Below are 72,089 nucleotides of genomic sequence, written 5' to 3'. Positions count from 1 at the left end.
AAGGTTACTGACGTGCAACATTGTGAATCATTCTGTCTGAAATTACTGGCAATTACGCATGTTTGTCTGCTGTAATCTCTTTCAGCTAGCGCACCGGCCATAAAATCTGAAATGTTGGGTGGAAAAAACGCCGGTGGCTTCTCCAGCACACAACTCAACACTGAAAGTGTCATACTCAGGATGTCTGTCAAAATGTTGACTATTAATCATTTAGTTGTTTTGAAGAGTACTGTACTTCAACATCACTGCTGTTTTTGATGTTTTTATTTTACTCCATGGTAACCAGATTTTTCCGGCATGGCAGAAAACAGTGCTCAGTGATAAAAGTGTTATCTCATAAGCTTAGTTTTGTTTTTGTTTTATTAGGATCCCCATTAGCTGTTGCTACTGCATCAGCTACTCTTCCTGGGCTCCACACAAAACATAAAACATGATATAATACAGAACATTAATAGACAAGAACAGCTCAAGGACAGAACTACATACATTTAAAATAAGAAGTGGCAAGGGCATGCTTAGATTTCACTCAGGGGTTGAAGAATTGAAGAATTCTTCCAGTTGAAGAATAGGCCTCCTGCCTATACAGTAGATGTTGGGGATGATGCACACTGCCCTGTCTGTCTTAGTCTTGTAGGCATTGGAGAGGATTGCTAAAACCCCTTCTAGTGATCTGATTTACGCCTAGGATTAGACTAGAGAAATGCAAATCTGTGAATGTCATGTCCAACAGTTACCCCAACCTGCATATAGTGTAGCAATGTAAGCAGCTCCACCTCTCTGTGTTTGACTGCCTAAATGCCGATTTCAAGCCAAAACAAACAATGAGAAATCATGCCATCATTATAAGAATGATAAGGTATTCACTAGTATCCTCCAAACAGAAGCATGTGTTGTGAATTGCTGCTTGAATACTAAAACGAAAAAAAGTATATGCTGTGCACCCACACCACAGGACAATTAGCACTTTGAGTTGTTCCCTTAAACCATGTACAGTATCATGTCATGTTTATGATACGTTATATAATGGCAGAAAACAGTGCTCAGTGATAGTGTTATCTCATAAGCTTAGTTTTTTTGTTGTTTTATTAAGATCCCCATTAGCAATTGATATTTCGCTACACTCGCAATAACATCTGCTAAAAATGTGTTTATGTGACTAATAAAATTTGATTTGATTATAATAATAATAATAATTAGGGGGTGCTTACGGTATATAGTCCTGTTTCACTATATGTACAAGTAGGTAACCTGTACATGTGTTAGGTGTGTTAGGAGAGTGGGGTCACAGCCAGGGGATCAGCTTCACGACGCATAGGCAGCTTCAATGTTCTATTTGTCTGTGCAGCTTGGGGCCGATTCAGACTTATGCCTCGTTCATATTAACCATAGGCACACCGTTACATTGCGCAGGAAGTCATTTCTTTAAGTGGGGACGTCCACAATGGAGTGGAATCGCAATGCCCCCTTGCAGTTGAAGACTCCATTGTGAGACGGACGCTGCATACTTTTCCAAACCTTGCATGGTCTTCAGGCCAGCCAGAGTCCATCGAAGAACAAGAAGTGACCAAATCACAGAAGAAGATGAAAATATGTGGTTTTCGGTGACAAATATTTACCCATTCCTATAAGTGATTACTATTTTAATACTAATGTTAAATAATACACATTGGCTGTTAAGCCTTCAGAAAGTATTCACACCCCTTTACTCTTTCCACATTTTGTTGTTACAGCCTGAATTTAAAATTGATTAAATGTCATAATAATGTCATAATAGTGAGAATTTTATTTTGCAAATAATAATACAGAAAATAAAGCTGAAGTGTCTTGAATCAAAAAGTATTCAACCCCTTTGTTATGGCAAGCCTAAATACGTTCAGTAGTAAAAATGTGCTTATCAAATCGCATAATAAGTTGCATGGACTCATACCGTGTCAATAATAGTGAGTAACATGATTTTCGAATGACTACCCCATCTCTGTACCCCACACATACAATTATCTGTAAGGTCCCTCAATTGAGTAGTGAATTTCAAGCACAGGTTCAACCACAAAGACTAAGGAGGTTTTTCAATGCCTCGCAAATAAGTGCACCGATTGGTAGATGTGTAAAAAAATATATAAAAACAGATGCTGAATATCCCTTTGAGTATGGTGAAGTTATTAATTAGGCGTTGGATGGTGTATCAGTTCACCCAGTCACTACAAAGTTACAGGCGTCCTTCCTAACCCAGTTGCCAGAGAGGACGGAAACTGCTCAGGGATTTCACCATGAGGTCAATGGTTATTTAAAACAGTTAAAGAGCTTAATAGGTTGTGATATGAGATAACTGCGGATGGATCAACAACATTGCAGTTACTCCACAATACTAAAAGAAGAAAATGAAGGAAGCCTCTACAGAATAGAAGTATTCCAAAACATGCATCCTGTTTGCAACAAGGCACTAAAGTAATACTGCAAAAAAAATAACAAATCCAACACATCACTGAGTACCACTCTTCATATTTTCAAGCATGGGGGTAGCTACAGTGGCATCTTCAACCTAGCCTAGCTTTTAGCTAGATAGCTAGCTGCTCTGCAAGCTAGTTTGACTTGCTATAAAGTTAGAAACAAGTTGAGGAAAAAGTTACTTAACGAAACATGTTTTATTATCACCTGAAACAGTGGTCAGTTTATTAGGTACACCACCTCGTTCACAAAAATGGTTCGCTCCTATAGACAGGGAATCACGTGTTCATGGCTTGCTATATAAAGCAGGCAGACAGGCATTGAGTCATTCAGTTACTGTTCGATTAAAGATTCAAATGGGCAAAGGGAGTGACCTAAGCAACTTTGAGCATGGTATGATCGTCGGTGCCAGGAGCACCTGTTCCATTATCTCAGAAACCGCCGGCCTCCTGGGCTTTTTCACGCACGACAGTGGCTAGGGTTTACCGAGAATGGTGCGACAAACAAAAAACATCCATTCAGCGACAGCCCTGTGGGCGAAAACGGCTTGTTGTTGAGAGAGGTCGAAGAAGAACGGCAAGAATTGTGCAAGCTAACAGGCAGGCCACAAACAGGCAAATAAAGGTGCAGTACAACAGCGGTTTGCAAAAAGGCATCTCAGAACACACATCTCGTCGGTCCTTGTTACGGGGATGGACTATTGCAGCAGGCGACCAACACACCGGGTTCCACTCCTATCAGCTAAAAACAAGAAGAAGTGGCTCTAGTGGGTACGTGATCGCCAACACTGGAAAATTGAGAAGCTTGGCATAAGCAACATGGCCCCATCCTGCCAAGTGTCAACGGTACATGTTGGTGGCGGAGGTGTAATGGTGTGGGGAATGTTTTCCTGGTACCAATTGAGCAACGTTTGAATGCCACGCCTTAGAATCCATGCCCCAAATAATTCAGTCTGTTCTGGAAGAAAAGCAGTGTCCGACCCGGTACGAGATTGGGGCATTAGGAATTTATGCCTTTCCTACTCACTTTTCAGTATCTGGTATTCAGTCAACTTATTCAGTCATGTAACGCGCTCTGCAGTTGTGTCTACCTTGAACACTGAATACATTTCATTCAACTTCTGAAAACCCTCCCACTTGCTGGCCAACATATTTTCTCATGGAGTTTTCATTCAATAGGGTTTTCAGTACATTTATCTTAAGCCATGCTTTTAATTATGGTGTGCCTTTTAGTTAGAATTTTGACGACACACTCACTAGAATGTATTGAGAGAACGGGTTCAGAATATTAGGGATCAATGAAAAAAAGCCTTCTACTTAAAAGCCAACATGGTAGGGATAACAACACAGCGAACATAGGACATAGGAAGCGCAGTATGTGTGTATGTACAGGTGTATTGGGATGGAAGGTGGGGTGTGTGTTTTTGTTAATGGAAAGTGTGGAGTTAAGTGAGTGAAAAATGAAAATGGTTGCAAATGCCAGAGCCCATGTGTGTCTGCGAGCAGGGGTTGTGACAGAGAGAACTTTCAATTTTGTGCAGATATGGGATATACATTTCAAAATAAATTATAAATATATTTATTGTCCTATCATGATGGAACGGTCCCCAACTTTATACCCTATACACTCACCTGAGCGACCCACACACTAAGGAGAAGTCCTTATCTGTTTTATAGACCTACTGCAAGTAGCCAATATGCAGCCAAGAAAGAAAGCTAAACGAGACCCACTTAAGAGTTTAACATCTGAGCTTGTGGTTGTTTGTGGGGGAAGGGTGAGGAGTATGTGTGTGTGTGTGTGTGTGTGTGTGTGTGTGTGTGTGTGTGTGTGTGTGTGTGTGTGTGTGTGTGTGTGTGTGTGTGTGTGTGTGTGTGTGTGTGTGTGTGTGTGTGTGTGTGTGTGTGTGTGTGTGTGTGTGCGTGCGTGCGGGCGGGCGTGCGGACGGGCGTGCGTTCGTGTGGGCGTGCGTGTGTCTATGTATCCCACATCTGTTGCTATGGGATAATGATGTTAGGGACAATACAGGATGAATCACAATAATTGCTTGCCAAAAATGTAATGTTTGTAATGACAGGCCTGGTTATAGGTAATAATCCTTCATATGAACTGCCACCATTATTACGCATATTATTTGTTAATTATGGAAATAAATTAAGATATGCAAGATTTTTCAATATATATTTTTAAATAACTATATACAATACAATCGAGGTGAGGGCATTGGAAATGCTTTTGGCCGTTAATCTGCTTCTGTTCTGTGTGTGGCACTGTGCTCTTTTTAAAGGATGGGTTCCAATCTCTCAAGGGCCCTAGGATACAGGTGAACAGGGTTGTCTGCCAGTCCCTGGGACAACAATCCAACTTGGGATGAGGGAAGGTGGGGCGGCAGGGATTTACAGAATTTCACATCAAATCAAATCAAATGTATTTATAAAGCCCTTCTTACATCAGCTGATATCTCAAAGTGCTGTAAAGAAACCCAGCCTAAAACCCCAAACAGCAAGCAATGCAGGTGTAGAAGGGTGGCTAGGAAAAACTCCCTAGAAAGGCCAGAACCTAGGAAGAAACCTAGAGAGGAACCAGGCTATGAGGGGTGGCAAGTCCTCTTCTGGCTCTGCCGGGTGGAGATTATAACAGAACATGGCCAAGATGTTCAAATGTTCATAGATAACCAGCAGGGTCAAATAATAATAATCACAGTGGTTGTCGAGGGTGCAACAGGTCAGCACCTCAGGAGTAAATGTTAGTTGGCTTTTCATAGTCGATCATTCAGAGTATCTCTACCGCTCCTTCTGTCTCTAGAGAGTTGAAAACAGCAGGTCTGGGACAGGTAGCACGTCCGGTGAACAGGTCAGGGTTCCATAGCCGCAGGCAGAACAGGAAACTGGAGCAGCAGCACGGCCAGGTGGACTGGGGACAGCAAGGAGTCATCAGGCCAGGTAGTCCTAAGGCATGGTCCTAGGGCTCAGGTCCTCCGAGAGAGAGAAAGAAAGAAAGAAAGAGAGAAAGAGAGAATTAGAGAGAGCATACTTAAATTCACACAGGACACCGGATAAGACAGGGAAAATACTCCAGATATAACAGACTGACCCTAGCCCCCCGACACAAAAACTACTGCAGCATAAATACTGGAGGCTGAGACAGGAGGGGTCGGGAGACACTGTGGCCCCATCCGACGATACCCCCGGACAGGGCCAAACAGGCAGGATATAACCCCACCCACTTTGCCAAAGCACAGCCCCCACACCACTAGACGGATATGTTCAACCACCAACTTACCATCCTGAGACAAGGCCGAGTATAGCCCACAAAGATCTCTGCCACGGCACAACCCAAGGGGGGTGCCAACCCAGACAGGAAGATCACGTCAGTGACTCAACCCACTCAAGTGACGCACCCCTCCTAGGGACAGCATGGAAGAGCACCAGTAAGCCAGTGACTCAGCCCCTGTAATAGGGTTAGAGGCAGAGAATCCCAGTGGAGAGAGGGGAACCGGCCAGGCAGAGACAGCAAGGGCGGTTCGTTGCTCCAGAGCCTTTCCGTTCACCTTCACACTCCTGGGCCAGACTACACTCAATCATATGACCTACTGAAGAGATGAGTCATCAATAAAGACTTAAAGGTTGAGACTGAGTCTGCGTCTCTCACATGGGTAGGCAGACAATTCCATAAAAATGGAGCTCTATAGGAGAAAGCCCTGCCTCCAGCTGTTTGCTTAGAAATTCTAGGGACAGTTAGGAGGCCTGCGTCTTGTGACCGTAGCGTACGTGTAGGTATGTACGGCAGGACCAAATCGTAAAGATAGGTAGGAGCAAGCCCATGTAATGCTTTGTATGTTAGCAGTAAAACCTTGAAATCAGCCCTTGCCTTAACAGGAAGCACGTTTCCACGGGGGCGAGGATATTGTACATTTAATCAAAGCCTATTGGATGACAAATTGTTTTTAATCAGGACAGAAAAATGTATAACTGATTTTTTCTGACATAATTTAGGTACAGAAGATCCCCTTATTGTATGGGACACTTTTAAATGTGGCTTTAGAGGCCATACAATTCAATACTCAACTTTAAAACAAAAGCAATTTAGGTCAAAAGAGTTCATATTATCAAAGGAAATAGAGGGACGTTAGAGGAAAAACAAAAAGAAATGGAGGCACTTATTAAAGAAAGATCAAATAAAATCAACGTTTTTTTTTTGTCACGTGCGCCACATACAGCAGGTGTAGGCCTTACAGTTAAATGCTTACTTACAAGCCCTAACCAACAGTGCAATTTAAGTAAAACATAGGTATTAGGTGAACAATAGATAAATAAATAAATAAATAAAAAACAATAGTAAAAGACAGTAAAAAATAACAGTAGTGAGGCTATATACAGTAATGTAATATATTATACAAATAAAGCGAACTGGATGGAATATGGGGGAAAAAGCACCAAATAATTTTTTCATCTTCAACAGAAAATGCTACCAAAAAGTATTTTCTGAAACTTGTTATAAATGAAGTAGTCACCCATGATTCACTAAACTATATTTTGAAAGAGGAAGCAAAGTACTTTAAGCATATGTTTCCATTTCAGTCTCCTCCATCTCCACTACCTGAAGTTAATTGTAAGGATTTAAAAAATATATATAATAATTAACAGCTGTACAGAAAGACTCATTTGAAGGCCAAACTACAGAGGAGGAACTTCTTGATGAAATTAAAGCCTTTAAGTCCGGGAAAACACCAGTGGAGGTATACCAAACCTTTTTTGATGAACTCAAAGGACCGTTATTAGCATGTTTTAACCACTCCTATAAAAATGGTAGATTATCAGATACTCAACAAGTAGGTCTGATTTCATTATTACAGAAACAGGACCCAAGTGGTAAATATAAAGATCCAATCCATAAAAAATATTTTGGCTCCTCACAATTCAGTGTTGTGATGCAAAAATTTTAGCAAAATGCATAGTGCATAGAATTAAAAAGGCATTGTCGTATATTATTCATCCTAATCAGACAGGTTTTTTACACGGACGATACATTGGAAATAATATAAGACAAGTACAGGAAACAATAGAACGCTATGAAAAATCTGTGAAACCAGGCCTGGCATTCATAATTGACTTAAAAAATTATTTTGATAATGCACAACAGGAATTGATATACACTGCTCAAAAAAATAAAGGGAACACTAAAATAACACATCCTAGATCTGAATGAATGAAATATTCTTATTAAATACTTTTTTCTTTACATAGTTGAATGTGCTGACAAGAAAATCACACAAAAATTATCAATGGAAATCAAATTTATCAACCCATGGAGGTCTGGATTTGGAGTCACACTCAAAATTAAAGTGGAAAACCACACTACAGGCTGATCCAATTTTGATGTAATGTCCTTAAAACAAGTCAAAATGAGGCTCAGTAGTGTGTGTGGACTCCAGTCTGCGGTGCAACGTGGCGTTGGTGGATGGAGCGAGACATGATGTTCCAGATGTGCTCAATTTGATTCAGGTCTGGGGAACGGGTGGGCCACTCCATAGCATCAATGCCTTCCTCTTGCAGGAACTGCTGACACACTCCAGCCACATGAGGTCTAGCATTGTCTTGCATTAGGAGGAACCCAGGGCCAACCGCACCAGCATATGGTCTCACAAGGGGTCTGAGGATCTATATATATAAATGCCTGAAATATTTAAATACTGGATAATCTCTTATACAATGGGTTAAAGTGTCACGTTCTGACCATAGTTCTTTTGTATTTTCTTTGTTTTAGTGTGGTCAGGGCGTGAGTTGGGTGGGTAATCTATGTTTTCTATTTCTGTGTTGGTTTTCTGTGTTTGACTTGATATGGTTCTCAATCAGAGGCAGCTGTCAATCGTTGTCCCTGATTGGGAACCATATTTAGGTAGCCTGTTTTCTGTTGGGTTTTGTGGGTGGTTGTTTTCAGTCTTTGTGTGTCTGCACCAGATAGAACTGTTTCGGTTGTTCACTTCCATTAAATAAGATGAACAATTACCACGCTGCGCATTGGTCCTCTGATCCTTCAAACTTCTCCTCCTCAGACGAGGAGGAAGACGACAGCCGTTACATAAAGTTATGTATAGTAACCCTAGGTGTAAATTAGCAAATAATGGCCACTTATCTGAAAGTTTTAAACTGTCAAGAGGAGTAAAACAAGGTTGTCCACTATTGGCATATCTATTTATTATGGCCATCAAAATGTTAGCAATTAAAATCAGATCCAACAATAATATCAAGAGGCTAGAAATCCAGGGCTTAAAAACAAAGGTGTCATTGTACGCTGATGATTCATGTTTTCTTTTAAATCCACAATTTGGATCCCTCCACAGCCTCATAAAGGAGCTAGATAATTTTTCTAATCTCTCTGGATTACACTGTGTACTATATTACGTATTGGATAACAAAAAAATACAACTTTTACATTACTGTGTAGTTTACCAATAAAATTGTCTGACGGTGAAGGGGACATACTCGGTTTTCATGTCACAAAAGAAATAAATTATCTCATACATGTTTATAGAAAGTAAGCAAAAATAGATGAGATCTTGCTACCATGGAAAGGAAAATACCTGTATATTTGTGGAAAAATCACCCTGATTAACTCTTTAGTCATATCCCAGTGTACCTATTTGTTTATGACCTTGCCTACACCTAGCAACTTGTTTTTTAAATTATATGAGCAGAAAATATTACATTTTATTTGGAACGGCAAGCCAGACAAAAATAAATGGGCCTATTTATATAATGAATATGAATTCGGAGGGCAGATATTATTAAATATTAAAGCATTAGACCTCTCACTAAAGGCTTCAGTTATACAAAAGTTATAATTGAATCCAGACTAGTACTCTTGCAGATTAGTAAGAATGTCTCACCCCATGTTCAAGAATGGCCTTTTTAACTTTATTCAGATCACAACCTCTCACTTTCGGTTATTTGAAAATTAAATAATCTCCAAAATATTAATATTTTTAAAACAAGGCATATAAAGTTGGTTGCAATTTCAGTTTAATCCGCCAGAAAAGACACAACAAATATTACGGATAATTTCAAATATACTCATTTATTTTTAAAATATATATATTTTTGGGAGAAAAAAAACTGTATAATCTTTGCAAATTATATCATAAATAGGACTGGTGGAGTTATGTCACACATGCAGCTAATAAAAATATATTGAAATGTCGGCTCTACCCAAAATTACAACCAACTAATTGCAACATTACGGCAAAAAATGGAAGAGCCAAGTGGGAGAGGGAGAAAGTAAGAAACATGTCTGGCGGCCCTGCATTAAAGACCAAAATGAGTTAAAGAAATGTCAGATAAATATTGCCAAATAAAAAAGTATACCAGTTTCATTTAAAGACCAAAAAATGTACAACTGTGCCATACAGACTGCAAAATAATTGGGAAGATATTTTCAATGTACCTATTCCATGGCACATAGGTTACGAACTGATATACAAAAATCACAGTTTTTCAATGTAAGTCAATATACAACATTCTTGCAACCAGTAGAATGTTATATATATATATACATATCATATATCATATATATATATCATATATATATATCACTTAGAAATGTCCTTGTTTTTGAAAGAAAAGCATATTTTTTGTCTATTAAAATAACATCAAATTGATCAGAAATACAGTTTAGACATTGTTAATGTTGTAAATGACTACTGTAGCTGGAAACGGCTGATTTATAATGGAATATCTACATAGACGTACAGAGGCCCATTATCAGCAACCATCACTCCTGTGTTCCAATGGCACGTTGTGTTAGCTAATCCAAGTTTAGCATTTTAAAAAGCAATTAGAAAACCCTTTTGCAATTATGTTAGCACAGCTGAAAACTGTTGTTCTGATTAAATAAGCAATAAAACTGGCCTTCTTTAGACTAGTTGAGTTTCTGGAGCATCAGCATTTGTGTGTTAAATTACAGGCACAAAATGGCCAGAAACACAGACTTTCTTCTGAAACTCGTCAGTCTATTCTTGTTCTGAGAAATGAAGGCTATTCCATGCGAGAAATTGCCAAGAAACTGAAGATGTCGTACAACGCTGTGTACTACTCCCTTCACAGAACAGAACAAACTGGCTCTAACCAGAATAGAAAGATGAGTGGGAAGCCCCGGTGCACAACTGAGCAAGATGACAAGAGTGTCTAGTTTGAGACACAAACGCCTCACAAGTCCTCAACTGGCAGCTTCATTAAATAGTCCCGCATAAAAACAGTCTCAATGTCAACAGTGAAGAGGTGACTCCAGAATGTTGGCCTTCTAGGCATTTTTTCTTTATTTTACAATTTTCGACATTGTAGAATAATAGTGAAGACATCAAAGTTATTAAATAACACATATATAATCATGTAGTAACCAAAAAAAAGTGTTAAACAAATCAAAATATGTTATATTTGAGGTTCTTAAAAGTAGCCACCCTTTGCCTTGTTGACAGCTTTGCACACTATTGGCATTCTCTCAACCAGCTTTACGAGGTAGTCACCTGGAATGCATTTTAATTAACAGGTGTGCCTTCTTAAAAGTTCATTTGTACAATTTCTTTCCTTCTTAATGCGTTTGAGCCAATTAGTTGTTTTGTGACAAGGTAGAGGTGGTATACAGAACATAGCCCTATTTGGTAAAAGACCAAGTCCATATTATGGCAAGAACAGCTCAAATAAGCAAAGAGAAATGACAGTCCATCATTACTTTAAGACATGAAGGTCAGTCAATCAGGAAAATGTCAAGAACTTTGAAAGTTTCCTCAAGTGCACTCTCAAAAACCATCAAGCGCTATGATGAAACTGGCTCTCATGAGGACCGCCACAGGAATTGCTGCAAGGAAACCACTACTAAAGGATACCAATAAGAAGAAGAGACTTGCTTGGGCCAAGAAACATGAGCAATGGACATTAGACTGGTGGAAATCTGTCCTTTGGTCTGATGAGTCCAGATTTTTGGTTCCAACCGCTGTGTCTTTGTGAGACGCAGAGATGGTGAACGGATGATCTCCGCATTTGTGGTTCCCACCGTGAAATTGCTCCAACTCGAGTTCTGTTTTACTCACAGATATAATTCAAACGGTTTTAGAAACTAGAGAGTGTTTTCTATCCAATAGTAATAATAATATGCATATTGTACGAGCAAGAATTGAGTACGAGGCAGTTTAATTTGGGAACGAAATTATTACAAAGTGCAAACAGCACCCCCTATTGAGAAAAGGTTAAACGGAAGGATAATGTAGCCTATACCAACTGAAGGGAACTAACAGTAAATTGGATAGCCTATAATTAACACATTCAAGAGTGCCCATCCCTGCAAGTTAAAAGGCTGTACAATTTAAATTCTGCATAATGGCACAGCATTTTATAAACTTTACTGTGGGAAAGTTGATGTATTAATATGCTTTAGTTTGCTGCCATAGTTTCACATTTGTCTCCAGCGATTATTAAGTAAAATATATCGAAAACAAGTGTCTAGCTCTTATCAATATCTCTTATCAAATTGTAAATTACAGTGCATGGAGAAGGTGTTATTTCTATCAAAAAAAATATAGTCGATGCTTTTTCCACTTGGAAACGGTAGGTTCGCTAGACCTTATTCATGGTGCAAAGGTGGTGGAATTATTAGGGAATTAAGTCAAGGTCAGAATAAAGTGTATCTGTAGACACACCTCCGCCACATTTGATCTCCACCACTATTCTCATGCTTAAATTCAAGTTCAGAATACACATAGAGAGAAAAGTGAATAAAAAGAGAATTACGTTCAATTTACTTAAATCGGGTCGGAATCGGCCCCCATATGAATAGAAGATTTTAGCTGAAGACAAACTCCAAAGGCAGCGGCATCATGTTCATGGTGCATTCCTTGTGAGGACTACTCAGTAATTATGCTGGGTTGTCATTAAGGAGTCCATTTGGAGTGTTAGAACCAGTGGTCAAGGTTAAGTGTCTGTAGGGTAGTTCCCAGTTCTCCGTTCACACACACATCACAGTTTTAGGGGGCTGAGGCTGCCCCCTAACCAATATACCAATGGGTTATAACCAGGGGTTGGAACCAAAATTATTTATGGGTGGTTTGGAATTCCCATTGTTAGAGTCTATCCTGTCCATGATACTGTATACTAGGCAACATACACATGGCCACATTCATAAAAAGTGTGATCGTTTACATCCTTACCTAGCAACGCACTACTACTACTACTACTACTACTACTACTACTACTACTACTACTACTACTACTAAATCAAATCAAATTTTAATTTGTCACATACACATGGTTAGCAGATGTTAATGCGAGTGTAGCGAAATGCTTGTGCTTCTAGTTCCGACAATGCAGTAATAACCAACGAGTAATCTAACCTAACAATTCCACAACTACTACCTTATACATACAAGCGTAAAGGGATAAAGAATATGTACATAAAGATATATGAATGAGTGATGGTACAGAACGGCATAGGCAAGATGCAGTAGATGGTATAAAGTACAGTATATACATATGAGATGAGTAATGTAGGGTATATAAACATAAAGTGGCATAGTTTAAAGTGGCTAGTGATACATGTATTACATAAAGATAGCAAGATGCAGTAGATGATATAGAGTACAGTATATACATATACATATGAGATGAGTAATGTAGGGTATGTAAACATTATATTAAGTGGCATTGTTTAAAGTAGCTAGTGATACATTTTTACATCAATTTCCATCAATTCCCATTATTAAAGTGGCTGGAGTTGAGTCAGTATGTTGGCAGCGGCCACTAAATGTTAGTGGTGGCTGTTTAACAGTCTGATGGCCTTGAGATAGAAGCTGTTTTTCAGTCTCTCGGTCCCTGCTTTGATGCACCTGTACTGACCTCGCCTTCTGGATGATAGCGGGGTGAACAGGCAGTGGCTCGAGTGGTTGTTGTCCTTGATGATCTTTATGGCCTTCCTGTGACATCGGGTGGTGTAGGTGTCCTGGAGGGCAGGTAGTTTGCCCCCGGTGATTTTGCAGACCTCACTACCCTCTGGAGAGCCTTACGGTTGTGGGCGGAGCAGTTGCCGTACCAGCCGGTGATACAGCCCGACAGGATGCTCTCGATTGTGCATCTGTAGAAGTTTGTGAGTGCTTTTGGTGACAAGCCAAATTTCTTCAGCCTCCTGAGGTTGAAGAGGCGCTGCTGCGCCTTCTTCACAACGCTGTCTGTGTGGGTGGACCAATTCAGTTTGTCCGTGATGTGTACACCGAGGAACTTAAAACTAACTACCCTCTCCACTACTGTCCCGTTGATGTGGATAGGGCGGTGCTCCCTCTGCTGTTTCCTGAAGTCCACAATCATCTCCTTTGTTTTGTTGACGTTGAGTGTGAGGTTATTTTCCTGACACCACACTCCGAGGGCCCTCACCTCCTCCCTGTAGGCCGTCTCGTCGTTGTTGGTAATCAAGCCTACCACTGTAGTGTCGTCCGCAAACTTGATGATTGAGTTGGAGGCGTGCATGGCCGATGCTACTACTACTACTACTACTACTACTACTACTACTACTACTACTACTACTACTACTACTACTACTATTATTTTTACAGATCCACTGTCTCATCTGTCCAGCCATGCTTCTTAAAAAACTTGATGTCCTCTGTAAAAAGGATCATGACATTATCTCCAACATTTGCAACAATATTGAAATTCAATCTCCACTGTGTCCTATAATAATGAACGTGTCGGGACGAGACAGACAAGCAGCTTTTCTCAGCCAGTCGAAATCATGAATCAGCATATTTTTGGTGGATATGTACAAAGAAATGTCAATCGATGTCAACAGGTCAATTTAAACAAAATGCAGCTAGTTTGCTGGCTTTGCAGCTTCAGTCTGAAGTGATTGTGTTAGCTGTGTAGTTGGCTAGCTAGCAAGGGGGGGAAGAGCCTCCATAGAAACCATTGTTGTTTACCATAGTAAAGGTCTGGAACTATCAACCAGCGCTTGACAACCAGTTTGGGAAAGAACCTTTCTTTTTAATCAGGTAATCCTTTGTATAAAATCAATAATACACTCGAGACCATGTGTTATGACATTTTTATAATTTTTTATAATTTAATAATTTATCATACACATTTTTTCATAAAAATGTCATAACACATGGCCTCATGTATTCTTGCTTAAATCGTTTTGTTCTTATTAGAACCGTATATTTTTTTGTTCTGTTACACTGTTCCAACCAGAAAAGTTCTGAAACGGTTTGAACCAGAAAAAGTTACGGTTTATATCGTTCCTTTCTGAACTTCTGACCAGAGCTATCTAGCTAGCTAATAAGCTTGTGTGTGCAGAGCAGCACCAGAATTCAAATAAAAACATAGCTTACATTTTTGCAGTTAATAAAACCAAAGTGAAACGTGATAACTATAGTATCCATAATTAGCGTTTTTAAAAGTTCATCCAATCTTCTCTAATTTAATCTGTCTCCCTAATTTCTGAATCATTATTGTAATGTCAGTAGGCCACAGTTGCCTATGTTTCAGAGGGGGGGGCAAGTAGCCTACACTTGCACAAACACTGGCAAAGATTTTCAGCTAGCAGGCGGACACTGGAATACGTTTCTGAAGGACAGAGTAAAGGCTTTGCATAGGCATTTTGTTGTGTTTTTTGTGAGACTGGAAAAAAATTACTGCAGCGTAAAATAACGTTATTAACCGGTTCCCATGCTTTTAAAATAACTTTTCTGTTCAGGAACAGTATAGATCACTTTCGTTCCCGGTTCTGATTCTGTTCATCTAATATTTGTATTATTTTCTGGGTTTTCGGTTCTGTTCCCTGAGTTCTGTTCCCAAGTGCAGCCATTTCAAATGTGCTTAAATGTATGTTTTTGAGGGCTTCTATAAAGACAGCATGGCAGAGAAATGTTTACTTATTTTACTATCTATTAGTTGTATTTATTAGTCAATAATTACACAGTTGTTAAGTTTATGCAGGGTCGCAAGTCTTGTCTATGGAGCAATTTTAGTGCCAACAGAAAATGTATTTGAATTCCATAATTTTGAATTTGTAATAGGATATTGAATTTGAATGTAATATTTTTGAATTTGTAATGCACAAATTGAATCATTGAATTCATACATTTAACTTGTATTTCATAATTTGAAACTACATTTAATGAATATTGCATTCAGTTCTAAAATAAAAGTGTAATTGAATATTCAAATTCAATATTTACAGTACATATTCAGTTTCAATATGGTAGATTTTGCAAAATATAATTTACAAAATATAATTTCAAGTTTATCAAAGTTTCAAATATTCATCTTCTCAGATGCATTCAGATTCAGTTTAAAATGTAAATTCTTCAAATTCAGATTCAAAACGAGAGACAGCATCCTGATACTTTGCCAGCCAGGAAAGGTAGAGAACTTCATTCTCTCAAATTTGGTGGACAAATTTATTTACATCCCTGTTAGTGAGCATTTCTCCTGACAGGTGTGGCATATCAAGAAGCTGATTAAGCCTCCCGGGTGGCGCAGTGGTCTAGGGCACTGCATCGCAGTGCTAGCTGCGCCACCAGAGTCTCTGGGTTCGCGCCCAGGCTCTGTCGCAGCCGGCCGCGACCGGGAGGTCCGTGGGGCGATGCACAATTGGCATAGCGTCGTCCGGGTTAGGGAGGGTTTGGCCGGTAGGGATATCCTTGTCTCATCGCGCTCCAGCGACTCCTGTGGCGGGCCGGGCGCAGTGCGCGCTAACCAAGGGGGCCAGGTACACGGTGTTTCCTCCGACACATTGGTGCGGCTGGCTTCCGGGTTGGAGGCGCGCTGTGTTAAGAAGCAGTGCGGCTTGGTTGGGTTGTGCTTCGGAGGACGCGTGGCTTTCGACCTTCGTCTCTCCCGAGCCCGTACGGGAGTTGTAGCGATGAGACAAGATTGTAATTACTAGCGATTGGATACCACGAAAATTGGGGAGAAAATGGGATTAAAAAAAAGAAGAAAAAAAAAAAAAAGAAAAGAAGCTGATTAAACAGCATGATCTCACACAGGTGCACCTTGTGCTGGGGACAATAAAAAGCCACTCTAAAATGTGCAATTTTGTCACACAACACAATGCCACAGATGTCTCAAGTTTTGAGGGAGCATGCAACTGGCATGCTGACTGCAGGAATGTCCACCAGAGCTGTTGCCAGAAAATGTAATGTTCATTTCTCTACCATAAGCTGCCTCCAATGTAGTTTTAGAGAATTTGTCAATATGTCCAACTGGCCTCACAACCGCAGACCATGTGTAACCACGCCAGCCCAGGACCTCCACATCTGGCTTCTTCACCTGTGGCATGGTCTGAGACCAGCCACCCAGACAGCTGGTGAAATTGTGGGTTTGCACAACCAGAGAATTTCTGTATAAACTGTCATAAACCATCTCAGGGAAGCTCATCTGCATACTCGCCGTCCTCACCAGGGTCTTGACCTAAATGCAATTCGACGTCGTAACTGACTTCAGTGGGCAAATGCTCACCTTTGATGGCCACTGGCACGCTGGAGAAGTGTGCTCTTCATGGATGAATCCCGGTTTCAACTGTACTGTGCAGATGGCAGACAGCCGTGGCTTCGTGTGGGTGAGCGATTTGCTGATGCCAACGTTGTGCAGAGTGCCCCATAGTGGCGGTGGGGTTATGGTATGGTTAGGCATAAGCTACGGCCAACGAATACAATTGCATTTTTGAATGCACATAGATACTGTGACGATATCATGAGACCCATTGCCGTTCCATTAATTCGCCACTATCACCTCATGTTTCAGAATTCCTGAAAGCTGAACATTTCCCAATTCTTCCATGGCCTGCATACTCACCAGACATGTTTGTGACGCTCTGGATCGTAGTGTACGGCAGCGTGTTCCAGTTCCCACCAAAATCCAGCAACTTCACACAGCCATTGAAGAGTGGGACAACATTCCACAGGCCACAATCAACAGCTTGATCAACTCAATGAAAATAGTCCAGTGGCCATTTGATTAATTGTTCAGCAGTCTTATGGCTTGGGGGTAGAAGCTGTTAAGGAACCATTTGGACCTAGACTTGGCGCCAGTGGCGTGCCGTGGGCCTGGGGCCTGGGCCTTCAGTGAGGTATTACACAGTCCCACCCGAATTAATCCACCTCATTATGATGCCATGGCTCTAGACACTATACATTTAGACAGAAACGCAGTATAACCAGGCGTTGCGTCACCTTGAAATTGACAAATTGACATTTTTGGGTAAACAGTGTTTACCCAAAAACATGACACAATCAATGAGTCTTTTCAATATTTCCCTTCATCTTTTCATTGTGCAGCTCCGTTGCCCTGCGCGCGTGTTCTTTGAGCTGTAGATCCACTCCGGTGTCCCCAAAAGTTTTCAAAAGCACCATTGCTTGTTAGTGCCCAGCCGTACTTTGGTGTCTTGTTGCTGCCTTGGTTAGACAACTCAAGTTTGCAAAGCCAGTGTGGCTCCAAACACCAAATCGATCACTTGCAAATAATAGGCATTCCCAGCAGTACAGTTTGCAGTGCTTCTCGGAGCCAAGGAGCCATTGACAGCGCTCGTAGTTGAAACTTTGAAAGTGGCGAGCGAACGAAGCCCTTTCCCGCCTGTGACAGGCTTTGTGGCGTCGGGCGACCTCTCCTTACAATGTCTAACTTTTCTTGAAAAGTTCGTCTTGAGAATGGCGTTATAATTATATCCTCGACCAAATTGATATCTTCTCCTCCTTCCGCCATTGTGGGTTGAAAAAACAGCTTAGTAGTACGCGAATTAATTTGTTTATCAAATTCAGTTTCCTAGATCTCCATAGGACCTGCCTCTCAATATTGGTAATCCAATCAAAAGACGTGCACGCACTACGCCTGCTAGCTGGCTCCTGTGTAACACTGGAGCCAGCCAGCAGGCGTACAATAGCCAACTCTAAAGCTGATTGGTTGACACTAAATTTTCATTTCCATTCACTATAAGCGACAAGCGCCCGCACTGTTGATTCTGAAGGCCTGAGGGCAGATTTTAGACCCCTGGCAACACATGATGGCTGAATATGATTGGATAAAAGATCTAACATAAAGACAAGCCCTCCAAATCTCAACCTGGGGCTGGAAGCAGTGCAACCAAGAGGAAAGCTATGAAATGAAGAGTATAACTCTTACTCTGGGGAATAATTTAATACATATTTGTGGGAAAATATATTTTAAAAAAATTATATTCTGATGATGTTTAGGCCAGCAGAGAAGGCCTTGCAGGCCCTGACGGCCCACCACTGCTTGGCGCTCCGGTACCGCTTGACGTGTGGTAGCAGTGAGAACAGTCTATGACTTGAGTAACTGGAGTCTTTGACAATTTTTGGGGCCTTCCTCTGACACCGCCTATTGATAGGTCCTGGATGGTTGGAAGCTTGACCCCAGTGATGTGCTGGGCCGTACGCAGGTGTGATTGGACCATGATAGCTTGTTGGTGATGTGGACACCAAGGAACTTGAAACTCTCGACCTGCTTCACTACAGCCCCGTCGATGTTAATGGGGGCCTGTTCAGCCCTCCTTTTCCTGTAGTCCACAATCAGCTCCTTTGTCTTGCTCACATTGAGGGAGAGGTTGTTGTCCTGGCACCACATTGTTGTCGTTGTCTGTGATCAAGCCTACCACTGTTGTGTCATCAGCAAACTTAATGATGGTGTTGGAGTCGTGCCTGGCCACACAATCGTGGGTGAACAGGGAGTACAGGAGGGGACTAAGCACACACCCCTGAGGGCCCCCCGTGTTGAGGTTCAGCATGGCAGATGTGGTGTTGCCTACCCTTACCACCTGGGGGCAGCCCATCAGGAAGTCCAGGATTCAGTTGCAGGGAGAGGGAGGGGTTTAGTCCCGGGGTCCTTAGCTTAATGATGAGCTTTGTGGGCACTATGGTGTTGAAAGCTGAGTTGTAGTCAATGAACAGCATTCTCATATAGGTGTTCCTTTTGTCCAGGTAGGAAAGGACAGTGTGGAATGCGATTGCGATTGCGATTGCTTCATCTGTGGATCTGTTTGGGCGGTATGCAAATAGGAGTGGGTCTAGGATTTCCGGGATGATGGTATCGATGTGAGCCATGACCAGCCTTTCAAAGCACTTCATGGCCACAGACGTGAGTACTACAGGGCGGTAGTAATTTAGGCAGGTTACCTTTGCTTTCTTGGGCACAGGGACTATGGTGGTCTGCTTGAAACATATAGGTATTACAGACTCGGTCAGGGAGAGGTTGAAAATATCAGTGAAGACACTTGCCAGTTGGTCCATGCATGCTCTGAGTCCCCGTCCTGGTAATCCGCATCCTTGTGAATGTTGACCTGTTTAAAGGTCTTGCGCACATCGACCACGGAGAACATGATCACACAGTCGTCCGGAACAGCTGGTGCTCTAATGCATGCTTCAGTGTTGCTTGCCTCGAAGCGAGCATAAAAGGCCTTTAGCTCGTCTGGTAGGCTTGCATCACTGGGCAGCTCGCGGCTGGGTTTCCCTTTGTAGTCCATAATAGTTTGCAAGCCCTGCCACATCCGACGAACGTCAGAGCTGGTGTAGTAGGATTCAATATTAGTCCTGTATTGACGCTTTGCCTGTTTGATGGTTCGTCTAAGGGCATCATGGGATTTCTTATAAGCGTCCGGATTAGTGTCCTGCTCCTTGAAAGGGGCAGCTCTAGCCTTTAACTCGGAGCGGATGTTGCCTATAATCCATGGCTTCTGGTTGGGATATGTACGTATGGTCACTGTGGGGACGACGTCGTTGATTCAGTTATTGATGAAGCCGGTTACTGAGGTGGTATACTCCTCAATGCCATTGGATGAATCCCGGAACATATTCCAGTCTGTGCTAGCAAAACAGTTCTGTAGCATAGCATCCGCGTCATCTGACCACTTCCATATTGAGCGAGTCACTGGTACTTCCTGCTTTAGTTTTAGCTTGTAAGCAGGAATCATGAGGATAGAATTATGGTCAGATTTGCCAAATGGAGGGTGAGGGAGAGCCTTGTATGCGTCTCTGTGTGTGGAGTAAAGGTGTCTAGAGTTTTTTTCCCCTCTGGTTGCACATGTGACATGTAGATTGCCTGCGTTAGATTGTCTGCATTAAAGTCCCCGGCCACTAGGAGCGCCTCTTCTGGAGGGGCATTTTCTTGTTTGCTTTTGGCCTTATATAGCTTGTTGAGTGCAGTCTTATTTGTGGTGGTAAATAGACGGCTACGAATAATATAGATGAGAACTCTCTTGGTAGATAGTGTGGTCTACAGTTTATCGTGAGGTAATCTACCTCAGGCGAGCAATAGCTCAAGACTTCTTTCATTTTAGACATCGCGCATCAGCTGTTATAGACAAATAGACACACACCCCCATCCCTCGTCTTACCAGACGTTGCTGCTCTGTCCTGCCAATGCACGGGAAACCCAGCCAGCAAGTATATTGTCCGTATCGTTGTTCAGCCACGACTCGGTGAAACACAAGATATTACAGTTTTTAATGTCCCGTTGGTAGGATAGTCTTGATCGTAGATCATACAGTTTATTTTCCAGTGATTGCACGTTGGCCAATAGTTTGGATGGTAGAGGCAGTTTACCCACTCACCGACGAATTCTCACAATGCACCCCAACCTCCGCCTCCTGTATTTCCTTCTTTTCTTCACGTGAATGACGGGATTTGAGCCTGGTCTCGGGGAAGCACCATATCCTTCGCATCGGACTCATTACAGAAAAAATCTACGGACAGTTTGCGGTGAGTAATCGCTGTTCTGATGTCCAGAAGCTCTTTTAGGTCATAAGAGTGGGTAGCAGCAACACTATGTACAAAATAAGTTACAAACAATGTGAAAAAAATAACATAATAGAATAGTTGGTTAGGAGCCCGTAAAACGGCAACCAGCCCCTCCGGCACCGTTATATCCAAACTAAAATGAATGTACTGCAGAACAAGGCAGTTTGACATCAAAATAAAAAAACTGCTTGCGACAACATTTATACAGTGTCATTTTGATTACACCTGCTCTGCGTGGTACAGTGGTCTGATTACACCTGCTCTGCATGGTACAGTGGTCTGATTACACCTGCTCTGCGTGGTACAGTGGTCTGATTACACCTGCTCTGCGTGGTACAGTGGTCTGATTACACCTGCTCTGCGTGGTACAGTGGTCTGATTACACCTGCTCTGCGTGGTACAGTGGTCTGATTACACCTGCTCTGCGTGGTACAGTGGTTTGATTACACCTGCTCTGCGTGGTACAGTGGTCTGATTACACCTGCTCTGCGTGGTACAGTGGTCTGATTACAAAACTGAAGAACAAGATGCAGCTTGTGCAAAACAACCTCATTAGGTATCTGCCTAATGTATGTAGGATTTTAATTTGAGCCAGTTTGATAGAGCAGGAAAATAATCCTGCAGCAAAAGGAAATGTGAATTATTATGTGGATTATAATTAATAGACATTTTTGTAGGGGTTGATACATTTTTTGTTAAGGCAAATCAAGTCTGAAATGTCAAAGTGGAAATTACAAACTTTAAAAGCCTTTTCAAAACTCAAATGCAGTACAGGTTTGCATTTCCTAGGTCTGTTGCCTACAGCTCACAATGAAACAGCTGAAGCTTAACCACATGTACAACATCATTAGTGGTACTGCCCCTAACTACTTAGGCTCAAAGATAGCTATATTCTTCTGCCATTATGCTAGGAATTTATCAATGGATTCCAAAAGAAGAGATACTGGATTGGTCTGACTGACAAAGATAAGGAATTGGCCACGAAATGGGTGGATGGCACACCATTGACCATAGGGTAACACAATTATTTTAGTGTCACATTTGCCTACTGAAGAATATGTGCAAAAATCCATGAATGGACATTGACATTCTGAGTGCATTGTGTGTTTATAGGTTCTGGTGAGACTAGTAATGAGGACTACTGAGATGGAAACTGCTTTCTCTGGTGGTCCGTTAAAGAGATGGAATGATGCATCTGAGTAATCTCCTGGATCTGTGAGAAAGTAGATTGCCTGTAAGCCTAACTCTTACACCAAACCCACAAGAAGTCATTAATAAAAAATATTAAAAATCGTTATAAATTAATGATATACAGTGCCTTCGGAAAGTATTCAGATCCCTTGACGTTTTCCACGTTTTGTTAGGTTAAAGCCTTATTCTAAAATTGATTAAATTGTTTTTTTCCCTCATCAATCTACACACAATAGAAATATTTGCTAATTTATTGAAAATAAAACACAAAAATATCACATTTACATAAGTATTCAGACCCTTTACTCAGTTAAGTGCTTAGGGTTGTTGTCTTGTTGGAAAGTGAACCTTGGCCCCAGTCTGAGGTCCTGGGCGCTCTGGCGTAGGATTTCTTCAAGGATCTCTCTGTACTTTGCGCCGTTCATCTTTGCCTTGATCCTGACTAGTCTTCCAGTCCCTGCCTCTGAAAAACATCTCCATGATGCTGCCACCACCATGCTTCACCGTAGGGATCGTGCCAGGTTTCCTCCAGACGTGACTATTGGCATTCAGGCCAAAGAGTTCAATCTTGGTTTCATCAGACCATAGAATCTTGTTTCTCATGGTCTGAGAGTCTTTAGGTGCCTTTTGTCAAACTTCAAGTGAGCTGTCATGTGCCTTTTAATGAGGAGTAGCTTCCGTCTGGCCACTCTACCATAAAGGCCTGATTGGTGGAGTGCTGCAGAGATGGTTGTCCTTCTGGAATGTTATCCCATCTCCACAGAGGAACTCTGGAGCTCTGTCAGAGTGACAATCGGTTTCTTGGTCCCCTCCCTGACCAAGGCCCTGATTGCTCAGTTTGGCTGGGCGGCCAGCTCTAGGAAGTCTGGGTGGTTCCAAACTTCTTAAATGTAAGAATGATGGAGGCCACTGTGTTCTTGTAGACCTTCAATGCTGCAGCATTTTTTTGGTTCCCTTCCCCAGATCTGTGCCTCGACACAATCCTGTCTCGGATGTTTACGGACAATTCCTTCGACCTCATGGCTTGGTTTTTGCTCTGACATGCACTGTCAACTGTGGGACCTTACATAGACAGGTGTGTGCCTTTCCAAATCATGTCCAATCAATTGAATTTACCACAGGTGGACTCCAATCAAGTTGTAGAAACATATCCAGGATGATCAGTGGAAACAGGATACACCTGAGCTCAATGAGCCAAGTAAAACCCCAGAGGACAAACCCTCCCTTAACCCGGACGACGCTGGGCCAATTGTGTGTCGCCCTATGGGACTCCCGGTCACGGCCGGTTGTGACACAGCCTGGGATCGAACCCGCAACACTGCGATGCAATACCTTAGACCACTGCGCCACTCAGCAGGCCTGCAGATTAACCTTGAATTGCTTAATTGGTTTCTTCAGCTCAAAGCAGACTAACCAGTAGCCTGAATGCTACACTCTTAGAAAAAAAAGGTGCTATCTAGAACCTAAAAGGGTTCTTCGGCTGTCCCCATAGGAGAACCCTTTGAAAAACCCTTTTTGGTTCCAAGTATAACCATTTTGAGTTCCGATGAAAAACCCTTTCCAAGGAGATGGAACCCCAACAAGTTCTACCTGGAACCAAAAAGGGTTCGCCTATAGGGACAGCCGAAGAACCCTTTTGGAACCCTTTTCCTACGAGTATACTGAATGCTAACACAGCATATTATGGCCTGACACATTTATTAATAGTATTATATGCTAATAATGATATTTCCCTCTAACTATCATGTATGCATTTCTTACAAATGCCATTTAATGTTGAATGAGCTATTACTATTATCTCTTACTGACAAATAACAGCAGATTCACTTTTCTTTCAGTATACTTGTCACGTTCTGACCCTAGTTCTTGTGTTATTTCTTTGTTTTAGTTGGTCAGGACGTGAGTTGGGTGGGTTATCTATGTTTTGTGTTTCTATGTTGGGTTTCTCGTTTGGCCTGATATGGTTCTCAATCAGAGGCAGGTGTTAGTCATTGTCTCTGATTGGGAACCATATTTAGGTGGCCTGTTTTCTGTTGTGTTTTGTGGGTGGTTATTTCCTGTTTAGTGTTTTTGTGTTTCACCTTTCGGGACTGTTCGTTTGTCGGTTTATTGTTTTGTTTCAGTGTTCAGTTTTATTATTAAAACATTATGGACACATACCACGCTGCATCTTGGTCCTCTTCTTCTCCTCCAGACGGCGAACGTTACAATACTTTCCTGTTGTGCTTTTATCATCACACCTCATTATCAAGTAGAACGTCTTAACCATTTGTGGATTCATGGCTTGCAGAAGACTTGAAATAGATAAAGATATCCTTTTCATTTGAGTTCACTGATTGGTAGTGTTCCTTCACTACCTGTGTGTCTGAAGCCTGGCACGTGGCGATAACAAACTGGTGGTGCATGGGCATACATTTAGACTCAAACAACTTCTGGAAAGGACAGTTCCATGTCTACCAGTGTCCATGTCTAAAACAGAGATGTAGCGATAGAGATCTGCAGGTTGGTGCAGGACAAAGACCAACATACACCTAAAGTATTATTGTAGAGAACACGTCTCAGTAAATAATTGTACACAGTATCATATAGAAGCCATACAGAATTGATCTGCTTATATTATTGGAAATGGGCCAATGATCAGAGCTAATAATTCGATTTGAGGTTCTTGTGCATTGTGAAATAAATAATGTGATTTTCATGTAAATGGGTGCCAGTCAAGCTATATACAGTATTAAAAACGACAGTGCCCAGATTAAGGGATGAACAGAGTTTATGAGACAATACCATATTTCATATTTCAACAGACAGATATTGGCAGATGTTGCTCCAGTCTATTAATAAACAAATCAGAATTAAAATGTACATTCTTAAAAGACATACATTGAGTTGTGCAGACTTTGTGCAATACTGTATACATGTATATTTCTTATAGACCCTGCGTCGTCACTAGCGTTTTACACTGTGCACATCATCAATTATTAATGTTTCGACTTGCGTCTCTCTTGAAAACTGCGAGTAGCTCTGATGTGTTTCAGCCTTTCACTGATCTGCTATAAGAGGGCTACAGAATACAGCATAAAAATGTTTTATTGTGTACCAACATACTGTACATAAGCAAAGATTTCAAGCTTACTGATCTGAAGCGTTATTACCTCAAAACAGAAAACACAGTTGTTTTTTAAAAGACCAGCCCTTCATTTGACATCTATGACTGATTTATTCACTTAGGTTGTCAGAGCTATGTGGTTCAGTTACTAAACCCAGGTGGCTTTATGACACTGACAGTTTTTCTTCTTCTTACAAAAAATGTAACAAATGACTTGGTTAAATACAGGGAATACTTTAGTTGAAGGCGTATACATAACTGTGTCATTATGCCTACATAAGTGTGTCATCATGACACTTGACATTACCAGTCATGACACTTGACATTTTGCTCCATGTGTTAAATGCACAAAGGCATTAAGAAGTGGAGATTGGAGCATTAAGTACATAGCTGGTCATATGGATTAAGTCCATGAATTCTAATAAATGTTTGCCAATGCTAATTGGTGATTACGTCATGAGGTGTTATAATGACAGTATGTTTACCCCCTCAAAATCAAGAGAATTGACCTTTGCGTACGCCTGTCTCAAGAACAGTACACTCTGGCAGTGTTTACTAATTTGCCAAATTAAATTAACTTTTTTTTCTATTATTCTACTTCAGAGTGAAATCTCTAACACAGGAATCTGTTAACTTTCTCTACTCAATCAAGCAAATTTACTTTGATTTTTAAACACTGTGAGTGGCTGCAACATCAGGAATCTCTCCCACTACTATATAGAATGCATTATGTATCTACTGATCTGTGGAGGATGGTTGATGATTACTTTTTCAAAAACTCTTGGCTTAACACCTTTGTGTCAAGCATACACCAATGTTCACGTAAATTTTGCATCAGCAAGTAAGGAGGTTTACATAGAGAAAATGTCGTAGCAGCAAGGTATAGGTATCATTAAGGTACACTAACACAGTATCGGAGACAAGAAAAACACAAAATCACAAAAACACTCGCCATGAGGTCAAGAGCTTTACGTTACCTTGTTTCTGTGTGTTTAGTAGGCCTTATAGTATTTCTGTGTTTAGTAGATATTGTAGTATTTATGTGTGTTTAGTAAGTATTATAGTATTAACCTGTTTGTTTAATCAAGTGATGCTGGGATTTCTCTGATAAGAATGTAGATGGCGGAACCATAGAATTAGAATGAATAGAATTAGGAGAGCCTCTCTCTTTCCACAGTGGAAAATAAGAGAAACAGCTACTAGTGTTTAACTAATAAATATGTATTGCAATGAAAGGCTCAATTCCGGAGGAAATAGTTACAATGAAAACAATTGGTAATAAGCCTACTAATAAATGACCATTTTAGGTACCATTTGTTTTTAAAGCCTGTAATCCAAAATGGCATGGTGGTACCTACAATAACCACCTACAATAGACAGTTTGTTGTTATACTGTAATTGACAGTTTCTCAACAGTTTCTAGTCGACATTGTAACAGATGACATAACACATACAGTATATCATGATATATTCAAGTCTTACCAATAAGTTAACTGCATCCAATCAACAAGCTGCAGTTAGACTGTTGCTTGTGTCATAACACTTTAATACCAATGAGTGCCAGTATTTGCATCCTGAGTCAAATGGAACAGTCTGTATTGAGTATATTGTGAAATCAATTCATTTTCTAACTACTGGTTTTGGGAATAAGGCTTGACAAGGTTTTTTATTTATATTTTTTAGAGATTTGGTTATGACTAATAACACACACAGACCACTTTAAGCAATGATGTTTGATTTGGAAGGTCCATGGTATGGGGCATTTAGGAATCAGATAAAACATATCTGTAAACATAATTCAAAAGTAGCCCATTTGAAATAGAGTTGACCAAATTTCAATCATACTATGCTGGCTATTTAAAAAAATAAAAAATAAAAAAAAGTTTACCTTTATTTAACTAGGCAAGTCAGTTAAGAACAAATTCTTATTTTCAATGACAGCCTAGGCAGTTAACAGAGGGTTAACTGCCTGTTCAAGGGCAGAACGACAGATTGTACCTTGTCAGCTCAGGGATTAGAACTTGCAACCTTTCGGTTACTAGTCCAACACTCTAACCACTAGGCTACCCTGAGGTTTCATATTGTAGGTGTACAGTACTAACTAAACCAACATTTTATTTGTGTTCATTAACTTTCTTATCAATATATGTTTATAATTAATCATCCAATATGACTGAAGCAAGCAAAACATTTTGTGGATGTATGGTTGTATTTAGCTTTGAAGTCATAGCTCAAGAGTCACAGCTAAAACGTGTGTAGCCTGGATACCAGTCTGATCAGCTCCAGAGTTGCTAAATAAACTAGCATTCAGGTTAGCAAGTTCTTTGTTATCATCCAAGCCAGTTAACCAGTTCCAGTAAATGTAGCAAAGGCCTATCATTCTCAACAGGACTGTTCTTATAATAATTCACTTGCCTGACAGGATCTAACTACTAATAGAAAAAACTGTCTGTAGCAAACCCGTATGATCAATTAAATGAAATACACATTTATAAATACACAACAAATGTACCTAGGTGCAGCACATGTTTCCCTTGTAAAATGTTCAATCTAACTAGATATTGGTGTATATACACTATCCTTTGTTAGTGACTCCAAATTTGCATATTTTTCATTTAAATGAAATAAACAGCAATATCATAATTGACTGATGTTGTTTCCCCATTTCATTTGTGTAGATTAATGTAAATGTTTTAATCTTAACCCACTTCATTCCATAGAACTCTGTTTATTAGAGCATAGGATTTATTGGTGTACTGTACGTAAAGATATCTACAATTTAATGACTAGATCATGACAATTGTACATAAATCCTCCTCTGACTGACAATCATTTTCTATTGGTTTAATCTCAGAAAGACAGAAAACAGGGAGGGAGAAGTAGTTTATGATACAGTTGAAGTCGGAAGTTTACATACACCTTAGCCAAATACATTTAAACTCAGTTCTTCACAATTCCTGACATTTAATCCTAGTAAAAATTCCCTGTCTTAGGTCAGTTAGATTCACCACTTTATTTTACGAATGTGAAATGTCAGAATAATAGTAGAGAGAATGATTTATTTCAGTTTATATTTCTTTCATCACATTCCCGGTGGGTCAGAGGTTTACATACACTCAATTAGTATTTGGTAGCATTGCCTTTAAATTGTTTAACTTGGGTCAAACGTTTTGGGTAGTCTTCCACAAGCTTCCCACAATATGTTAGGTGAATTTTGGCCCATTCCTCCTGACAGAGCTGGTGTAACTGAGTCAGGTTTGTAGGCCTCCTTGCTCGCACACGCTTTTTCAGTTCTGCCCACAAATTTTCTATGGGATTGAGGTCAGGGCTTTATGATCGCCACTCCAATACCTTGACTTTGTTGTCCTTGAGCCATTTTGCCACAACTTTGGAAGTATGCTTGGAGACATTGTCCATTTGGAAGACCCATTTGTGACCAAGATTTAACTTCCTGACTGATGTCTTGAGATGTTGCTTCAAAATATCCACATCATTTTCGTTCCTCATGATGCCATCTAGTTTGTGAAGTGCACCAGTCCCTCCTGCAGCAAAGCACCCCCACAACATGATTCTGCCACCCTCGTGCTTCATGGTTGGGAGGGTGTTCTTCAGCTTGCAAGCCTCCCCCTTTTTCCTCCAAACAATAACGATGGTCATTATAGCCAAACAACTCTATTTTTGTTTCATCAGACCAGAGGACATTTCTCCAAAAATTACAATCTTTGTCCCCATGTGCAGTTGCAAACCGTAGTCTGGCTTTTTTATGGCAGTTTTGGAGCAGTGGCTTCTTCCTTGCTGAGCGGCCTTACGGGTTATGTCGATATAGGACCCATTTTACTGTGGATAGAGATACTTTTGTACCTGTTTCCTCCAGCATCTTCACAAGGTCCTTTGCTGTTGTTCTGGGATTGATTTGCACTTTTCACACCAAAGTACGTTCATCTCTAGGAGACAGAACGCGTCTCCTTCCTGAGCGGTATGACGGCTGCGTGGTCCCATGGTGTTTATACTTGCGTATTATTGTTTGTACAGATGAACATGGTACCTTCAGGCGTTTGGAAATTGCTCCCAAGGATGAACCAGACTTGTGGACGTCTACAATATTTTTTCTGAGGTCTTGGCTGATTTCTTTTGATTTTCCCATGATGTCAAGCAAAGAGGCACTGAGTTTGAAGGTAGGCCTTGAAATACATCCACAGGTACACCTCCAATTGACTCAAATTATGTCAATTAGCCTATCAGACGCTTCTAAAGCTATGATATCATTTTCTGTTATTTTCCAAGCTATTTAAAGGCACAGTCAACTTAGTGTATGTAAACATCTGACTCACTGGAATTGTGATACAGTGAATTATAAGTTAAATAATCTGTCTGTAAACAATTGTTGTAAAAATTACTTGTGTCATGCACAAAGTAGATGTCCTAACCGACTTGCCAAAACTATAGTTTGTTAACAAGAAATTTGTGGAATGTTTGAAAAACAAGTTTTAAGGTCTCCAAACTAAGTGTATGTAAACTTCTGACTTCAACTGTATATTCTGGGGTTCACGTAATGTTGATGTTACTACTGTATTTTCACAAGTGAAACCATTACAGTCCCTGTCAAATATATTCTAATAATATAATAAAAACAGCAATGAGGTTCTAATGCTTCACCATACTTTATGTGGGGATAGTTTAAGATCTACCATGATATTAGCATTTTACACAGACCTTCCCTTCAGATGGAATTATTGCACTGCCAAATTAATTTAAAAATTGGTGAACTTCTCAAGACCACGAAGAACATGAAGGCATTCAAATAGAAGGTGCACTATACTGTCATGCCATGACACAGGTCTGGCACCACAAGGAGGTTATGTTGGGCATTGTCTCCTTGAATAGACTCTTGAATGTGATTGAGTTTTAATCAGTTGGCAACCCTATTTCACCTTTATTCCTGGTATGGCATGGGCCTGTACATGATTAATCCAAAAGTTCAGAAGAGAATCATGTGTTGATCAATTCAATTATTAACACAAGTAGGTAATACCAGCATTCCATCATGACAACAAGACTCAGAGATAGCAATGAGGTGGGTTTGAAATGTCAATATGCTGAGTATACACAGACGTGTTGGAAGTGTTTAAGGTGCTGCTGACCTGACAGAAATAAGCTGATGATGAATGTGAACAATCATAGAATTAATAAGCAACTGTTTCTTGTCTCCTTTCACTCTCTCTCAAACAAAGAGAAGAAATAAAAAAGTATATTGCTTCAGAAAAAAGCTTTTTCAAAATATTGTGAGACATTTCATTCACCACTGCTTGGGTTGTTTTAGACAGAGCATTACATAGTCAGTCATAGGTATATTATATATATACTGAGAGATGCTGTGAATCCAAGAAATAAATGATCAATGAGTCGTGACTGTGACAAATGCCTGTGACCACACAGTGGCGCTGGTTAATCTCCCCTATCCTCCAACCTACCAGCAAGGGCCACAATGCAATGCAAGTATTGATGTATTTTGCCTGGGGGAGGGGGAGGGGCTGAAAGATCAGTCAGTCACAGTTAACATTAGGACCCAAGCCTCAGGATGTCACAGAGAGAGACAGAGAGATAGAGAGAGAGAAAAAGAGAGAAAATATGCACAGAAATGTACACATCTCCCCCCGTCTCTCTTGTTCAGCACTGTCTGGTGTCGTAGGGTAAAGTTAGGAGGGGGGGGGGGGGCTTTAGATGGTTGAATGCCAGTCCACTCCTCCACTCAGCGGGGATCATTTGCTCTTCCCTGACGTGCTGGAGCCCCCTGCCCCTCCCTCTGCCCTCTCACCCGTCTCCGACGTGTCTGCTTTCTCTGAGCCTTCTCCCGTCTTCTTGGACCCCTCTCCCTTCTCAGACCTCTCTTTCTCTGACCTCTCCTCCTCCTCCACCTCTCCTCCCATCTCAGACCTCTCTGACCTGGCGTCTGCGTCGCCCTCAGACTTCTCCTTCCTCTCCGAGCGGTCGGGATCTGTGGACGAGGTGGTGGGCTTGTCCCACTTGGCAATCTCCTCGTGTTCAGTTATACTGGTGGTGATGTTAGTGACCCAAGCCTTCAGGTCCTCCTGCAAAAGTGCACCCAGAGACATGATATTGTCAGGGTTTCCACAAAACCAAGAAGCAGGACCAGTAATTTAATCAATCAAATGTGTTTTTTAAAGTCCTTTTTTACATCAGCAGTTGTCACAAAGTGCTTTACGGTTACCTGGCCTAGACCCCAAAGAACAAGCAAAGCCAAGCGAAAGCACAGTGGTCAGGAAAAACTCCCTAGAAGGAAAGAACCTACTGTAGGAAGAAACCTAGAGAGGAACTCTGCTCAGAGGGGTGGCCTATCTAGCTCTCTAATGGGAATAAAACATTGATGTTAAGACATTAAATGAAACATTCAATTTCATCACAGGCATTCTTACCTCATCCTTTGCATGGAAAATATAGTCATTGCCATCATTTTTCCTGTTGGAGAAGAAAGGAGAGAGACATTGTTACTGGAAGTACCAAGAGTCTATCCTCTGGTCACTCAAATGTTTTAAGGTGAAGAAAATGATTATATGCTAAAATAAGGAATAAGGTGGAGTAAAAAAATATCCTCTTCATCAAGCCATACTTGATAACGAAGACATTTTTCTTCTTCTTGTATCCTATGGTGCTATCACATATACAGACGCTCAGGTCGAGTGGGGTTTCTTCATTGTAAGGTGTGGTGGTGCTCTTGGCGTCCTTGTAGAAAGTGATCCCTCCCTTTGACAACACGCAATACAAATTCACCCAGGACTTACTGCAAAACAAGAACAAGAACAGCTTGTTGGGCAACTGCTTATGCACGTTTCTACTTTCTTCCAAAGTGAACTCATAGTGTGTCAATATGTGTGTCATAGTGTGTCAATAGAGTACTGTATATACACATATTATTTTGTGATCTAGCTACATTAACCTTTTAACTTTTGTCTGCGTGGTGTGTGGTGTGTGTAACTGAGTCGGTGGACGCCCACCTGCTGGGACTCTTCTGGTGGCCCTCAAAGTCGTGTTTGCGGTACAGGAAGCCTTCGTTATGGGCAGTGTGTGAGGGCGGCAGAAGTTGTGCCGGACTCTGGGCCGGAGCCGAGCGAGAGCGTCGCTTCTCCTCAGGCTCTTTGGGACGGGGTCTCCTGCGGGGTTTGGGGCGGTCTCGGGCGCGCGGGCGCTCGTAGGTCACAGGTGCTGAGAGGCTGCTGGTGGGGCGGTACGTCTCCCCTCGAGCCTGGAACAAACAGGAGAGAGGTGTGTCATTCAGAAATCCGAAAAGCAGGCCTGTGTGGCCTCACAAACAATCTTCATTATACAAAAACAAAATACGAAATACTGTTAAATACTGTACATGTGAAATAACTTACTTGTGCTGCCTCTCTCTCCTGGGCCTGCTCCACAATCTCAGCCATGGTGGTGGCTCTCTTCTCTCTGCAATGACACAGTTTCTGCCATGAGTCACCCAAACAGGGAATATAATCAATACTCTACATTCCAAATCAATGGTTTTGGATCATGGTGGACAGTGCAAATTGTAATAACTGTTTTTGTAATGAGCTTGTTAAATGAGTTTCCACAAACAAACAGCACAGTGAAGAACTGCTGAGGTTATGACCAGGCAGTCCTGGACTCACGTTGAGCGCTTGTCGGAGCCTTCCTTGGCTGACTCCATGTCGCTGGAGTCGTCCTGCCTCGGTGTCCTCGCCTTCCCACTGCCCTCCTGCTCGCTGGACGACTGCCTCTCCAGGCGTCGCCTATAGCGCTCCTGGCGCACAATCATTGGCAGCTCGTTGAGCCGCGCCTGAATCTCCTGTTCGCTGGAGGTCTGCCGACCTAGCTTGTACTCCCTCTCCCGCCGCAGGTGGTCCATCTGGGGGTCTGAGCGGCTGCCGCGGGGGTCCCTCTGGAGCCTGCCGTGGAGGAGATCCAGGCCAGACTCTGGCCCGATCATGTCCACCATGGGGATGTCCCCAAACTGTTCCCTCTGCGCCCTGCTGGCCTCCAGGAGGGGGTTGACAGCTTTTTGCATGTGGTTGATCCTGGGCTGCATGCAGTCAGCTTTCAGATGCTGCCACGCATATGCCATTTTGGGGTCCATGACCCCACCACTTTGAGGCAGATAGCTAGAACTACCCATACCCCCAACACTTTGCGCAAGGTAGCCTGAACTACCCATACTCCCACTACCTTGGTGTTGTGCAAGGTAGCCAGTACTTCCCATACCCCCACTACTTTGATTTTGCCCAAGGTAGCCTGAGCTACCAATACCAACACTGTTTTGATTTTGTGCAAGGTAGCCTGAGCTACCCATACCCCCACTACTTTGATTTTGCGGGAAGTAGCCTGAACTACCCATACCCCCACTACTTTGATTTTGAGGCAGGTAGCCTGGACTACCCATACCTCCACTACTTTGATTTTGAGGCAGGTAGCCTGGACTACCCATACCCCCACTACTTTGATTTTGCGGCAGGTAGCCTGGACTACCCATACCCCCAATACTTAGATTTTGTGGCAGGTAGCCTGGACTACCCATACACCCACTGCTTTGATTTTGAGGTAGGTAGCCTGGACCACACATACCCCCACTGCTTTGGTTTTGAGGTAGGTAGCCTGGACTAACCATACCCCCACTGCTTTGATGGTTCAGTCCAAGGTAGCCAGAACTATCCACTGGCGGGGGGCCAGTCTGATGGTTCCCTCCAAGGTAACTAGAGCTGCTGTCCACTCCTCCACCGCCCGGATGGTTCAGTCCAGGGTAGTTGGAACTCTCCAATCCCCCGCTGATGCTCTGATGGTCCAGTCCATGGTAACCAGAGCCATTTATGACAGGAGCGTAGCTGGCTATGGTAGAACCCAACCTTTGGGCTGCAGAGGAGGCAGAGGCAGACATCTCCAGACTGGTCTGCTTGGGCCTGGGCTCAATATGCACCTGGACCGTCTGTCTCAGCAGAGTTGAGGTAGCAAGAGGAACGGTCGGAGTGAGACAGGATGATGGGAACATCCTCCGACTGGAGAGTGGCATTGGGGAAGGCTTGCTGCTCTGTTCTTCTCTCAGCTTCTCTGCCTGAGAGAAGAGATTGAAGTGAACTGCAACCTCAAATGTAACAGTAAAACAACTAGCAAGTTTACTGCACATGTACTGCAAAGACGTGTCCTATAAATTATTGAATCAAATATCTAATTAAACCCTTGTTTAACAAAATCCTAATGGATATGTTAGACAACAGACATAAGTAAATCCTTAAGTAGACTGTCTGTATCTATCTAAAGAAAGGCTTACATTGGAGAGCTGTCTCAGTGAGCTGAAGCGCTCCTTCCAGGTGGCTGCAGCATTGCGGAAGGCCTCGTGGCGGAGGATGAGTTGCTCCACCTCATCAGTCTGGGCCTGGGCATCTCCTCCAGCCCCCCCAGCCACCCTAGAGGAGGAGCTGGAGCTAATCAGGGGCTCCTTGGCCTTCAGCCAGGCCTCCGCCTTCACCGTCTCCTGGGCATACTGGAACTGATCCTTCTCTGAAGGAAAGAAGAAGAGATAGGCATGCTTAACTCGATATTCCTTATTATAACAAAGTCTTTGAACATTGACGATGTTCATATACTGTACACATTTATGCTGCATGGGCATGAATGGGTCTTCCATTGACATAAGTTAATGATTTACATGAAAGTCTGAGTTTGGCGTGGTTATCTCAGCTCTGAATCGGCTAGGTCTTGTGTTGATGTTGTATCAGATGTATTTGATGGCTGTACTGTTCTGTAAAGTGTAATCTACACACTTAGAAAATATGTTTCTTCAGGTCCCCTGTGGGACAGTTGAGCTAACGTAGGCTAATGCGATTAGCATGAGGTTGTAAGTAACAAGAACATTTCCCAGGACATAGACATATCTGATATAACTCCGCTGTCCAATTTACAGTAGCTATTATAGTGAAATAATACCATGCTATTGTTTCAGGAGAGTACACAATTTTGAACATGAAAAGTTATTAATAAACAAATTAGGCACATTTGGGCAGTCTTGATACAACATTTTGAACAGAAATGCAATGGTTCATTGAATCAGTCTAAAACTTTGCACATACACTGCTAAATTGCACCTGGGCTGGAATAATACATTACGGCATTTCGCTTGCATTTCAAAGATAATGGTACAAAAAATATATATATATATTGTTGCTTTATTCTTTGTATTATCTTTTACAAGATCTAATGTGTTATATTCTCCTACATTCCTTTCACATTTCCACAAACTTCAAAGTGTTTCCTTTCAAATGGTACCAAGAAAATGCATATCCTTGCTTCGGGGCCTGAGCTACAGGCAGTTAGATTTGGGTATGTCATTTTAGGCGAACATTTTTAAAAAGGGGCTGATCCTTAAGAGGTGATGGTTCTATTTTGATGGTTCTATTTTGAACCATAATGACTCATCTTTTAGGGATAATTCAAATGTAGGGGCGGTGGCTCATTTGAATATTTTGGGGCGTTGTTTGCGCTAAGCTCTTTCTGTGCAACCGTGAGTGAGAATGTCATTCCAGTTTATCTAATCTGTTGTGTTATGTCATGTCTTACATCAATACTTAAATATGACTATGGACAGTTACGGTGTCTTGTGACTAAATCAGTGGTTCCCAATTCTTTCCTTAGGGTCCCCCAGCTGTTCTATAGCTAGCAAACGTGATTCAACTTGTCAATTAACACAATAATAACACCTATGGAATAGCACTGCTATTTGCAGAGTTAGCTCCAGGTAAATGCACTGGTTATTTGTAGAATCCCAGGAAATGACCTTATGAGAATGGTTCTTTGTAGAAACTTCAAAAAATGGTTCAAAATAGCACCAAAAAGGGTCCACTATGGTAACAAGCCAAATAACCCTTATTTGGTACTATATATAACTATTTATTTTAGTGTGTAGTCTAGTCACGTTGAAACTATTGTTGAAGCCCACACACAAACATAAATATTCATAGTGAAAGCCATGTTGTTCACAAAAAATGTGCAGTGTGAAGATGCCTGCTCTGAGGCACAATCTAAAACCAGTACTCTCGAACACAAGCCCTTCCTTCCTCCATATAAAGATTTCTGCAGTGCTGCCTGAAAGCTGTTTGTGCTCCCTCCACGGTGCCTGCCAGTGTAGTGAGTCACTCACTGCGCTGCAGCTTCTCCTGCTGTTTGTCCCATCTCTCAGAGAGATCCTTCTGCTTAGCCAGGAGCGCATCCAACTTCTCCTTTATCTGTGTCAAGAGGGGGAGAGAGACGGTTGGGGAGCGTTCAAGATCACAACAAATGGAATGCAACGACAATATATTAAAACATTTGAAGTCAGTCTTGACAGGGAATTATATTCATCATCATGTGAGGTTTAAGTGATACACCTCCATTGAAGACAAACCTACACAATATTCATAATATAATATAATATTTTAGTTATTCATTTTTTGTAGTTTTGCAACAGGTTTTAACTAACACAGCATGAGTGAAGTGTGGTTTTGCTGCATACAGTGTGATGTGAAGTGTGGTTTTGCTGCATACAGTGTGATGTGAAGTGTGGTTTTGCTGCATACAGTGTGATGTGAAGTGTGGTTTTGCTGCATACAGTGTGATGTGAAGTGTGGTTTTGCTGTATACAGTGTGATGTGAAGTGTGGTTTTGCTGCATACAGTGTGATGTGAAGTGTGGTTTTGCTGCATACAGTGTGATGTGAAGTGTGGTTTTGCTGCATACAGTGTGATGTGAAGTGTGGTTTTGCTGCATACAGTGTGATGTGAAGTGTGGTTTTGCTGCATACAGTGTGATGTGAAGTGTGGTTTTGCTGCATACAGTGTGATGTGAAGTGTGGTTTTGCTGCATACAGTGTGATGTGAAGTGTGGTTTTGCTGCCTAACCAGCTGGCACATTGGTTCCTTGGAAGTTGTGGGAACGTATGTTTTTAGTTTCACATTAGTTGTGGGAATGAAGCCATAAGTTTCCCGACCGGTAAAACAGAATACTTTTTAAACATACTGAGAACAGAAGTGAACGTTTTGCCTGTTCTGGAAACATTTATGTTTAGGTTGCAGGGAGGTTCTGAAAATGTTTTACTTTGGTTCCTTGAAAGTTTTCCTGGGAGGTTATATTAAGGCTTTGAGAACGTTATTCGGAGGGTTTTTAATAACTTCCTTAAAACTTTCACTGAATGTTTTAATAAGACTTTTAATAACACTGCTAGCTTATTTTGGGTTAACATTTTTGAACTCCAAGCACAGATAAGACACATGGAAATTCATTTACTTATCCTTTAATCATACGAACACATTTATTTTGTTATTGTTCCACGGCATCAGTGAGATTCAAACCAATAATCTTCTGTTCTCCATACATGGAATTAGTCCATTGCGCCACCAGGATGGAGCTAGCTATAACATGTTTTTTTTGTTGTTGTTGTGTTCTACACCCTTTTTCTCCCAACTTTCATGATACCCATTTGCGATCCAATTACTCCCCTAACCCAGACAACGCTGGGCCAAGTGTGCGCCGCCCTATGGGACTCCCGGTCATGGCCGGTTGTGACACAGCCTGGGATTGAACCCGGGTCTGTAGTGACACCTAAAGCACAGCGATGTAGTGCCTTGGGTTACTGCGCCACTTGGACGGCTGTGCAATGTTTTTGTACGTCTACTCAAACAGGGTGCAGCCAACACACCTGAACACACTTAATAAAGATGCACTATGGAGAAATCGCAAAAAGTTACATATAACAGCTTTAACATGATATAGTTTTGTTGATGCTTAGAACAGAATGTATATGTTTTTAACTAACATTCTTAGAACTTCATCTGAGCATTACTAACATTTTCTTGTGGTTTTTATGTAAAGTTTTCTTAACGCTCTTAGAACAATTTGAGAACATGACTTTAATTAGAACCATGAGGAAACCGGCAGGAAACGTTATGCTGAAGTACTGAAATTCCCACAAAAGAAAGTTGTTCTCTGAACTATTTGAGAACATTCCCAATGTCAAACCAGTTGGAGAACATTTCATTACCAAACTGTAAATTAAATGTAACCATGTTTGAACTTTTAGGAAATATTCTGTTAAAATAATGAAATACCAAGAAAATATTAATTTTTTTGTCAAGTCCCTTAAATGTGCTGAGAATGTTCCAAAGCCAAGCAACTATCCTGCACCATTCCCTGAAAGTTGTGGGAAGGTTGTATGAAAAAACCACATAGGACAACCACGCTGTCACCAAGCTCTAAGAAACATATGGTTCTCAGAACATTTTGTGCTAGGTGGGTACAGTGTGTAATGAGGTTTTGCTGCATACATTGTGATGTGAAGTGTGGTTTGGATCCATACAGTGTGATGTGAAGTGTGGTTTGGATCCATACAGTGTGATGTGAAGTGTGGTTTGGATCCATACAGTGTGATGTGAAGTGTGGTTTGGATCCATACAGTGTGATGTGAAGTGTGGTTTGGATCCATACAGTGTGATGTGATGTGCGGTTTTGGTGCATACAGATTCAGTGTAATGTGGTTTTGCTGTATACTTATGTAGGTGAAGTTATATGTGATGCTGACCTCCTCAGAGGCTGGGTTGCCTGCGGCCAGCAGGATCTTTCCCAGCTCCACACATTGCTGTATTGTCTTCCTACGGCCATCCATCTTGGCTTTCAGCTCACCATGCTGTTTCATCATCACCTCTGCAGAAGACGAGTCCCTGGCGGAAGCCACCCCATAGGACAGCGTCAGACAGGAGGGAAGCACAAAATGCAAATGTCAGAAAAGAAGAGTGAAGAGACGGACCTATTACCATTTTCCCTATATCATACTTTCCAGTATGGTTCTAGCAACTGTATTGTAGATACATACTGTAACCAGGCCTGCGAAGTACAGGTCGGCTCAGCTCAGCTAGTGTGAAAAGAGTATGTGTGAAATGTTAGCCAGGTGCTTGACTAGTGGGTTCTGACAAAGCAGCTAAAGAAAGTAGAGTTAAGTATGTGATGTATCCTTAAATATAAATGAGGACTACTTAAATACTGTAAACAAAAACAACATCTTTTTCCCTTATTTCCCACAACCAAATTAAACTGAATGGCAGATATTAAAAGAAATTAGGTCAAGGTGACGAAGCATTTTATTTTTAAACTAAGTACAGCTTTATTGCATAACATGAATGGGTCTATCTACAGTATGTGCAAGCCAAGAAGGTATTAGATCAACTAGGGGTGCCTGAAATGGTTACTAAAATAGAAGATAACATATCTATACTGAACAAAAATATGAACGCAACATGTAAAGTGTTGGTCCCATGTTTCATCAGCTGAAATAAAAGATCCCAGAAATGTACCATATGCACAAAAAGCTTATTTTTGTGCACAAATGTGTTTACATCCCTGTTAGTGAGCATTTCTCCTTTGCCAAGATAATCCATCCACCTGACAGGTGTGGCATATCAAGAAGCTGATTAAACAGCATGATCATTACAGAAGTGCACCTTGTGCTGGGGACAATAAAAGGCCACTCTAAAATGTGCAGTTTTATCACACAACACAATGCCAGAGATGTCTCAAGTTTTGAGGGAGCGTGCATTTGGCATGCTGACTGCAGGAATGTCCACCAGAGCTGTTGCCAGATAATTTCACATTAATTTCTCTACTATAAGCCGCCTCCAATGTAATTTTTGAGAATTTGGCAGTACGTCCAACTGGCCTCCCAAACACAGTCCATGTGTAACCACAACAGCCCAGGACCTCCACATCCGGCTTCCTCACCTGCGGGATGGTCTGAGACCAGCCACCCGGAGAGCTGAGGAGTATATCTGTCTGTAATAAAGCCCTTTGCGGGGAAAAACTAATTCTGATTGGCTGGGCCTGGCTCCCCAGTAGATGGGCCTGGCTCCCAAGTGGATGGGCCTATGCCCTCCTAGGCCCACCCATGGCTGCGCCCAAGCCTAGTCATGTCAAATCCATAGATTAGTGCCTAATTTATTTATTTCAATTGACTGATTTCCTTATATGAACTGTAACTCGCTGAAACTGTTGCATGTTGCTTTTATATTTTTGTTCAGTATATACATTACAGATGCATTTCCTTTTTATCCTTAAACTAAGAAGAGCCTATTTATCAAGTCAAGTATCAGAGTTATGAGATTATCAAAATGGCTGACAATTAGCATTTAGTTCAGGTAAGGAGACCTTCCATTACTTACCTGGGGTCGTCCCCTCCAATCTGCCCCATGATGCCCTCCATCCACATGAGCTGCTCGCGCACCACCGAGAAGAACTGCACCTTGTCTGTCACCGAGGTGACCTGCACACGACTGGCCTCACAGGAAACCAGTAACTCCTTCCATGCTGACATCACTTCCTGCTCTTTGCTCATGATGGCCTCAGCCTTCTCTCCGGCATAGATGGTCCTCAGCTGGGCCGCATTTTCCTGCAGCTGCCTTACCTGGAATACAACATAGGACATGCCTCTGTCATTTCAAATCATCAACTAATCATGGTTGGTCTTCAGTTTAGAATACAACCAGGTTAATCAGGTGTGCTAGCTAGGGTTGAGGCAAAAGTATGACTCCAGTCATATGGTACATATGGCACACAATATCTTTCATCTTTGCCACTGTGTCCATATTGGTATTCTATTTACTGCGCTGTGTATCTTGGGGTTAACATCTATAACATCCTCATGCCCTCCAGGAGCATTACTTATTTGAGTGAATGGTGTTAGAGGAGAGCCAAAGTGCATTGACAGTCCTCTAAGGTCAGAGGGGGACATTTCACCAAATCACCTCATCTACACTCACCTGTGGACCCCAGGAAGAGTAGCTGCTGCTATCACAACAGCTAATGGGGATCCTAATCAAATACCAATACCTGTGAGACGAGCAGCTGGAGGGCGTGCTCGAAGGAGAGCATGAGCCTCTGCAGGGTGGCAGGGTTGGCGATGCTGGCTTGGCACGCCCTCACCTCTGGCAACTGCCTCATCTTCCCCGCAGTCTGAGCCAAGACCTACAGCACAGCACAACACAGGACAGACAGCATCATCATCACAAGACCCTCACAAATACAACCTCACACCCGGGATATTCACAAATCTAAGTGTCTACACTGTCTACCAGCACCTCCAACCACTATGATGTTTGATGTAATCTAATATAAATCCAGCCGAACCGTACTAGTGTTTCTCCCACCATTGTACAGGCAGGTCAGGTCTCCCTGCCTAGCTATGTTTCCCTCTGCTTATTGAAAATACTCTTGGGGAACCTAGAAAATAATCTTGGAGAAACACTGAGCTGTACCTCTTTGCAGTCGGTGAAGAACTTGTGCAGCTGGTGTGATGCTGCCAGCATCTGTCTTCGGGTCTCCATGAGCTCCAGTAGGTCGGCCCATGACTCGTTCAGTCCGTCCTTCCACTCAGCTATGGTGGCCGCGTCCGTGTGGCCACAGTCTATCATCTCATTCACCATCTTATTCACCTGCTCCATCCTCTGCTGGCCTATGCTGTTGGTCTCTGAGCAGAACTTGGTGAATTTTTCCTGTAGCATCTGTGAGAGAGAGAGACCAGAATAAGCTTGGGACCAGAGTTATAGAGGTCAGGTATCGTATTTCACATTTCCATTCCATTTGTCATTTCTATTGCACTTTATTTTGTGTCATTCAGTTGTGTTTTTATGGTGCACTTTGCTGAAACACTCAACTACTCACAACAATTATGTTTATTGAATAAACACATGACAATGTAATTCGCCAGGGACTGATTGTGACCATCCATCGTCGATTGATTGATTCATTGCCTGATTGATTGATTGATAGATAGACTGACCGTGACATGCTCCAGGTCTTGACCCAGCTCAGTGGAGCTGGCAACGGCCTCCCTCTCAGTGATCCACTTCTCTAACTCCTCCACCTCTCTGTTGAGCTGGTACATCCAGTACTGCTGCTCCAGCTTGGTCTTCCTGTGCTCCACCATGTCCTTCAGAGACACATACAGACGGTCTATGTGGGACTGCTGCTTGGTGATCCCCTCACTGTCAAAGAGAGAGAGGGGGATATTGAGAGGGAAACTGACACAGTAGACAGTAAAATAACAGATCATTCACTGAAATTTAGTAGCCTATACAAACTGAGGCCATTTTATTTTCTGTGTGGTCTATGGTAAAATTCCACCAGTGAATTAGCTGTTGTTTGTGGGTATGAGTTGGAGTATCATTGAAGCATGTGTTTAGATGTAGTTTGAGCCTGGGTGTGACTGTCCGTGCCTGTCTGGGTGCCCAAGCTCCAGCTGTCGCTGACACTGCTGGGAGAGCATGCCCACTGTCTCAGCGTAGTTCTCCAGTGTCGCCTCCAAGGCCAGGTGCTCCTTCAGCAGCTGCAGGGTGCTCTCCTCGTCCTACACAACAGTGACCTCATATTAGGGACAAAATCCAAACCATCAACCATACATGTACATTTTTTTGTAAAAAAAAAAAAACAGGCACATTAGGCAAATCATGGTAAAGGTCCTCCGGGAGCACTGTGGACTAATAACCAACGGGCCAGTCTCATACCCACCCTGCCAGTTCAATCTCATGATACCATGCGTACCGTGCCCTTCTCCTCATTGATGAGGTGCAGTTTCTGGCCTGCCAGCCAGGACTCCACCTTGGCTGCCTCGCTGTAGTACTGCTGGGCCTGCAGCACCACATCCAGCATCACAGACCTCCTCTCCGCCTCCAGCCTCAGCACCTCCCACACCTGACGCACATGCCCCGCCCCCTCACGCACAAAGTCAACCTCAGGGGTCCGCAGAGAGGCGATGATCCCCGCCCGGTCCAACACCTCCTCCACCCGTGCTTGGCGCCCCTGCAGATCCCTCTGCAGTGTCTGACGGGCCAATAAGAACCAGGGGTCATGTTTAGCTGGGTAAAAACGGCTCAAAACAGAGTGAAATTGGAAGGCATTATCTGAATTTGTCCAATAAGAGCTCACATTTTTGCTTTCCTTTATAAAAATGTGTGGCGGTGTGTCCTGTTGTGTGGGGACTGTAGTTAGGTCTGAGATGAGCAGGGATAGTTATTGAGTTTATGCTGTGCTGTGAAGAGATAGTGTTGTGTGCTCATATAGAGGTCATCTGTCTCTCACCTGGTTGATCTTGACATGCTGCTGAACACTCTGCAGGTTGTTGCCGTAATCCTTAGAGGAGGCCAGAGGAAGCCGCTCCTGGATCCACAGCTATAACAAATCATCAAACTGTGGTCAGTGACAGTCTGTACATACCTATCTCATTGAGAGGAGACCCTGATGGTTTAATTGATAAAGAATGGGAGACATCGTCAACCTTTGACCACAGAACATAAGAACTATTTAGAAAAGCATATTAAAGACCTTAAGAGGCTATAGGACAGAAAATAACAGAATAGATGGAGAGATAAAGGTGGAGAGAGGGAGAGAGGGAAAGATGCCACGGAGAGAGGGAAGTATATTGTGCATGTGGAGGTGTCACCGGCTGGAGCGCCCTTATGTACAGTACCAGTCAAACGTTTAGAAACACCTACTCATTCAAGGGTTTTTCTTTATTTTTTACTATTTTTTACATTGTAGAATAATAGTGAAGACATCAAAACTATGAAATAACACATATGGAATAATGTAGTAACCAAAAAAGTGTTAGAAGTAATCAAAATATATTTTATATTTGAGATTCTTCAAAGTAGCCACCCTTTGCCTTGATGACAGCTTTGCACTCTCTTGGCATTCTCTCAACCAGCTTCACCTGGAATGCTTTTCCAAAAGTCTTGAAGGAGTTCCCACATATGCTGAGCACTTGTTGGCTGTTTTTCCTTCACTCTTTGGTCAAACTCATCCCAAACCATCTCAATTGTTTGAGCTGTTCTTGCCATAATATGGACTTGATCTTTTACCACATCTTCTGTATACCACCCCTACCTTGTCACAACACAACTGATTGGCTCAAACACATTAAGAAGGAAAGAAATTCCACAAGTGAACTTTTAACAAGGCACACCTGTTAATTGAAATGTATTCCAGGTGACTACCTAATGAAGCTGGTTGAGAGAATGCCAAGAGTGTGCAAAGCTGTCATCAAGGTAAAGGGTGGCTACTTTGAAGAATCTCAAATATAACATATATTTTGATTTGTTTAACACTTTTTTGGTTACTACATGATGTGTTATTTCATAGTTTTGATGTCTTCACTATTATTCTACAAAGTAGAAAATAGTTAAAAAAATAAAGAAAAACCCTTGAATGAGTAGGTGTGTCCAAACTTTTGACTCGTATGTAATAAATTAAAAAAATTGTCAAATAAATTAAATCAATCAACATAGGGAAAGAAAGGCTAGAGGCACCAGGGAGTGATGAAGTGTGTCAGTCACTCACTATCTCTTCCTCCAGGTCCTGGGCGACCTGGTGCATCTCTTTGGAGGCCAGCAGGATGCGTCGCCTCTCCTTCAGGGGCTCGATGAGGCGCACGATGCGGGTCTCTACTACGGCTGGCTGCTCGCCCCCTTCTCCCTCCCCACCCTTCACCAGGCTGCCTCGCTGGGGGAGGCACACCCCCTGGAGGGACCCTAGTTCCCCAACGTCCTTGTACAAGTTCCCCATCTGAGACTGAGGGAGGCCAGCCAGGGGGAAAGAGGAGGTCACGTTAGGAATAGATGATGAGAGACTGATGCCCAAACACACAGCACATGGGTTTGAACAGCACTTTGAGCTATTTTCTTGTGTGTGTTGTGTTTCAATGTTATGCAATGTAATGGATTAGCTGGCTTTAAGAACAAACTATACGGTGCATTCTTTCATGTCGACAACCAGCCTAGTGTCTGATGGCAGGGAACTTGGCATGTAAAAGTCAACAACAACGGCTTCTATAGCATTAACAGACATTTGAATTTGAAATATTACATAAATTAATATAAAATGAGTTGAAATGTGTTGTCACAAAATAACTGCCATAGCAAAAATCATGAAAAGCAACCTATAACAATAAATTGACACCTGAAATTTATGCAGCTGCTCGTTGAATGTGGGTAGGTGATGAGCCTGCTCCAGCTGGGGGGGCTGTTTCTCCAGGCCAGAGAGCTGGTGGTCCAGGTCTGAGTAGCTCTTCACCACCGGCTCTGGCTTGTTGTTCTCAAACAGAGCCCGGGCCTTGGCCTTGGTGGTGCTCTCCAGGTCCGTCCAGCACTCCCTGATCTCCTCCAGCTTCTGCTGCACCACCGAACGCAGCTCAGGCTTCTCATCGATCAGCTCCTGGCCCTCCTGAAGGCACATATAGGGGAAGAGGAGAGAGAACAGTGGTTACATATATACCCTACCAAAGTTATTTTCTTAGTTTAGCTTGTCCTAAGTATGGCCACTTACATGGCCAACAATTAATTTAATGTTTGAATAGTTAAATATAAGCTGAGGAAGTTCAGGTGACATGCTGTATTATCGTATACCATTGTCGTAACTGTAAAGCTGCTCTGCTGCTGATACTGTGATAACCTCAAACTCATATGTTAAATCAAGCAATGAACAGTTATATTTCTCAACTGAGAGATGTAAGGCTTCCCTCCAACATGTACACTAGTATAATGTCAACTTTCCCTTGGAGGGATGTTACTCACTAGCTGTGCTGATTGTTTCCTCATTTAGTACAGTGTCCTGAAAATCTCTCAAATACAGGCTACACAATCTCCATACAATATTACTATTTTGTGCATAATGCCAGAAAATATCAAATGATTAAACCCAAGCCAAATAAGATCAGTTCTTACTAACAAAGCATAGTGTGAAATGTGCAAGATGACTGCAGCAGATTGAAGCATAGACAATGTTTCATGTCTCTCTGCCTATGCATAAGTGACTTGACCATCCGTCATATCAAACTAATGTTTATCATGGCCATTTTTTTTTTTAACTTGACCTTAATTTAACTAGGCTTGTCAGTTAAGAACAAATTCTTATTTTACAATGACGGCCTACCCCGGCCAAACCCTCCCCCAACCCGGACGACACTGGGCCAATTGTGCGCCGCCTTATGGGACTCCCGATCATGGCCGTATGTGATACAGCCTGGGCTTGAACCAGGGTCTGTAGTGATGCCTTTAGCACTGAGATGCAGTGTCTTAGACCTCTGCGCCACTCGGGAGCAGAGATTGCACAAAGCTAGGGCAATTTTTGCAATCAGGCTGATTTCAGGTTGCTTTCACATGAATTCCATGGAAATCATCTGTGTCTACACACAAGTCTACAGTGCCTCAATAAAAGGCTAGGGGTCCCAGAGATCCAAAGCATCATCTTTTGAAATCACCACAGAAAGCCACAGCACTGTCTCTGTTTAAAGGTCATGACTCCTAACTAAAAGGTTGTTTCGGGAAAGGGTAAACAAACACCCTTTTATTGACCGCCAATGTTGTGTCTGGTCAAAAACACCTGTTAAGGCAACACCAAGACAACCCCAAATGTCCCATAATATTTTGTTCAAACTCTGGGCTATAACAAGTGTGTGGTTCATTTCTGATCTTCGTCCCTGAATCCATGTTAACTCATGAGCAAAGCCACAATAGCCCTGGCAATGCCAAAAGGCTGGTGCCTTGAATGGCTTTAACTCGCACAGAGGCAGGTGTATAACAAAACCTAGCCCCAGGCTGACCTGAAAGAAATAATGCATGGAAAGCCCTAATACACCTCTGGTCTGTCTGTCTAAGCACAACAGTTCCCTGCATTCACTCGAGGGTTTCTTCTTCTAAATCTTGGGCTTTGTGCATGATGTGAGCTGTACGAGGAGATAGATGTGCAGAGAGAGATCAAAGCTTTTCCTTCTCTGTCTGTCTGTCTGTCTGTCTGTTCGTGTGTGTGTGTGTGTGTGTGTGTGTGTGTGTGTGTGTGTGTGTGTGTGTGTGTGTGTGTGTGTGTGTGTGTGTGTGTGTGTGTGTGTGTGTGTATATACACTGCTCAAAAAAATAAAGGGAACACTAAAATAACACATCCTAGATCTGAATGAATGAAATATTCTTATTAAATACTTTTTTCTTTACATAGTTGAATGTGCTGACAACAAAATCACACAAAAATGATCAATGGAAATCAAATTTATCAACCCATGGAGGTCTGGATTTGGAGTCACACTCAAAATTAAAGTGGAAAACCACACTACAGGCTGATCCAACTTTGATGTAATGTCCTTAAAACAAGTCAAAATGAGGCTCAGTAGTGTGTGTGGCCTCCACGTGCCTGTATGACCTCCCTACAACGCCTGGGCATGCTCCTGATGAGGTGGCGGATGGTCTCCTGAGGGATCTCCTCCCAGACCTGGACTAAAGCATCCGCCAACTCCTGGACAGTCTGTGGTGCAACGTGGCGTTGGTGGATGGAGCGAGACATGATGTCCCAGATGTGCTCAATTGGATTCAGGTCTGGGGAACGGGCGGGCCAGTCCATAGCATCAATGCCTTCCTCTTGCAGGAACTGCTGACACAGTCCAGCCACATGAGGTCTAGCATTGTCTTGCATTAGGAGGAACCCAGGGCCAACCGCACCAGCATATGGTCTCACAAGGGGTCTGAGGATCTCATCTCGGTACCTAATGGCAGTCAGGCTACCTCTGGCGAGCCCATGGAGGGCTGTGCAGCCCCCCAAAGAAATGCCACCCCACACCATGACTGACCCACCGCCAAACCGGTCATTCTGGAGGATGTTGCAGGCAGCAGAACGTTCTCCACGGCGTCTCCAGACTGTCACGTCTGTCACATGTGCTCAGTGTGAACCTGCTTTCATCTGTGAAGAGCACAGGGCGCCAGTGGCGAATTTGCCAATCTTGGTGTTCTCTGGCAAATGCCAAACGTCCTGCACGGTGTTGGGCTGTAAGCACAACCCCCACCTGTGGACGTCGGGCCCTCATACCACCCTCATGGAGTCTGTTTCTGACCGTTTGAGCAGACACATGCACATTTGTGGCCTGCTGGAGGTCATTTTGCAGGGCTCTGGCAGTGCTCCTCCTTGCACAAAGGCGGAGGTAGCGGTCCTGCTGCTGGGTTGTTGCCCTCCTACGGCCTCCTCCACGTCTCCTGACGTACTGGCTTGTCTCCTGGTAGCGCCTCCATGCTCTGGACACTACGCTGACAGACACAGCAAACCTTCTTGCCACAGCTCGCATTGATGTGCCATCCTGGATGAGCTGCACTACCTGAGCCACTTGTGTGGGTTGTAGACTCCGTCTCATGCTACCACTAGAGTGAAAGCACCGCCAGCATTCAAAAGTGACCAAAACATCAGTCAGGAAGCATAGGAACTGAGAAGTGGTCTGTGGTCACCACCTGCAGAACCACTCCTTTATTGGGGGTGTCTTGCTAATTGCCTATAATTTCCACCTGTTGTCTATTCCATTTGCACAACAGCATGTGAAATTTATTGTCAATCAGTGTTGCTTTCTAAGTGGACAGTTTGATTTCACAGAAGTGTGATTGACTTGGAGTTACATTGTGTTGTTTAAGTGTTCCCTTTATTTTTTTGAGCAGTGTATATATATATATATATATATATATATATATGAGGCTCTCTCTGTGGCTCTACTCCAGCTCTCCTGAAATAGATTCTCTAATGCACAGTCTCCTCCCATGCTCCGACTGAGAGGAACAGGAGGTGTTTCCTATGACAAGCGTTCATATCAGACGTTTCCTCATCATCTCTAGTATCAAGGACCACTGAATGTCAGTCAGCCGTATGGAGCCAGAGGAAATTGTGCAGTGAAAATGACATACAGTCCTGTACTGTATACACACGTAGTAGACCTTCATAACCATAAGTGTAGTAGAGACCTGCTTAGTGCAATGTTAGTTTTCAAGAAGAGAAGCCTGAATAGAATTGGTCCTTTATTCTAAATACCCTGCTAAATGAAAATAACTGGTGCTGCTATAGACTATACCTTGCAGGGACATGCATAATAACCCAGAATATAACATATTTCATCCTGTAAATATTGCTGTATGTTTCTCTCCTATATCTTTCTCAGAGATAGCTGGACCTATCCTTTGGCTTTCATAATGCAGTGCTGCATTCCTCCTCTTGGCACAGCCTCTATGCTTAACTGCTGCCATTGCTCAATCCCTCTCTCTCTCTCTCCCTCCCTCTCTCTCCCTCTCTCTCTCTTTTTCTCTGCCACTCTCTCCTCCTCGCATAATGCAGAGCCAGCAGAAAGCAGGCTAGATCTCTCTCCTCTCCCTTGGCTTCACTGACACACAGGGAGAGAGAAGGAAGAAGAGAAATCAGTGTGGGGGGAGGAGAGGAAATGGAGAGGAGAAAGGAGAAAGGAGGACAGAGAGAAAGAAGAAAAGAGGAGAGGGAGGTATGAGTGAGAGGAGAAAGGAGATAGAGAAAAGGAGAGGGGGGATGTGCAGGGCACACACACCTATGTAAATACATTGTATACTGAGAAGCACAATAACAAACACATATGCACACATATTCATAAAATACACAGACATAAAAATACTATATAAACACTCATGCGCTATACAGTGCATTCGGAAAGTATTCAGACCACTGGACTTTTTCCACATTTTGTTACGCAACAGCCTTATTCTAAAATTGATTAAATCATTTCTTTCCCCTCATCAATCTACACACAATACCCCACAATGACAAAGCAAAAACAGGTTTTTAAACATTTTTGCAAATGTACACAAACCCCCCCCCTGAAAATGTGCATTTACATAAGTATTCAGACCCTTTACTCAGTACTTTGTTGAAGCACCTTTGGCAGCGATTACAGCCTTGAGTCTTCTTGGGTATGATGCTACAAGCTTGGCACACCTGTATTTGGGGAATTTCTTCCATTCTTCTCTGCAGATCCTCTCAAGCTCTGTCAGGTTGGATGGGGAGCGTCGCTGCACAGCTATTTTCAGGTCTCTTCAGAGATGTTCGATCGGATTCAAGTCCGGGCTCTGGCTTGGCCACTCAAGGACATTCGGAGACTTGTCCTGAAGCCATTTCTGTGTTGTCTTGGCTCGGTGCTTAGGGTTGTTGTCCTGTTGGAAGGTGAACCTTTGGCCCAGTCTGAGGTCCTGAGCGCTCTGGAGCAGGTTTTCATCAAGGATCTCTCTGTACTTAACTCTGTTCATCTTTCCCTCGATCCCGACTAGTATCCCAGTCTCTGCCACTGAAAAACATCCCCACAGCATAATGCTGCCACCACCATGCTTCACCGTAGGAATGGTGTCAGGTTTCATCCAGAAGTGACGCTTGGTATTCAAGCCAAAGATTTCAATCTTGGTTTCATCAGACCAGTGAATCTTGCTTCTCGTGGTCTGAGAGTCCTTTAGGTGCCTTTTGGCAAACTCCAAGCGGGCTGTCATTTGCCTTTTACTGAGGAGTAGCTTCCGTCTGGCCACTCCACCATAAAGGCCTGATTGGTGGAGTGCTGCAGAGATGGTTGTCCTTCTGGAAGGTTCTCCGATCTCTACAGAGGAACTCTGGAGCTCTGTCAGAGTGGCCATCAGGTTTTTGGTCACGTTCCTGACCAAGGCCCTTCTCCCCCGATTGCTCTGTTTAGCCGGGCGGCCACCTCAAGGAAGAGTCTTAGCAGTTCCAAACTACTTCCATTTAAGAATGATGGAGGCCACTATGTTCTTGGGGACCTTAAATGCTGCATAAATGTTTTAGTACCCTTCCCCAGATCTGTGCCTCGGCACAATCCTGTCTTGGAGCTCTACGGACAATTCCTTCAACCTAATGGCTTGGATTTTGCTCTGACATACACTGTCAACTGTGGGACCTTATATAGACAGGTGTGTGCCTTTCCAAATAATGTCCAATCAATTGAATTTACCACAGGTGGACTCCAACCAAGTTGTAGAAACATCTCAAGGATGATCAATGCAAACAGGATGCACCTGAGCTCAATTTCGAGTCTCATAGCAAAGGGTCTGAATACTTGTGTAAATAAGGTATTTCTATTTGTGGTTTTATGAATTTGAAACAATTTCTAAAAACCTGTTTTCACTATGTCATTATGGGGTATTGTGTGTAGACTGCTGAGGACTTTTTGTTATTTAATCCATTTTAGAGTAAGGCTGTAACGTAACAAAATGTGGAAAAAGTCAAGGGGTCTGAATACTTTCAGAATGCACCGTATGTGTAGCCTATGAAAATCAATAGGCACTCACACTCTCACAAACATGGCATTCACATGGATATGCACACACACGCGTGCCTGCGCACACATACAGACGCACACCCACAATGCCATCAGAGGCCTGGTTTGAATCATTTGCTGTTAATTACCCTATTGGCAGGTATATTGTGATGCTAAACTAATCCATGACATCACCATAACGATACTTTACATACAGCTAGCTAGGTGCAGCTACATGGTTTCTCAAGTGGGTGTGCAGATAGATTCTAGGTACTACTCCGGGCAACCAAAACAACGTGTGACTGACGCAGTTGTAGATTCTGACTAAAAGGCTAGTGCATGGTTAATTTTTCGCTCGCAAAACCAACACCTTAAAAACAGCAACAACAGACCTCAACTGTTATATGTTCACTAGACCGAATCCAAGGACATCAACTGGATGTGATGTGATCCTGTCGTATGCTTTTGTTTGACAGTATCAAGTGTTCCAGAGGGATAGGTGTTTTTGTGTTTACACAGTGTTTTTCTATGTTTACACAGCATTTGACATTGGCAAAGCATTGCCACAAGGTCAGCCTTAAGTAAACCCCAGAGTCCTCTCTTTGTTACAGACAAGCATCCCCACGGGACTGAAGAGGCCTCTACTGAGACAGCCCCACTTCAGAGCTCCGAGCTCAGGCCCAGTCCCAGCTCAGAGCTCCAAGCTGGGACTCAGGCCCATCTGCTGAGTAAGTACTGAGGGAGAGCAGAGGAATTGGCCCGGGGCGGGAACCCTTCCAAAAGGACAGAGAGTTCTCAAATCGCAGCAGAACGCAGCATAATCTTTTCTCCCCGGTCTCTCAGGTAACGAGAGAGGGAGAGGAGGAAGGATAGGTGGGGGCCGATTAAGTGATGTTCTCGAGAGTAGCAAGACACGAGGGTCTCTGAAACACATCTTGCGTGGGGCTAGCAGAGACATAGAGCCCTTGAGAAACCCCGCTAGTCAGCCTTGTGGATACAGTCACCACAGACAGAGCAGACATCTTCTGTGTCCATTCTTTTAATGTACTTTTGTACTGTATCTATCTGGTATCTGGTATGAAAGGCTATACAAATATGCTGATGATTCTGAAGCAGAGCAGGTATCCTTTTTCATTACGTTTCCACTTTGAGCTAGCTGTCATTCTAGCTCGAGCGAGGGCCTCTCTGTGACACCAGTAGACATTTCACAGCCATTTGTAGATGTACTGTATGTACATAATGAACAAATCATACTTAATTGTAAGATGCTTTTATCCAAGATACTATATCTATCACAGGTATTAAATGTATGTCACTAACATCCAATACTGATTATGACTGAGCTATTTTATGCATGTACATATTATACTGTGTCTACTCTACCAACAGACATCCTCACTCCTAAAAATAAACCATTTGAGAACCAGCTCCAATCCTTACTCTACAAGGCAAAGAGGTTTGTCTGTTCTCCAAATATATGTATATCTAAATGTTCCATGACCTTGTGTCCTACTGAACATGGCCCTGGTCTTTCCAAAGATTTTTCAGTGTTGGAGAGATCGCGATTTACCAATGTTTGGTACGGCTGCTCTCTGACTACTTTTATTATTAGTTGGATTGATCAGTTATTTCATGCATTATTTATAATATAATCCAATTTCATTTTACAGCCACATCAAGAATAAACAAAGACATATGCTTTTAAAAAGGCCTAATACCTGGACCCTCTAGAAAACCCATTTGCCTTTGACTGCAGGGCAGAACATTGAGCATCATTGAGCAGCATCAGGCTCATGAAGGGGGGCCTACTATTGCATCGTACACTGGACAAGCAAGATGGCCATGTGAGCATTCTGATACGTATGGTATGGTGAGAGGCTCTCATATCCTCAATAAGACATTCATTCATCACCTCACGTTTAATCTCTGCTATAACATATAACCTCTCAGTGGTATATAATTTTGATTTACACTACCAGTCAAAAGTTTTAGAACACCTATGTGACGTTCTGACCATAGTTCTTTTGTGTTTTCCTTGTTTTAGTGTTGGTCAGGACGTGAGCTGGGTGGGCATTCTATGTTGTGTGTCTAGTTTGTCCGTTTCTATGTATGGCCTGATATGGTTCTCAATCAAAGGCAGGTGTTAGTCATTGTCTCTGATTGGGAACCATATTTAGGTAGCTTGTTTTGTGTTGGGGTTTGTGGGTGGTTGTATTCTGTCTTTGTGTTCTCTGCACCAGATAGGACTGTTTCGGTTTTGCCACGTTTGTTATTTTGTATTGTATAGTGTTCATGTTTATCGTCTTTTTATTAAACATGTTGAACACGAACTACGCTGCGTCTTGGTCCGATCCCTGCTACACCTCCTCTTCAGACGAGGAGGAAGGCTGCCGTTACAACCTACTCATTCAAGGGTTTGTCTGTATTTTTACTATTTTCTACATCTTAGAATAATAGTGAAGATATCAAAACTATGAAATAACTCATATGGAATCATGTAGTAACGATAAAGTGTGAAACAAATTAAAATATATTTTTTTATTTGAGATTCTTCAAATAGCCACCCTCTGCCTTGATGACAGCTTTTGCACACTCTTGGCATTCTCTCAACCAGCTTCACCTGGAATGCTTTTCCAACAGTCTTGAATGAGTTCCCACATATGCTGAGCACTTGTTGGCTGCTTTTCTTTCACTCTACGGTCCGACTCATCCCAAACCATCGGGGGATTGTGGAGGCCAGGTCATCTGATGCAGCACTCCATCAGTCTCCTTCTTGGTAAAATAGCCCTTATTCAGCCTGGAGGTGTGTTGGGTCATTGTCCTGTTGAAAAACAAATGATAGTCGCACTAAGCGCAAACCAGATGGGATGGCGTATCGCTGCAGAATGCTGTGGTAGCCATGCTGGTTAAGTGTGCCTTGAATTCTAAATAAATCACAGACAGTGTCACCAGCAAAGCACCCCCACACCATAACACCTCCTCCTCCATGCTTTACGGTGGGAAATACACATGCGGAGATCATCAGATCACCCACACCGCATCTCACAAAGACGCAGCGGTTGGAACCAAAAATCTCCAATTTGGACTCCAGACCAGAGGACAAATTTCCACCCGTCTAATGTCCATTGCTCGTGTTTCTTGGCCCAAGCAAGTCTCTTCTTATTATTGGTGTCCTTTACTAGCGGTTTCTTTGCAGCAATTCGACCATGAAGGCCTGATTCATGCAGTCTCCTCTGAACAGTTGATGTTGAGATGTCTGTTACTTGAACTCTGTGAAGCATTTATTTGGGCTGCAATCTGAGGTGCAGTTAACCCTAATGAACTTACCCTCTGCAGCAGAAGTAACTCTGGGTCTTCCTTTCCTGTGGCGGTCCTCATGAGAGACAGTTTCATCATAGCGCTTGATGGTTTTTGCGACTGCTATTGAAGAAACTTTCAAAGTTCTTGACATTTTCTGCATTGACTGACCTTCATGTCTTAAAGTAATGATGGACTGTTTCTCTTAGCACATTTGAGCTGTTCTTGCCATAATATGGACTTGGTCTTTTACCAAATAGGGCTATCTTCTGTATAACACAACACAACTGATTGGCTCAAACGCATTAAGAAGTAAAGAAATTGCACAAATGAACTTTTAAGAAGGCACACCTGTTAATTGAAATGCATTTCAGGTGACTCGCTCATGAAGCTGGTTGAGAGAATGCCAAGCATGTGCAAAGCTGTTATCAAGGCAAATTGTGGCTATTTGAAGAATCTCAAATATAAAATATATTTATATTTGTTTAACACATTTTTGGTTACTACATGTTCCATATGTGTTATTTCAGAGTTTTGATGTCTCCACTATTATTCTACAATGTAGAAAATAGTAAAAATAAAGACAAACTCTTGAATGAGTAAGTGTTCTAAAACTTTTGACTGGTAGTGTATATAACATTTGTTATCAATATGCCCTTTTGATATAAAACTTCTGCATTGGGATATATATCAACAAAGCAATTTTCGTAAATTAGAGGTGTTTCAGTTTATCATGCCATAATATTCTACGAAATGTGAGAGCAAAAAGATAAATACCTTGCTGATGAGCTCGATGAATAAATAATTTCAGTAAACCGCTACAATATCAAAACAGATTTACCGGAATAAATTAAATCATTGAAATGAAATCCATTGAAATGTCAATCGTGAAGGTATTCCAACTGAGGTTAAAATCACGTTCTTGCAAGAAAGCACAGGACATTGCAAAAGTCTTCGAAAATTAAAGGTAAGAGTGCTGGGAAATGCATGAAAATAACATACATTTTGATACAATTTTAAGGCTAAGACATCCAGCAGACATTTAAGGCTTTCAAAATGGTGTTATCCACAATAATTAGTTAGCTAGGTCCTACATACAGTAAGTCTATGTTTTCACATCCAATCTATTTTTATTTAGTTTTTTTATTTTACCTTTATTTTAGCAAGGAGTCACCATTGAGACCAGTGTCTCTTTTTGAAGGGAGCCCTGAATATACAATTTCATGGAACAAAAAAATTGAATACAATATAAAACAAGTAAAATACAGCACGACACAATTGCACTGACAAACATAGGAGTATCCAGAGTTAACCAACCCTATGAACTGGTTTGATAACTTGTCATTTTAAATCTTAATAGTGAAGTTAGGTAAGTCGGAAGCTTGTGGAGCAGGGCTTTGTAAACAAAAAGAGCGTAATGATGTGATCTACGTGACTTTAAAGAGGTCCAACCAACCTTTTGGTAAAGAATACAGTAATAAAACTGTCTCCTGTGATAAAACAAAGGGCACTATGAGAAACGGCATGCAGGGGTTTAAGAGTAGAGGCAGTTGCACTTTGATAAATAGTATCACTCTCATCAAGAACAGGTAGATAGGTTCACTGCACAATCTGCTTCCTGCTGACTAGAGAGAGACAAGACCTGTTTTGTAAAAAAAGCCCACTTTAAATCTTAGTTTCTTAACAAGCTCATCCGTATGTTTTTTTTAAACAATAAGTCATTGTCCATCCAAATACCAAGGTATTTGTATGCAGTGACTTGTTCGATTACATGTATCTCTTGATAGGCCTAAATAAACAATAGTGGTCAAGAGAGCATTCAAAAGGGCATGTGGGCTAGATAAGCTAATTCTCACAGTATAGCCTGGCCCTAAATTGAATTACTTGGGGTGAAGACTTTTACAAACTAAAGGTTTCTACATACAGTAGACCTTTTCCTGGAATGGGTAGACTTATTCTAAATCGAGCCCTAGTCCCTGTAGATCTGAAAGGATTGTGTATGGCAGTATTATGTCAATTGCCTCACCTGGCCTTCTGATTGGCTGAGTGCCTTAGGTGTATGGGCTAGGGGTTGATTTGGAATTCCGAGGTAAATCAACTAATTCAAACGTGGAGCACCCACATGAGCCTCCCACCAGGCTTCTCTGCAGCAGTGTGGTTGAAGAACACTTGGATCGGGGTCAGTAGGGCACACAGTAACACCAAGGCTTGTTCTTATTGGACAAGTTCAAGTAGTACCTTCCAGTTTTGAAAATTTTCTCTCTATTGAACCCAACCCAGGTATGGGTTGTCTTCACTGATAAAACAGCACCAGAGAACTGGGATGTCAGCATTTACTGCCTCTCTAGTTACCATACAAACAATTGCATGTTGTACAGTACTACGCTATTAATACAGACTTGTTGGTATATTCATAAAATAAGGCCATGAATGGATTGTATGTTGACAGTAGCACACAGGTCTGATAGATAGCCCACTAACTGTCATGATGTTCACGTTTCATCCAATTATTGATAATAAATGCTTTGAGGAAGAAACACACTGGTAAAATATAATCCAATGTTAGTATGTAGCTATAGCATGGGCAGATGAATAGGCAATAGGAAAAATACATTGCCCAGGGTTTACTGCTTCAGTTATGCAGAAAGCATAACAACAATGCTTTCACGTGTATAACCTTGAACTTGAAATTCAGGATGTCCTAAAGAGAAGCATATAACAATATTTGTTTACAGTTTACTCATGGCTGAGTAATCAAAACGGAGTAATGACAACCCCCCCAATATGCCTAATGTGTCTTGCCGACGTGACCATCCCTTTTACACACACACACACACACACACACACACACACACACACACACACACACACACACACACACACACACACACACACACACACACTATCCTCCCCAAGCACAAACCCTCTCTCAATCATGTGCTCACACTACCCTCCCCCTGCACCTTCCACTCACCTGATCTGTCTGACCTTCCCCCACCTCCCTTCACCTGCTCTCTCTGATCTCCCCGTACCACTCTCTCCACTCACCTGCTCTCACTGACCTCCCCCTACCACCCTCTCCACTCACCTGCTCTCACTGACCTCCCCTTAACACCCTCTCCACTCACCTGCTTTCACTGACCCCCCCCCCCCCCCCCCACCACCCTCTCCCCTCCCCTCTCCATTCACCTGCTCTCTCTGACCTCCCCCCACCACCCTCTCCACTCCCCTCTCCATTCACCTGCTCTCTCTGACCTCCTCCCCCCACCACCCTCTCCCCTGCACTCTCCATTCACCTGCTCTCTCTGACCTCCCCCCACCTCCTTCTCCCCTCTCCTTTCCACTCACCTGCTCTATCTTGGCCAGCCATTCTTTGTTGCGGGCCAGCTCGGCCATGAAGGCCTGGTGCTTCAGCCACTTCCTGTGAAGCTTCTGGGCCTCATCCCGCGCCGTGTCTCGTCCCGCACCCATAAGCATCTTTTCCTTTACACGCTGTCACCAATCACTCAGCTAGGGGAGACAAAAATAGCCACCATCAGGGGCCCGAGCCTGAGCCAGCCCCTCTTCCTCTCTTCTCTCCTCCTTTCCCACAGGACGTCCTGCCTATCTGCGTGGCTCCTCTACGCCAGAGACACCCACTCCACTCTGCAGGGTCCCGGGTACCTTCACTGTCACAACCCACCCCAACCCAGCCCCCACCAGACGCCCTTTCTGGAGAAAAAAAATAAAGATAAGCACCTCAGCAGCAGCAGTGGCAGTAATGGTAGCTCAAGCCCTTCCGATTCGCTCGCCCCTGGGTCCTCATGCCATACTACTTCACGGCTCCTGCAGTCCTTCCTGGTGCTGCAGTGCCTGCTAGCCGGTCTCAGAGAAAGCAAAAACAACCAAGCAAATACAGGAAAAGAGCCAACGACCCAACAGCGCCGACAAAGAGCGTCACAAACATCCAACACTCCTTTTTCGTTTTTGGGGGATGTTTTTTCTCTCCTTGTCTCCTGAGCTCGATTAGAATCCAGTCGTTAATGAAGGTGATAATGATCTAGCATAACCAGCACGACTCCATCAGACAGGACAAACCTGAGGGTCCAGCGATCAGCGTTGGCGATCTCGTACGGTCCGTGGTCCTGCCTAATGTTGCCGTAGTCGGGAGGAGGAAGAGGAGGATGAAGAGGTGGAATGGGAGGAGCAGAGTGAATGGAGATGGATGCAGAGGCAGTGCAGTCAGAGGGGGGCAGATAACATAAGCTGTCCGCTCTTGAAATGCACCGTTGCCACTGCTGCAGAGTAGAGATGTAGCTACTGTACACACGGGGGTTGGGTTGTGTAAGACACTGCTACATTATATCCTCTTCCCAGTTCTCCTTCCTCAAGTCTCCACACAGATCAGACGCGGCTGGTGCATACTGCTGCAGTCCCTGCCTCTCAGCTACGCTCCGCTGTGTGAGAACGTGTGTGTGTGTGTGTGGTGTGTGTGCACGTATTTGTGCAATCACAACCAGCACTGCAGTGCCGGGGAAGAGGTAGGGGGAGGGAGGGAGGGAGGGAGAGTGAGGAGAGAGAGAAAGCAAGGAGAAATGGAGAGTGAGAGAGATATAGCGGGAGAGGGAGAGATAGAACAAAGCGAGATATATAGAGCTATTGGAAAAGAGAAAGAGAGAGAGGAGAAGGAAAGAGAGAAAACGAGAGAGAGCCTGCGTCATCCTTTAGTGTCACCAGGGACATTTTTCTGCACTAGAAATGACTGCACTCAGAGCAGAGCGGGAGCAGGAGGTTTAAGAGGGAGGGGGAGGGGGAGGTGTTGTCATTTGGAAACAGCTGAATGAGAGGGGAGGAGGATGCAGGAACACATGGCCCACAGTGCAGCTGGCTGCTTCGGATCACCGTTCACTCTCACCCATTTAAAGGGACCAGCATGCATTTGGTTCACCAGCAGCAAATAGGGCTACCTCATTGGGTAGCTACAGTAACACAATTTCAGGGGTTAGAAGTGGAGGACTTTACAGCACAGACGTAACCTGTAAGCAATTCTAGACCTCTGAAATAAATGTTTTAATCCATGAATATTTGTTCCACATGAATCAGAAACAGTGATATTGACAATGAACGTTCAATGACAGTTTCTGTCATGTATATGGATTAGGTATTAGTAAATATACTTGAATAACAATTGAACATGCTGCTGAATGTACAGTAAGATAAAGACTATACACAAGGAATGATCAAATGTTACTCTTGTAGAGTACATAAGAAACAGATAAGCAATTCAGGGTAACACTTTCCCCCGGGTACTTTAGGGTAGAATTGTTTCATATTGCCATATAAACATATTTATAGCACCTATGAATTAAGATGCAGTCTATAGAACATTATGGAGCTGTATAGTAAAGTAACAAGGCACAAGATGCTATGATATATTATGAATAAATCACAGATCACCTTACTGCTTTATTATAAAGTTCCCTAATGCTGACAGCATCTACAGTATCATGTGCTATGAATCTATGTTAACAATTTACAGTGAATGTGTACCATTAAGCATACATTACACATCTATACACACATCATAAACATTGCATTATAGCTACATAGAGCATTATGAAAATGTAATTAATATTTTTGTAGTAGTAGCGTGTATGTCGTGTTCCAAAAACACTGTGAATGTTCTGATTGGAAAGTGAGCAGAGTGGAGGAGTTAGCTGGGCTTGATAAGGTGATGCCATAATATCAACAAAGACATTTTAAATTAACAAGGCCAGTTAGCTCCAATATATACATACGTTAATCTTTAATAACGGTCTATGTAGCTATGATGCCATGTTGCCATGTTTTTTATGTTTATAGATATGCAATGTAACCTACCTAACCTACCAATGTAACCTATACAAGCTTCGGAAAGTATTCAGACCCTTTGACTTTTCCACATTTTGTTACATTACAGCCTTATTCAAAAATGTATTAAAAAAAATATTTTCCCTCAACAATCTACACAATACCCCATAATGACAAAGCAAAAACAGAAGTTTTTTTTGTGCTAATTTATAAAAAATAAAAAACGTAAATATTATATTTACATAAGTATTCAGACCCTTTACTCAGTACTTTGCTGAAGCACCTTTGGCAGCGATAACCGCCTTGAGTCTTCTTGGGTATGATGATACAAGTTTGGCATACCTGTATTTGGGAAGTTTCTCCCATTCTTCTCTGCAGATACTCTCAAGCTCTATCAGATTGGATGGGGAGCGTTGCTACACAGCTATTTTCAGCTTTCTCCAGAGATGTTCGATCGGGTTAAAGTCCGGGGTCTGGCTGGGCCACTCAAGGACATTCAGAGACTTGTCCCAAAGCCACTCCTGTGTTGTCTTGGCTGTGTGCTTAGGGTCGTTGTCCTGTTGGAAGGTGAACCTTCGCCCCAGTCTGAGGTCCTGAGCAGGTTTTCATCAAGGATCTCTCTGTACTTTGCTCCGTTCATCTTTCCCTCGATCCTGACTAGTATCCCAGTCCCTGCCGCTGAAAAACATCCCCACAGCATGATGCTGCCACCACCATGCTTAGAGATGGTGCCAGGTTTTGTCCAGACGTGACACTTGGCATTCAGGCCAAAGAGTTCAATCTTGGTTTCATCAGACCAGAGAATCTTGTTTCTCATGTTCTGAGAGTCTTTAGGTGGCTTTTGGCAAACTCCAAGCGGGCTGTCATGTGCCTTTTATTGAGGAGTGGCATCCGTCTGGCCACTCTACCATAAAGGCCTGATTGGTGGAGTGCTGCAGAGATTTAAAAATGTTTTTATTTCACCTTTATTTAACCAGGTAGGCTAGTTGAGAACAAGTTCTCATTTGCAACTGCGACCTGGCCAAGATAAAGCAAAGCAGTGCGACAGAAACAACAACACAGAGTTACACATGGAATAAACAAGCGTACACAATAGAAAAAAAAGAAAGTCTATATACAGTGTGTGCAAATGGCATGAGGTGGTAAGGCAATAAATAGGCCATAGTAGCAAAGTAATTACAATTTAGCAGATTAACACTGGAGTGATAGATGAGCAGATGATGATGATCAGATGATGGTGTGTAAGTAGTGATACTGGTGTGCAAAAGAGCAGCAAAGTGAATAAAAACAATATGGAGATGAGGTAGGTAGATTGGATGGTTGTCCTTCTGGAAGGTTCTCCCATCTCCACAGACGAACTCTAGAGCTCTGTCAGAGTGACCATTGGGTTCTTGGTCACCTCCCTGACCAAGGCCCTTCTCACCAGATTGGTCAGTTTGGCTGGGCAGCCAGCTCTAGGAAGAGTCTTCGTGGTTCCAAACTTCTTCCATTTAAGAATGATGGAGGCCACTGTGTTCTTAGGAACCTTCAATGCTGCAGAAATGTTTTGGTACCCTTCCCCAGATCTGTGCCTCGATACAATCCTGTTTCGGATGTCTACGGACAATTCCTTCAACCTCACGGCTTGGTTTTTGCTCTGACATGCACTGTCAACTGTGGGACCTTATATAGACAGGTGTGTGCCTTTCCAAATCATGTCCAATCAATTGAATTTACCATAGGTGGACTCCAATGTAGTTGTAGAAACATCTCAAGGATGATCGATGGAAAGAGGATGCACCTGAGCTCAATTTCGAGTCTCATAGCAAAGGGTCTGAATAGTGTAAATAAGGTATTACTGTTATTTATTTTTAATACATTTGAAACAATTTCGAAAAACCTGTTTTCATTTTGTCATTATGGAGTATTGTGTGTAGATTGCTGAGGATTTTTTGTTATTTAATCCATTTTAGAATAAGGCTGTAACGTAACAAAATGTGGAAAAAGTCAAGGGGTCAATACTTTCCGAAGGCACTGTATGATTTGTAATATAGCCTAGAATGAATGTACATATTTTTTATTCAAGGCATACAATACAGTAAGTTTTATATTATTCAATTCTCAGAAACAGGCCTTCAGCACCATAGCATTTTGCAATCCTGGTGCATTCTTTCTATGAGTTTCAGTAATGTTTTCAAATGACTAGTACACAATACATATCATGTTATCATTTGTGAAAAATAATAACAATTTGTCTATTGTCAATTTCTTTAGGTTAAATAAAAAGTTGAAGGTGAACTCTAAACAAAGACTCAAGCTGAGTAGACCATTAGGTTCACTAAATCAAATAACCTTGGTTTCTACTTACTGAACTCAAAAGTATTTACCACTGGGCCAAAGCCATGTTTAGTCTTGTTTTTTCCTTATAACTGAAAAACAGAAATAAAGAGTCACTTTCTTATCTCAAAATCGTAATAGTTTTCGCTAGAATGGGAACTTCAACAATTCTAAGTCATGTTTTCCCGACAGTAACAGCCAAAGGCAACAAAAGGTCATGGCCTACACAGGAGTGACCTGGAAAGTAAAGCTGCAATTATCAATAACTGTCAATCGGCCTTGGTTAGTCGGCTAAATACTTGATTTGTTTTGCTAAAGATATACAAACATGTTCCTAATCCTTCTTCTGTTGAGTGTGACAAGTATTGAGCGATTTCAGTGCCAACAGAAATGTTTTGGAATTCCATCATTTTTTATTTGTATTAGGATATAGAATTAGAATTTTATATTTTAGAATTTGTAATGCACAAATTGAATACTTGAATTCAGAAATTGAACTTGTATTTCATGATTTGAAACTGAATTGAATAAATATTGCATTAATTTTTACAATTTTATTTCCAATTAAATTAAATATTCAAATTCAATATTTATATGTTCAGTTTCAATATGGTAGATATTGCATTCGTTGTCTGTGTATCAAGTTTACAAACTATAATTTCATAAGTTTATCAAAGTTTCATATATTCAACTTCTCAGATTCAGTCTCTAAATTAAGATCGAAAACCAGAGACAACATCCTGATAGAATCAAACACTATCTGTGGTCAACAGCAGCTTCTGGCGGTTTCTGAAGCCGATGTGGCATGTTGAATACATTTTCTATCTATGAATTTGACTCTAGCGTCTGAACCGTTTGGGTTAGAAGCTATTATGACCGTTTATGACCCATTCCTAAAAGCTAAGACTGTAACATGGACGTCCCTTCAATTCCCCTCTATGATGATTACAGGCTGCACAGGACACGTTAAAAAGGAGTGTGATAAAAACCTACATTTGGCCCCCGTAAGAACATAGTTGAATAGCCCTGTCATTGCACTTCTAAGGATAGCCTTTCCACTCCCTATTTAATCTTGCTCTTGTGACCTACTGGGTTTGTACTGGGTCTCCTGCCTGTCACAAGACTGTGTTGGCCCACTTAGCTAAAGCCCATAGGGATTAGTTCAGGAAGTTAACACAAGTCTTAAAGTCTACAGCAAGGTTACTCATCCAAAGAGCGTGGTTCATCGAACCACCTCAATAACATTTCACCCCCTTTCACCTCAAACTCAGATCCCAGAACCAATATAACTGACTGGGTTCAAAATCAGGCCTACTGCACAACAATAAAATGTATTGTGGCAAACAGAAGCAGAAGGATCTGTGCACCCTATTTAATGAGAATGCGATAGAGGTGGTTTGGTGATCCATGCATGTGATGAGCAACTTTGCCTAAGATCTCAAGAAATGTGTTAGTTTGACTGATGAGATTCTAACCCAGGTCTCCTGTGCGCCAGAGAATGCAAAGGTCTCAGACGAGTTACTCATCACGTGAGCGTGGTCATTGAACCACCTGTGTTACACTTCAGTCCCCTTTGATCACTTCCTAAAAGAGACCCATCCAAGTCACAGGACCAATCCCTAGGCTTTAGCTCAAGAGGCTAACGATTTCTTAACACAGTCAGTCACTATACTAACAGTAACACATTTCTAACACAAACAAACATGTCAAACTAACAAGTCTTCCGGTTTTCAGGCAAGGTTCTCATCAATAAGGCCTTTTTCAATAGCGTGGTGGGTTGGAACGCTTTAGGAGGGTGGTCACGTATGTTTGCGAGGCAGAGGTCCTGAGTTTGAGTCTCGGTATGAGCTGAATCACGGGGAAGTGGTACGCGTTAAGCAAGCAGTGTATCCTCCTTTACATTAACTTCCTTAAGTTATCCCTATAGGCTTCAGCTAAGTTGACTAACACAGTCTTGTGACATGCAGAAGACCCAGTTCAAACCCAGTAGGTCACATTCCAAGGCATTCCAAGGTGGCTTAGCAGTTCAGACGTCTTTTTCCGTATTGTCGTGTCGTGTCCTGTATGTATATATATTTACACCTTTTCTTCACATATCTTTAATTTATTTTATTATCCAAGAACTCAACTACAAAAGCTTTCCTGCAAAAGCTTTCCTGCAACCCGCTTCACCAATTACAATAAGTATTATTTACCTCAATCTGAAAATCCATCGTGGAAGATAGCCAGGGGCTAATTCAGAAGCTAGCCTGAAAGCTAACCAGAAGCTACTCCGATAGCTAGCCAGAAGCTAATCTGTAGCTGCCCCGAAATTAGCCGGTTTGCTGGCTAGCGTTGGTGTTTCAGCTGCCCACGTTTTGCGGTCATCAGCTATTCCTTTAGCTCGATAATCTACCGGCACTTTTGTGCAACGCGACTCGGACCGGAGCATTCCGGGACTTTTTTTTCTCTCAGTTTCCCCGGATTCCAACCGCAGGCTCTGGACACTTGCACCTTGATTTCGCAGCTAGCTAGCTGCATACCGTGTGACTATTGGCTTACGTCGACCCCGGAGCAAACTCAAATCATGCTGGAGCTAGCCAGCTGAGGAGTTCCATCACCATCCGGACCCGTTTCTTTTGTTGCTGCTGCAGATACGGAACCCCACCGGGCCTTCACGACTGACTGCCGACGTTATCTGCCCGAGGGATTTATCCAACCGGCACCTCCGTCCCGACGTTACCTGAACGCTCATCTGAGGCCCGCTAATCGTTAGCTGTCTTATCGGCTGCTATCTGAACAAAACCCCACTACACGGAACCTACCGACGGAAACGCACGAGTTATCTACAAACAGACCTCCATCCTATGCTGCTACCGATAGCCATATACCCGGCCAGCTGTCTGGATCGCCACGACCCCAACCAACCTCTACTCACTGGACCCTTATTGATCACTCGATTAAGCATGCCTCTCCTTAATGTAAATATGCCTTGTCCATTGCTGTTCTGGTTAGTGTTTATTGGCTTATTTCACTGTAGAGATTCTAGCCCTGCTCTCTATACCATATCCAACCTCTCAGTTCCACCACCCACATATGCGATGACATCACCTGGTTTCAATGATGTTTCTAGAGACAAGATCTCTCTCATCATCACTCAATACCTAGGTTTACCTCCACTGTATTCACATCCTACCATACCTTTGTCTGTACATTATTCCTTTAAACTATTTTATCGCCCCCAGAAACTTCCTTTTACTCTCTGCTCTAATAGCTCTAGGCGACCAATTCTCATAGCTTTTAGCCGTACCCTTATCCTACTTCTCCTCTGTTCCTCTGGTGATGTAGAGGTGAATCCAGGCCCTGCAGTACCTGGCTCCACTCCTATTCCCCAGGCGCTCTCTTTTGATGACTTCTGTAACCGTAATAGCCTTGGCTTCATGCATGTTAACATTAGAAGCCTCCTCCCTAAGTTTGTTTTGTTCACTGCTTTAGCACACTCTACCAACCCGGATGTTTTAGCCGTGTCTGAATCCTGGCTTAGAAAGACCACCAAAAATTCAGACATTTTTATCCCCAATTACAATATTTTCAGACAAGATAGAACGGCCAAAGGGGGCGGTGTTGCAATCTACTGCAAAGACTGCCTGCAGAGTTCTGTTATACTATCCAGGTCTGTTCCCAAACAATTTGAACTTCTACTTTTAAAAATCCACCTCTCTAAAAACAAGTCTCTCACCGTTGCCGCCTGCTATAGACCACCCTCTGCCCCCAGCTGTGCTCTGGACACTATATGTGAACTGATTGCCCCCCATCTATCTTCAGAGCTCGTGCTGCTAGGCGACCTAAATTTGAACATGCTCAACACCCCAGCCACCCTACAATCTAAGCTTGATGCCCTCAATCTCACACAAATTATCAATGAACCTACCAGGTACCACCCCAATTCCGTAAACACGGGTACCCTCATAGATATCATCCTAACAAACTTGCCCTCCAAATACACCTCTGCTGTTTTCAACCAAGATCTCAGCGATCACTGCCTCATTGCCTGCATCCGTAATGGGTCAGCGGTCAAACGACCTCCACTCATCACTGTCAAACGCTCCCTGAAACACTTCAGCGAGCAGGCCTTCCTAATCGACCTGGCCGGGGTATCCTGGAAGGATATTGATCTCATCCCGTCAGTAGAGGATGCCTGGTCATTTTTTTTAAATGCCTTCCTCACCATCTTGAATAAGCATGCCCCATTCAAGAAATTTAGAACCAGGAACAGATATAGCCCTTGGTTCTCTCCTGACCTGACTGCCCTTAACCAACAGAAAAACATCCTATGGCGTTCTGCATTAGCATCGAACAGCCCCCGTGATATGCAACTTTTCAGGGAAGCCAGAAACCAATATACACAGGCAGTTAGAACAGCCAAGGCTAGCTTTTTCAAGCAGAAATTTGCTTCCTGCAACACAAATTCAAAAAAGTTCTGGGACACCGTAAAGTCCATGGAGAATAAGAACACCTCCTCCCAGCTTCCAACCGCTCTGAAGATAGGAAACACTGTCACCACCGACAAATCCACTATAATTGAGAATTTCAATAAGCATTTTTCTACGGCTGGCCATGCTTTCCACCTGGCTACCCCTACCCCGGACAACAGCACTGCCCTCCCCTCTGCTACTCGCCCAAGCCTTCCCCATTTCTCTTTCTCCCAAATACAGTCAGCTGATGTTCTTAATGAGCTGCAAAATCTGGACCCTTACAAATCAGCCGGGCTAGATAATCTGGACCCTTTCTTTCTAAAACTATCTGCTGAAATTGTTGCCACCCCTATTACTAGCCTCTTCAACCTCTCTTTCGTGTCATCTGAGATCCCCAAAGATTGGAAAGCAGCTGCGGTTATCCCCCTCTTCAAAGGGGGGGACACCCTTGACCCTAACTGCTACAGACCTATATCTATCCTACCCTGCCTTTCTAAGGTCTTCGAAAGCCAAGTCAACAAACAGATTACCGACCATTTCGAATCACACCACACCTTCTCCGCTATGCAATCTGGTTTCAGAGCTGGTCATGGGTGCACCTCAGCCACGCTCAAGGTCATAAACGATATCGTAACCGCCATCGATAGGAAACAATACTGTGCAGCCGTATTCATTGACCTGGCCAAGGCTTTTGACTCTGTCAATCACCACATCCTCATTGGCAGACTCGACAGCCTTGGTTTCTCTAATGATTGCCTCGCCTGGTTCACCAACTACTTCTCTGATAGAGTTCAGTGTGTCAAATCGGAGGGTCTGTTGTCCGGGCCTCTGGCAGTCTCTATGGGGGTGCCACAGGGTTCAATTCTTGGACCGACTCTGTTCTCTGTTTACATCAATGATGTCGCTCTTGCTGCTGGTGATTCTCTGATCCACCTCTACGCAGACGACACTATTCTGTATACTTCTGGCCCTTCTTTTGACACTGTGTTAACAACCCTCCAGGCGAGCTTCAATGCCATACAACTCTCCTTCCGTGGCCTCCAACTGCTCTTAAATACAAGTAAAACCAAATGCATGCTCTTCAACCGATCGCTGCCTGCTCCTGCCCGCCTGTCCAACATCACTACTTTGGACGGCTCTGACTTAGAATATGTGGACAACTACAAATACCTAGGTGTCTGGTTAGACTGTAAACTCTCCTTCCAGACCCACATCAAACATCTCCAATCCAAAGTCAAATCTAGAATTGGCTTCCTATTCCGCAACAAAGCATCCTTTACTCATGCTGCCAAACATACCCTTGTAAAACTGACCATCCTACCAATCCTCGACTTCGGTGATGTCATTTACAAAATAGCCTCCAAAACCCTACTCAATAAATTGGATGCAGTCTATCACAGTGCCATCCGTTTTGTCACCAAAGCCCCATATACTACCCACCACTGCGACCTGTACACTCTCGTTGGCTGGCCCTCGCTTCATACTCGTCGCCAAACCCACTGGTTCCAGGTCATCTACAAGACCCTGCTAGGTAAAGTCCCCCCTTATCTCAGCTCGCTGGTCACCATAGCAGCACCTACCTGTAGCACGCGCTCCAGCAGGTATATCTCTCTAGTCACCCCCAAAACCAATTCTTCCTTTGGACGCCTCTCCTTCCAGTTCTCTGCTGCCAATGACTGGAACGAACTACAAAAATCTCTGAAACTGGAAACACCTATCTCCCTCACTAGCTTTAAGCACCAGCTGTCAGAGCAGCTCATAGATTACTGCACCTGTACATAACCCATCTACAATTTAGCCCAAACAACTACCTCTTTACCTACTGTATTTATTTATTAATTTATTTTGCTCCTTTGCACCCCATTATTTCTGTCTCTACTTTGCACTTTCTTCCAATGCAAACCAACCATTCCAGTGTTTTTTTAGTTTTTATTTTACTTGCTGTGTTGTACTCACTTCGCCTCCATGGCCTTTTTATATTTTTATTTATTTATACATATATCTGTTTGCCTTCACCTCCCTTATCTCACCTCACTTGCTCACATTGTATATAGACTTATTTTTTTTTCACTGTATTATTGACTATATGTTTGTTTTTACTCCATGTGTAACTATGTGTTGTTGTATGTGTCGAACTGCTTTGCTTTATCTTGGTCAGGTCGCAATTGTAAATGAGAACGTGTTCTCAATTTGCCTACCTGGTTAAATAAAGGTTAAATAAAAAAAAAAAAAAAAAAAAAGCAAGATTAAATAGGGAGTGGAAAGGCTATCCTTAGAAAGGCTATGACAGGGTTATTCTATATTCTTATGGAGGCCAAGTTTTTATCACACTCCTTTCTAATGTGTTCTGTGTGGCCTGTGATCATAATATTTTTTTTATTTTTTTATTTATTTTTTACCCTTATTTTACCAGGTGACTGAGAACACATTCTCATTTACAGCAATGACCTGGGAATAGTTACAGGGGAAAGAAGGGGCGATGAATGAGCCAATTGGAAGTTGGGGATGATTTGTTGGCCTTACTGAAGAGCTCAGTGACTTTCAACGTGGCATCGTCATAGGATGCCACCTTTCCAACAAGTCCTTTCATTAAATTTCTGCTGTGCTAGAGTTGTGCATGGTTGTGACGACAAGCATTTCGCTACACCCGCAATAAAATCTGCTAAATAGGTTGACCTATAAAATTTGATTTGATGAAGTATGTGTGGTGACAGTGTTGAGTCTACAGTGGACTGCTCTGCGACTGAGGAACTCTTTTAACCTATTTTAAAAAGCTGGTATATCAGGGACATTTAAATGTTATCTTTTTTTTAATTCACCTTCTTCCTCCTTATATGCTGCCCTAGCTATCAGGTCTCAACTTTTCTCTCAAAGTTTTCATGTGGTTTTGGCACAGAGGAAAAGATAGACATTGACTTTGTTCATATTGTTATTCATTCATATCCTGGAAAAGTGGTTGTCTCTCCATTGACGTCACACTTTGTTGGTCCCATTAGTTCCCAGCATGAGAATTATTAAAGTGTCAATAAGCCTGTCATTCAAAGTATTTTAGTAATGGGAATGGAAAAATTATGTAGGCCTACTACAGTGTTAAATTGTATGAAATCCATGAGTGATGATTCCTTGGAACATTTTATTTACAAAACAAAAACCTTTAGGCCTACATCAATAGTTGTCACGAGTGATTCACCCAAGGGTCCAGGGTTTCGTTCTAGAACAGGGGTCGGCAAACGTTTTGGCTCGAGGGCCACATCGGGATTTTGAAATTCAACGGAGGGATGCATTTTTGGGGGGACCAACTGTTTGTTAAATTTGCGGGGGCCTCCCGAGTGGTGCAGCGGTCTAAGGCACCACTGAGGCATCACTACAGACCCGGGTTCGATCCCAGGCTGTGTCACAGCTGGCAGTGACTGGGAAGACTCATGAGGCAGCGCACAATTGGCCCAGCATCATCCGGGGTAGGAGAGGGTTTGGCAGGCCAAGATTTCCTTGTCCCATTGCGCTTCTAGCGACTCCTGTGGTGGGCCAGGCGCATGCACGCTGACACGGTTGCCAGGTGTACGGTGTTTCTTCCGACACATTGGTGCGGCTGGCTTCTGGGTTAAGCGGGCATTGTCAAGAAGCAGTGCGGCTTGGCTGGGTCGTGTTTCGGAGGACGCACGGCACTCAACCTTCACCTCTCCCGAGTCCGTACGGGAGTTGCAGCGATGGGACAAGACTATAACTACCAATTGGACACCATGAAATTGGGGAGACATTTTTTGTAAATGTCTTGCGGACCGGATTGAAGTGCCCCCTGGTCTAAAAGCATGGTTTAGACTGCTCCTACAGTTTTGCTTCGGTACTACAGTTTAACTGACTCCCGTTCCAGAAAGAAAATTCCATAGATGGCCACAAGTCAGATTTGAAAATTCCTAATAAGACACTTTAGTCATCACCTTTATGCACAGAATATCCATTGAATTATTCCAATAATTGTCGCTGAGGACAATTTTTTCCATCCCTCACAGCCGAAGATAGTCACTGCTCGCGCTGCTCCCTGTTGGCCCGTATAAACTGATGCAATCCGGATATAGACAGTCCATGAATCGGCGAACATGAGTAGATTACCTTGAAAACAACGGACGGACAAATTAACAGTCCCCAGTTAATATTACACCTCAGTGGCATCACCTGGCCTAAATCCCAAAAGTGCAAGCATAACAATGATTTATATACACTAGATGACTGATAGGGGTGCTGTGTTGAAGCCACCATGACTCCACCGTCGTAAAAACTATTTTGGAAGCTATAAAAATTCAAATGTATTTAATGTCTACGTTCATTTTTGCCACATTTATTATATTACAGACACCTTAATGCATACTTTTAAATTATATTATGTGAGCTAAACATAAAAATACATTATTTAGAAAAATTCCTTAAAGTATAATTTTTTGAGATTACTAATGTTACTGTCCCCACTACAACAATGCTCATGAAACATTTAATTGAAATACTGTAGAATTCCATTCTGCTCCTAATGGGGAGTGTCAATAT

The 72,089-nt window shown here is 42.6% G+C and overlaps 1 protein-coding gene across 1 annotated transcript; it reads right to left on the bottom strand.

The window, feature by feature from the left end:
- Nucleotides 1-31,285: 31,285 nt before the first annotated feature.
- sptbn4a (spectrin, beta, non-erythrocytic 4a) lies at nucleotides 31,286-58,428 on the bottom strand. The gene is made up of 21 exons (XM_039006074.1): nucleotides 58,300-58,428; nucleotides 45,534-45,797; nucleotides 44,916-45,146; nucleotides 43,659-43,748; nucleotides 43,122-43,400; nucleotides 42,797-42,927; nucleotides 42,361-42,565; nucleotides 41,837-42,082; nucleotides 41,412-41,546; nucleotides 40,745-40,986; nucleotides 39,115-39,253; nucleotides 36,703-36,787; nucleotides 34,986-35,066; nucleotides 34,837-34,952; nucleotides 34,177-34,620; nucleotides 33,188-33,621; nucleotides 32,921-32,984; nucleotides 32,540-32,787; nucleotides 32,155-32,325; nucleotides 31,961-32,003; nucleotides 31,286-31,615 (listed from the first exon to the last, which is right to left on the bottom strand). The coding sequence occupies exons 1-21, from the start codon at nucleotides 58,426-58,428 to the stop codon at nucleotides 31,286-31,288; spliced, it is 4,107 nt and encodes a 1,368-aa protein (XP_038862002.1).
- Between the last annotated feature and the right edge of the window lie 13,661 nt (nucleotides 58,429-72,089).

The sequence above is a fragment of the Salvelinus namaycush genome, chromosome 12 (assembly GCF_016432855.1).
Source record: "Salvelinus namaycush isolate Seneca chromosome 12, SaNama_1.0, whole genome shotgun sequence".
NCBI lineage: Eukaryota > Metazoa > Chordata > Actinopteri > Salmoniformes > Salmonidae > Salvelinus > Salvelinus namaycush.
This window is presented reverse-complemented; position numbering and strand designations above follow the sequence as displayed.

What these genes read in the sequence shown, in the direction of transcription:
- sptbn4a (XM_039006074.1), bottom strand. Translation starts at nt 58,428, where the DNA reads ATGCTTATGGGTGCGGGACGAGACACGGCGCGGGATGAGGCCCAGAAG. An exon ending in GCAACCCAGCCTCTGAGGAG is followed by an intron (nt 36,788 to 39,114) that starts GTCAGCATCACA and finishes CTCTTGACACAG; the next exon opens with ATAAAGGAGAAGTTGGATGC. An exon ending in GGCTCCGACAAGCGCTCAAC is followed by an intron (nt 32,985 to 33,187) that starts GTGAGTCCAGGA and finishes GTGTCATTGCAG; the next exon opens with AGAGAAGAGAGCCACCACCA.